Source organism: Ovis aries, chromosome 2 (genome assembly GCF_016772045.2).
Source record: "Ovis aries strain OAR_USU_Benz2616 breed Rambouillet chromosome 2, ARS-UI_Ramb_v3.0, whole genome shotgun sequence".
NCBI lineage: Eukaryota > Metazoa > Chordata > Mammalia > Artiodactyla > Bovidae > Ovis > Ovis aries.
Genome location: NC_056055.1, coordinates 209,010,084 through 209,071,828, shown reverse-complemented (window position 1 = coordinate 209,071,828; position 61,745 = coordinate 209,010,084). Strand labels below are relative to the sequence as shown.

The 61,745-nt window shown below is 40.6% G+C and overlaps 1 protein-coding gene across 1 annotated transcript; it reads right to left on the bottom strand.

Moving 5' to 3' along the window:
- Positions 1-9,618: 9,618 nt before the first annotated feature.
- Positions 9,619-42,232, bottom strand: CPO (carboxypeptidase O). Its single transcript, XM_004004862.5, has 9 exons — positions 42,101-42,232; positions 28,931-29,030; positions 26,861-26,962; positions 23,237-23,341; positions 22,027-22,137; positions 20,525-20,615; positions 17,061-17,263; positions 10,832-10,916; positions 9,619-10,014 (listed from the first exon to the last, which is right to left on the bottom strand). The coding sequence occupies exons 1-9, from the start codon at positions 42,166-42,168 to the stop codon at positions 9,752-9,754; spliced, it is 1,128 nt and encodes a 375-aa protein (XP_004004911.1). The 5' UTR covers positions 42,169-42,232; the 3' UTR covers positions 9,619-9,751.
- Between the last annotated feature and the right edge of the window lie 19,513 nt (positions 42,233-61,745).

The following is a 61,745-nucleotide window of genomic DNA, read 5'->3' as shown; positions in this document are numbered from 1 at the left end:
CCAAACCAGTAAATCCCCTTTTATTGGTTTAAAGCCAGACTGTTTGGGGTTCAGTCCCTTGTAGCTGAAAAAAATCTCCCTAAGACACCTGTGGTTCCTTATAAGAAGGCATGCCCCTCAGTCCTAGGGTTTAAGAACTCCATTCCTGCAAAGGCCGGATCCTGAGGATTTCCTCCTGTGACCAGGGAGAGCAGCCAACATCAGATGCTTGGCTTTTTATTTTAAGAAGCAAACATCCAGAGACAACCAGGTGTTTCTTCACTCTTCTTCCTGACTCTGAGAGAGGGTTTGTGCAGGCTTGTCCCAGCCCCCACCACTCTCCTCCTAGCCCCTGACTTCCAACCATACTCCCCCTCCCCATCCCACCCTGCCTCATTCTGCTTCATAAAAGACTGAGAATACTTTCATTACAAAAGCATAACTGAATGGAAAATCCATGGCTATTCACAAGCTCTCAAATGAAAGAACGTGTCTTGCATAGAGCACATATTATTTAAGCAATCAGACCCTTTCCAAGTATTGCTCCAGCTTTAAGGCAAGTAGGGGACACCTCCCCGGGCCACTTTAGATACTGTCATGGAGCCTGAGGTAATGGCTCATCTACTCTTAGCTCTGTGCACGTGGCCCAGGTGAGATGTTTGCTTGTTTTTCTGTATTTTGAACTGGACTCTAAGATCCTTGAGGGAAGAAATTTCTTCTTTTCACACTTTATCCCCTTTTACTTAAGAAAATAAATCAAGGTACCCTCAATTAGCCAGTGGCATCTATATCCCAATGATGAGCCAAGTGCTCTTGATTAGAGTTCTGCAAAGGGTGTTTCCTAGAGCAGTAGCAGCAGCATCACCTGGGAACTTGTTAGAAATGCAAGTTCTCAGGCCCCACTTGCTGAATCAGAAACTGAGCTGAGCCTAGCAAACCATGATTAACAACCCTTCCAGATGATTCCACTGCCTTAATCTCTTGCTATTCAGTGTGTCATAGTCCAAGGACCAATAGTAGCAGCCTCATCTGGGAGCTTGTTAAACATGCAAAATTTCAAGCTCTACCACAGACATGTTGCTATGCCTGGGAATCTGTGTTTGAACATGCTTCCCAGGAAATCTGTAGCTTCAGTCATGTCCAACTCTTTGTGACCCAATGGACTGTAGCCCACCAGGCTCCTCTGTCCATGGGATTCTCCACGTGAGAATACTGAGTGGCTTGCCATACCCTCCTCCAGGAGATCTGACCAACCCACATCTCTTATGTCTTCAGCATTGGCAGGCGACTTCTTTACAACTAGCACTACCTGGGAAGCCCCGTACTCTAAAGCAGCATTTCCTATATATTTAAGAACATCACTTTACTTAAGGAAAACTCAAGTTCTGATGCCTGAAAACTGGAATTTTTAACAAGCTGCCAGATGAAACTGATGCTGCTGGTCCATGGACCACACTTCGAGTAGTAAGTGCCTAGAGAGAAAACAGCAAGTTCTTTAAGACTCAGGGAAATTGAGGGCAGGGAGAGCAGAGAAACATCTCCAGACCTACTCACTAACCATCCTCCTCCCAAGATCAGGCAGAGCAAATGTTTTTATCTGATTTTAATATCACACGTTAAGGAAATTTTTATTTCAAATAATAATTCTGCTGCAAAACAAATCTTCTAGGCAACTGCATTACAGAAAATAGTCAGCCTTTAAAGTGAGAGACTTGCAAACCTAATTTTAAATTAAATGTCATAGGGCAAATTAGTGTATGTGCAGGAAGAAACTGGTGGATTGACATGAAGTTTGCTTGTTCCTGGAGACTTGGTTTAAAGTTGCAAAGCAAACCTTAAGTTTTAACTGATACTTCAGTGAGACAATTTTGCATTTCCTATTTCCTGTCTGAAAAGAAATGGCTCATCATTTTTTCATACTGCTTCCCTTGGGCTCCATGGATCTGTAAGTCTGTATTAAGCATTGGTCTGTTACACCTTTCTTGGTAGCGATGAGGTAAAGATGAATTAAGACAAAGTCTCATGATCTCCTAATACCACTATTTTTCTGTTTGGCCATGCCGAACAATTCTTTTTTTTTTTTTTTGCCAAACAATTCTAACCCTCCTTTTTCCACACCCCCGTAATCAAAAAGACCCCACACTGAATCTTTCTGAACAACATCTCCGATGTCTGTTTGATTCCATTTTTATGGCCACCAACTCAACTGAAGTCTTATTCAATTATGTATGTGCACCATACACTATTTTCTTAACTGTTTGCCTAATATGTCTCTCCTCCAACTGTCTCATTCTAATCTATCCTTTGAGACTGATCTTCATGTTAGGAAAAACACACTGACTGAAACCGCCCACCCTGGCCAGGCACCATGGTAACCATTTGCATGAGTTATTTTATGAAAGGAGGTCCTAGTAAGGAACACGAAACTAACAAGCCACCCACAAGCCTAAGAATTTGGGAAAGGTCAAAAGGAGACACCATGTGTCCTACCATCTCCCAAAATCCTTCTCTCTGGCAACCATTTTGGCTGAGCAGTGTGTAGGCCGCACCAGTAAGGACCCTGAGTTAGAGATATCGGCCAAAGACAACCCAGAAACTAATCCCATCACCATAAAACCTGAGACTGTGAGCCACTCAGCAGAGCAGTTCTGCCGTGTTCCTTTACCTTACTGCTCTCCACCTGGGCTCCGGCTGCTGCTAAGTCACTTCAGTCATGTCCCGACTTTGTGCGACCCCATAGACGGCAGCCCACCAGGCTCCCCCGTCCCTGGGATTCTCCAGGCAAGAACACTGGAGTGGGTTGCCATTTCCTTCTCCAACGCGTGAAAGTGAAAAGTGAAAGTGAAGTCGCTCAGTCATGTCTGACTCTTAGCGACCCCATGGACAGCAGCCTACCAGGGTCCTCCGTCCATGGGACTTGCCAGGCAAGAGGACTGGAGTGGGGTGCCATCGCCTTCTCCGTTCCACCCGGGCACCTTCCCCAAAAAGTCTCTTGCTTTGTTGGCTTGTGTATCTCATTGGACAATTCATTTCCGAGTGTTAGACAAGAGCCCACTCTCAGGCCCTGGAAGGGGTTCCGCTTTCTGTAACATTTATACATGTGTTTAATTACCCTCTTTGTGCAAAAATATGGGGACTACCTGCAGTCTACAGGAATAATGGCTAAACTCCTATCCAGTGCTCAGGGCCTTCAACAAATTGATTCCAACTTGACTTTCCACCTCACTTTCTCAGGATCTTCCACCTAATCAACCAGATTTTGCTGGTGGCAGGGGGTGGGGTGGGGAGGGGGTGGGATTCAACCTCGTGAATACACATTCTTCTTTGCCTCCTCTGTGTTTCTGTGGTTGCTTTTGTACCATTTATGTAAAGAGGGAGGGAGACTTTTTTTTTTTAATTGGCACCATTTTTAGAGCTGACTTGCACAAATGTATTTTTTTTTAAAGAACAAATTCTCAGAAAAAAACATAAGAGCTCCAGAGGAAAGGAACATGCAGGTAGGAAAGGAGTTAATACATTCAGCATTTAAGCTCTTCGGAGCTTTATTTTTTATTAGTATTAGTTTAAATGAATGACTCCTTGGAAAGAAATAAAATTCTTTTTTCAGGGGAGCTAAGAAAAGACTATGCAGTCTTGATTATGGCAGAGTGGAAAACTGTTATGAGTGGCTATTATTTTCACATAAAGTCTTATCATAATACCAGATATTTCAAAATTTACAAGTCCATAAAGGCTAATCTTTTTTTTTACTGTGCCTTCAATAGAGACCAGACTGGAAATGCATATGTTTTCTTGAAGTGAAAGTCTTTTCTGGAACAAGATTCCTCATGATCCAGAATGGTTACATCTTCAAAATAGGAAATATTTCTGTCCATATGATGTTGTAATCCCCAGGCATATTCTGAATATTAAATATAGTAATACTTAAAAAAAACTATCTCTAGGTTTTTAAAGTTGAAGTACAGTTGATTAACATTTGTTTTCATTTCAGGTATATAACACAGTGATTCAGTTATATATATTCAATATATTAAATAAATAACACATATGTAATATACATGGGGTTTCCCAGGTGGTGCTAGAGGTAAAGAACCCATCTGATGCAAGAGACCTGGGTTTAATCCCTGGGTCGAGAAGATCCCCTGGAGGAGGACATGGTAATTCACTCCAGTATTCTTGCCTGAAGAATCCCATGGACAAAGAAGTGTGGAAGGCTGCAGTCCATAGGGTCACACAGAGTCGGACACGACTGAAGTGACTTAGCACATCAGTTCAGTTCAGTTCAGTCGCTCAGTCGTGTCCGACTCTTTGCGACCCCATGAATCGCAGCACGCCAGGCCTCCCTGTCCATCACCAACTCCCAGAGTTCACTCAGATTCATGTCCATCAAGTCAGTGATGCCATCCAGCCCTCTCATCCTGGGTTGTCCCCTTCTCCTCCTGCCCCCAATCCCTCCAAGCATCAGAGTCTTTTCCAATGAGTCAACTCTTCGCATGAGGTGGCCAGAGTTCTGGAGTTTCAGCTTCAGCATCATTCCTTCCAAAGAAATCCCAGGGCTGATCTTCTTCAGAATGGACTGGTTGGATCTCCTTGCAGTCCAAGGGACTCTCAAGAGTCTTCTCCAACACCACACTTCAAAAGCATCAATTCTTCAGTGCTCAGCCTTCTTCACAGTCCAACTCTCACATCCATACATGACCACTGGAAAAACCATAGCCTTGACTAGACGGACCTTAGTCGGCAAACTAATGTCTCTGCTTTTGAATATGCTATCTAGGTTGGTCATAACTTTTCTTCCAAGGAGTAAGCGTCATAGGCACACATATAATATACATAATGAGTGAAGTCGCTCAGTCGTGTCTGACTCTTTGCAACCCCATGGACTATAGCCTACCAGGCTCCTCTGTCCATGGCATTTTCCAGGCAAGAGTACTGGAATGGGTTGCCATTTCCTTCTCCAGGGGATCTTCCCGACACAGGGATTAAACCTGAGTCTCCTGTATTGTAGGCAGACGCTTTACCATCTGAGCCACCAGGGACGTCTTCTTATATACATAATACATATATATATATTATAGATATATATGCTTTTATGAAAAGCCATTTTAGGAAATTAATAAAGTATTATGTTTTGGTAATAATTCCCAAGGAGACTGTCTTATGTTGGGTTCCCTAGAGGTAGACCCAGAAGTGAGGATTCATGTACAAATGGCTTGTTTAGGAGGTACCAAGAGGAAGTGACACAGGACAAGGAGAGGTGGAAGCCAAGCAGGGCTGTAACCTCAGAGAAAGGCTTTGGAGGGTCACGTCACCTGTATCCCACAGGCACGCTGGGACGCAAGTGATGCTTTGACATTTTTCCCAACCCACTACAAGGGGCTGGGTTTCATATTATTGGACCCCCGTGTTTCTATCCAGGCAGAAGCTGGGAGTTTCTGGTGGTGGGTAGAACTCACAAATGCATCTAAGTTCTCTGTAGCTGCAGGCAAATCACGTGCGGTAGCCCAAGGGCAGACATGGGATAAAGAGTCACAGAGACACATCAAGGACAGAGACAGATGCAGGAGAAGGGACCTGACAGGATCTGGAGGAAGCACTGGCCGGGGCCACTAGACAGTACTTTTAACATGGTAGAACCTGGAAGTTCCTATTCCCAGAAATTATTTGATCAATCAAGAATGATTAAGGAAAGTGTGACCACATGAAGGATGCAGATGTGTTTTCTTGGACCTGTGTGGCCTTGTAAAAATAAAGACATTTGGGCACTTCCCTGGTGGTCCAGTGGCTAAGACTTTGCACTCCCAATGCAGGGGTCTGGGGTTCAATTCTTGATCAGGGAACTAGGTCCCACATATTGCAACAAAGAGTTCGCACGCCCAACAAAAAGACTCCTGCATGCTGTAATGAAGATCAAAGATTCTGCATGCCTCAGTTAAGATCTGGAACAGCCACATAAATAAATAAATGTAAAAATTTTTTTAAATAAAAGCAAGGACATTTGATAGGAAAAAAAAAAAGAACCATGTGACCATAGGTATGCTACTTACATTCTCTTCATCTCAGGCTCTTCGTGAAATAAATGAAAGTGCCCAACTCAGGATTCTTGTGAGTATTATGCAAAGGAATACACACAAAGGATTCTAATCACTACCTATAGTATCAAATTACTAATTATTAATTTAATTTTTAAAAACTCCTTCATATTTAATATTGTAATTTTATATTCTTGGGCAGTGGGCCTCTCAGTGACATAATAGTATTATACCAGATTCAAATTATATGCAGATGATAAGAATATTACCAGGCAATATGAAGAATGTATTTTTAGTGACATATCAGAAGATTGCTGAACTGCATAAGAAAAGGAAGGGAAACAGAGCTTGGCTTTACCTAATGTAAGCAAAAATATAACTCATTTTGACACTGAGGTAGAAAAAAGAGCTAGAAGCTTGAATACCATCTGAGTTTATCATTTTGCATCATTTTAAACTCTAAATTCACCTATGAGTCAAGAAGATCTCAATCCTTTGTAGGAATTGCTATGAGAAAAAAAGCATCAACCAAGTGTAATGGAAAGAAAGAAACAGTAAACACAAAAGCAAAATATTTAAACTTAAGAGTTAGATGTGCGTGCACACTCAGTCCTGTCTGACTCTTTGTGACCCCATGGACTGTAACCTGCCAGTTTCTCTGGTCCATGGAATTTTCTAGGCAATAATACTGGAGTAGATTATCATTTCCTTCTCCAGGGGATATTTCCAACCCAGGGATCAAACCCATGTCTCCTGCATCTTCTGCACTGGCAGGCAGATTCTTTACCACTCTGCCACCCAGGAAGCCCTGGAAACAAAGGAAACAAATGTAAATATGCTGATGTTCATGCTGTTTCTTATGCTGCATGTGATAACTTCCTGTCTCTGATCAGGGGGTTCATGTTTTTTCACAATCATGAAGCTGAAACCAGCTAATTTCCAAGCTTTAGAATGCGTCTTGTGTGCTCAGTTCCATCAGTCGTGTCCGACTCCTTGTGACCCTGCTGCAGGAAGGCTTGCAGTTGTGGGTTTTATGGTGATGGGATTAGTTTCTGCGTTGTCTTTAGCCAATCATTCTGACTCAGAGTCCTTCCTGGTGGTGCACGCCTTGTTCAGCCAAGATGGATGCCAGAGAGAAGGATTCTGGGAGGTGGTCGGACATGTGGTATCTCCTTTTGACCTTTCCGGAACTCTTCCGGCTGGTAGTGGCTTATTAGTTCCATGTTCCTTAGCAGGACCTCCTGTCATAAAACAACTCGTGAAAATGGTTACTATGGTGCTTGGCCAGGGTGGGCGGTTTCAGTCAGTGTGCTTCCCCTAACAACCCTAAGGACTGTAGTCCGCCAAGCTCTTCTGTCTGTGGGATTCTCCAGGTAAGAATACTGAAGTGAGTTGCCTTGCCTTCCTCCAGGAGATCTTCCTGATCCAGGCATTGAACCAGTGTCTTTCCTGCATCTCCTGCATTGAAGGTGGATTCTTTACCCACTGAGCCACCTGGGAAGCCCTAGCTTTAAAGTAGATTAAAATAAAATTTCGAACCCAGCAAAGCCTCAGTACAGGCTGCTGCTGCTGCTAAGTTGCTTCAGTCGTGTCTGACTCTGTGTGACCTCATAGACGGCAGCCCTCCAGGCTCCTCTGTTCCTAGAATTCTCCAGGCAAGAATACTAGAGTGTGTTGCCATTTCCTTCTCCAATGCATGCATGCATGCATGCTAATTCGCTTCAGTCATGTCCAACTCTGTGCAACCCTATGGACAGCAGCCCACCAGGCTCCTCCGTCCATAGGATTCTCTAGGCAAGAATACTGGAGTGGGTTGCCATTTCCTTCTCCAGTACAGGATACTTTCAAAATTGCATTAGTTGCATCAGTTGTGAAGTTTTCCCAAACTATTACCATTTAAGACCAGAAAGTTGAAAACATCCTTGAGAAAGATGAGTGTAGTCATTCATCACTCTTCTAGTCTTGCTTTTAGTATCCTTTCATACAGAGTAAAACACTTTCAGAAGACGTAAAAAACATGTCCTGGCCCTCCGTCTCCCATACCCTCAGAGAGACGTGAAGCCCCTGAGAAAGCTACAATTGCATCTGAAACTTTTGGAAAGATCCCTGTGAGTGGTTTCAGGCAACCTGATGGCTTGCATTTTCATCCATTCCCTACCAGCTTTATTTGGCCATGGACTCAATCTTTAGACACGAATTGAGCTTTGTAGTTCCTAAAGTACTCAGAGGTCCAACTTGTTAACAGACAGCCTTAGAAACTAAAACACGGGCTGTATAAAAGCTAATAAACTGAGTCTCAGGCCTCAGGTCTTTTCTAGGATATGGCATTGGTGACCATACTAGTTTTCTTCCTTCACATGCTGACCATTGATGAAACCCAACCATTTGCTCCCTGACAATGCCACAATTGTGAAGCGGGCATTTTTATGTAAATAGCTGTTCTCTGATTCATTAAGCCCCACTGCCCCTGACATTTTCCTTTCTGACCCTTATAAGCCACACACTGGCAAAACACAAAAAAAGAAGAAGGACAAAGAAAGGCAATAAAAGGGTTACAACCAAGAAGTGTATTGTGACTGTGATCAACAAGGAAATTCAGAAATGGGTGACTGAACACCCAAGGATGCCTTGTCAGTCGGTCACAGCGACAACATTTGTTCAAAGCCTGACAAGTGCTTAGCATCATTTCAAGGGGTCACATAGAGATACATAGGAAATGACAGTCATAGGTGCTACCTGAAGAGCATGTAAAGTGTCATGGACAAGATGGCACCATTAAATGGCTGTGTACCTGGAAACATACAATCTGGCCCTTACTTACCTCTCTACTTACTCTTTATTTCTTTCCTAGCCCCTGCTACAAGCTGCTATGGTTAGTTTATATATTTGTGTTCTTGATTATAATGGCTCTCCAGAAAGGAGATTTGCCTGGTAAGCAATGCTGTCCATTCCACTCAATCTCACCCACTGGAACAGAAATTCTACAAGAACAGGGACCATATCCACTTTATTCACCATTGTAAACCCAGAGCTTAGCAAAATGTACCTTGTAGATTCTCAAAAAAAATTTTTTTAATAAGTAAAATATTAAATAAATAAGTAAAACGAGCAACAGCTATAGAGAAATTATATAACTTTATCTTCTGACTGCTGCTACTAACATAGTTACATAAAATTAAGAGTAAACTTGGGTCAAAGGCACAAGCAAAATTTTCAAAGAATTTAGAGGGGAAAACGCTTTCCAGACCCTGAGGCAGCTGCCTTGAAACTGACCACAGATCAGTTTCTGTGAGCACAGGCAAGATCAGAGCTTCCTAGACGACCTATAGATGTGTGAGCCACTGAATCGTAGAGTGGTACCTGGTAAAGAATCTGCCTGCAGTGCAGGAGACCTGGGTTTGATCCCTGGGTTGGGAAGATCCCCTGGAGAAGGGAAAGGCTGCCCACTCCAGTATTCTGGCCTGGAGAATTCCATGGACTGTATAGTCCATGGGGTTGCAAAGGGTTTTACCCGACTGAGTGAGTTTCAGTTGTAGCATTACTGTACCAATAACTAATATTATACTCTTTTAGAGTAATAAAAATTAATTACAGCAGAACAAACATGAAAATACAAAGATGATTCATCTTTATTGAAAGTATTTCTAGTTAAATTATTTGATTTCTCCATAGTTGCAAAAGCACCTTTTGGGCAGCCATTTCCATGTCACTGGGGCTGAGCAGGCCTGGGTAGGATGCACTTAGAGAAGAGACATGATGGACATCAGCAAGCTCAGCACCAGAGCAGTAGATTTAGCCTTTATGGCACTGTTTGTGTACCAGTATTTCTCATATACATCATCCAGGACTGAAAGCACAGCCTCCATGGTTTCCTCACAAGTGGCCTGAATCTGAGTTTCTGGCAGGACAAATCCATAGGTACCATTGTCCCTCAGTTCAAATGTGTATGAAAAGGGGATCCCAATGTCCCGAGCCCAGTCTCTTGAGGATCCTGATGTAGCATCTACAAATAAAACATGGAGGCAGAGTTAGAAGTTACCCTGGGAAAAGATAGATATCTATAGCCATTTAAGGGACTAAAGGTTCAGCCTAGCAAAATCAACTCTTTCATATTAGGATCTATGGACAGCTGCCTTCTTCCTCTCTGTGGTATTTCCGGCTTCTGTCTCCACTTACCATCCCCACAATACCTGGCATTATGCTGAGCACCTAACAGAGGTTTGGTTAAAATTTCTCAGCTGAATCAAAGACAAGACAATCTCATATTAGACAGTAAGAGTCAACTGACATATCAAGGACAGAAACAAAATGACCTATAGGACAAATATTAGGAGAATATCATCTTGTTGGTTCTTCAGTGCTTGGAGGAGGTGGTAGCTGGGGATTGGGAAAGAAATGCATGGTTCTTTCAACTAAATTGTTTAAAAAAAAAAAAAAAACCTCCAGGCCCCACCTCTTTTGCTTTCTTAGCCTGATGGTCCTCTGGGAACTAAATCAACTGATAAGGGTCATTGGAAACGGTCTTTCCTGTTAACTCCTGTACCTTCTCATGGCTAGCATTTTATAACTGAAGCCAGAGGGAGTACTGATCTGAGCCAGTGTATTAATTTTTACTCTTAGTTAGCTTGCACCTTATCCCTAGAGAGCACAATTCTGGATTTGTACAGACTGCCTTTTATCCTTGATCATTTTGATTTGTACAACTTCCTGTTGATCCATGGAACGCTTTTATCCTGTCCACCCCACCCCACTCCAAAGTCCACTGATTTCTTTTGTGCCTCAGATACTATTGAAGAAGCAAAAAAAAAAAAGATACTTACATAAAATATCTGCACTCGATCCAACTCTATAATTGGTTCCATGCTTTGCTTTCAATGCATTTGCTGCCTTCTGTCCAACTTGGATCTGTAGGTGGGAAATGCAGAGACAGATATCTGGTGTTAAAAATAAATCTAACAATCCAGAGGGTTTGCTATTTTGTCCAAATCCATCCTCTGAGTTCCAGACCATCTTTCTAACTTCCCACTGAACACCTATACCTGGGTCATCTGCTGATACTTCAGACTCAATATACTCAAATCCAGTTTCATCATCTCCTCCACTAATAAGGCTGTTTTGATTTTTATCATTCTGTCTTATCACGAGCCCCATATGTAAATTCCGACAAGCATCTTTGACTCTTCTCTCAAATAATGACCAAGTTGCACTTCTAACATCATCACTCTATTTCAGTTTTATTAACTCTGAAATGGACTATTGTCATCTTCTAATGAATTTTCCTTCCTCTCACTAATCCTTAATCCCAGCTGGTCTCCCTGACTTCACGGTGAACTTTTGTAGAGCAGGACCATGATCATGATCCTGCTGAAAACCCTCACTGACTCTTGGTTGCCCACTGCATTAGGATACACTGCTCAGTGTAGTTTTCAGATTCTCTACAATAAGGACCAAACCCCACCTTTCCCGCATCATATTTTCTTGGTCCCACCCTAGATTATAGTCAAACTCCAGTTCTCCCACAGTTCCCCAGATGTACCCCATGTTCCTCAGCCTCTCTGCATTTTCTCAAGATACGCCCTGTACCTGGGATGTCTCATTTCTTATCTCTGTTGAAATTCTGCACCACCTCAAAACCTCAAGTGCCAAGTTCTCTGTAGGTCTTTCTTGAGCATCATGACTAGATTATCTCTCCCCCGCTTTTTTTTTTCTTACATAGCCCTTTCTTCATACTCCTCTTATTGCTTCCCTCTTATTTTTCTTTAAATGTATTTATCTTTCACAAGCTCATAGATTTTCAGAACAGGAAAAGACACCCTTCTCCGTACCTATCACCATGTCCCCTGACTGCATTGGAAACCCTTCAGAACTAGATGATGTCTAAGGTCTCAGCCTCGCTCTCCGAAGACCCTTCCCTGAGATCAGAAACACTAACTGAAGTCTAACTGTATTGGCTGTGTTTATTGACCATGTAATAAATCTCCTTTCATACCCTACTGACAGTCTAAGTATTCCCCACCCTAGATTCCCTACTGCTATATTTTAGCCACCTGATGACTTACCCCACTACTTCCCCTTGGGTTCTACATGAGACACCGTGAAAATCCCCTTAGCCGCCACCTACCTGGATCCACCATTCCTTCATCCCCTAGGGCAGCCAGACTACATTTTCAGGAGCGTCAGTTCCCGTACTTCTTCCCTTGACTAGTGACAGATCTTGTTTTAGATTCTGCTTTTGTTTTTTTCCTGCTCCTGTACTGTCCCACTGAATCCTAATGTGTGACCGTGTGGTGTTCGGGTAAAGTGGATTTAGGCACAGTGACATTCAAAATGAAAAGCACGAGAGGTAATAAGTGGTGGTAGGGTTCCATACAGCAATGGTAGGACTTAGAACTTTAAATTGAACATATTTGCAAGCTTTTTGCCTCCTCTCCTCTCACTACTGAGTTTTACATTCTCTCTCTCTTCCTGAAAGATTCTACATCTGCCCTAGTTCATGGTTCCTAGTTCCTGTTTCTGTCTCCAGAACTGATTTGATGGGTAGGAAGGGTTAAATAACTGCAAGGAATAAATCTGGTTTTAATCACTTACCCTGGAAAGAAGTTGTTGTTTTTGTTGTTCAATCGCTAAATCATGTATGACTCTTTGTGACCCGCCAGGCTCCTCTGTCCATGGGATTTCCCAGGCAAGAATAACTGGAGTGGATTGCCATTTCCTTCTCCAGGGGATCTTCCTGACCCAGGGATTGGACACTTGTCTCCTTCATTGGGCAGGCAGGTTCTTTACCCCTGAGCCACCAGAGAAGCCTCTGGAAAGGGGTACAAGAGCTGTCTGCAGAAAGAAGAGGAAATTACAAGAAGGAGAAGAGAGTCAGGGAGGCGATTTTTGGAGAGAAAAATTCCATTAAGGAAATCAGAAAGAAGAGTAGAGAGAAAGGAAGGATTCAGGGCAGTTGCCGTGAGTGAGTGAAATTAAAACACGCACCCTGGAGAAAGAGTTGCTAAAATTTAGCAGCTCACTCCTTTTTGTAGTTCTTTGGGAGTCTCTGGTAGAGATATGAATTGCTTTTAATTATTCTTAATTCCCATGTGTATCTGTGTTTCTTTGAAATAAACTCTGCTAACTTGTCCATGTGGGGTCTTAACCTTTATTTGGTTTGCATGAAGCAGCTCCAGGCTACATTTTCTATTCAGATGGGTTCTTGCACTCATTTTTTATTTCTTGAAACTCACTCCAGACCAAGATTCTTTCTTCTCATGGCCAAACTTAATTTTATATAGTTCCGTCTCCTTAAATCTGCCTATTGGGTGGGAAAGAGTCTTTTCCAGTTTCCTTTTCTTCATTGACAAAAGAACTTGTGATTTTTTAAATGATTACACCAGGAATTACAATGGATAAGTAGATAGGAATAGGAAATATAACATCTATGAGAAGCACACAGCTGTGATACTTAGCTTATGAGTTTGGTCCTTTCTGAAAAGATGAAATGATTTCCCTAAATGTCCCTATCTCTAGGGGTCGACCTCCTGATTATTCTTCTGCCTCCTTTCAACACTATACTGCAAGGCCATAGAGAGCCAATTCCTCTGCTGTCCTTCTTCTCAGCCTAAAGTTTCCTTCTAGTCAAAATAATAAAAAATCTCTTTGCTAGTAGTGTGTAATTTACATTGTTAAAGACCTCATGCATGCTTAATAACTTCTTTCCTGGGCCCAGAAAGTTTCCTATAGGCATATATTCACAGGCAAGCACTCAACAAGATTGATTAAGGCCCTGGCATCTGTGTGGGAGGATGGAGCTTGGAATGGGATACAGGGGTTGATATGGAAAGAGTTCAAATGGAAAGAATGTCAGCATTCGAAACATTAGACTTCTTATAGCTATTCTAATTTCCAGAGAAGTTTCAAATGAGGCTATATATAGTTCTATTTCCCCTACTTAGTGATTGCCAAGTTGTCTATCACACAGTATAATATTTATCATGATTTATACAAATTTTTCGTTTTGTAAATACATAGAGATTAATTACTAGTCTCTGGTGGTTGTAAATATACCAGAAATGGAACACTCCTGGAACAGTTGGTGTGATTCTGTCTTTGTGTGCTCTCTCAAAGCTTACCACTGAGAACCTAAAAACACTGCTAACTAGCTTCAATGAGTTTGACACATGGTGGCAACATTTTCAGTCTTTTTATGGAGAAGTCTTAGTGATGAATGTTATGCTAACTTTTCAACACCTGATACTGTAAGAGACACAGAAGTGAAGCAATCTTTGTCAATTCAATTTTCCAGTCTCTACATAGAGTATTAAGGATTGCCAGTAATTCTCATCTTAGAGTTCCACCTTCCATTAGTGGTAAAGTCAGTACCACACTGTGGTCAGAGGGTTCTAAGGAGACAGCCCTCAGTAGCCCAAGACCCTGTGAACTTTGAATGCAAACCTTGCAACATGGAGATGTCGTATCTGTTTTCCTGGACCAAAAAAGGGAATGAAATTACCTAGAAAAATACTGGGATATATGAGCCTCTTTTTTTTTTTATTTGCTGGTAGAAGACCTGTCCCATCAAAGATCTATAATGGCCTGTCTGTGGTGGTTCATTCGTATTTGTCATAGAATCCTTTAAGAAGGAATCAAATACCCACGGCGAGATGGTTGGACCGAATCATTGACTCAATGGACATGAGTTTGAGCAAACTCTGGGAGACAGTGAAGGACAGGGAAGCCTGGCATCTCCATGGGGTCACAAAGAGTCAGGAACAACCGAGCGACTGAACAACAACAATGGCAAATATCATAGGAACTGGGAGATAAGGAGGGGTCTGGGCTTCTTGACTGAAATCCCTGTTTCACTGCCTTACTGAAGAAATAGAATTTCTGGGGCACAGAAATAAGGAGAATATATAGGACACGGTGGCCCAGACATCAAAGTCAATGACAGCTTCCAGAAGTTGCAAACCCTTCTTAAGTGGAGAGGAGAGGCAGTGTCTGGTGGTCTGTGACGCTTGGAATCTGAAGACGTGAGCTCCAACCCAGACTCCACCATTTACTGTCTACAGGGATTTTAGAAATACTACTAACTCAAGGTCTTAACTTTTGCATCTCCAAAGTGAGCTTACTATATTGTCATGAGGATCAGATAAGGGCCATAAAACCTCCTCGTAATTTTTAAAGTTCTAGGTAAATGTTATTTCTACCTCGTACAAAATAATCAGGTAGTACAAATGCCCAAAAACAATTGTGGAAAGACACTGGGGTACTGTTGGATATTTCTGACTACTGGAGGAGGTATTCCCCTCAGCAAAGATCTATAGTGGTTTTTTATTAGTGCCCAGACATGCGTTTTATAAGCGATGTTACGGGGGAGACAGACAAGAGGAATGACAGTCAGTGGGCCACCAGCCTTCTAAGATTTTAAGAAGAGAGCAAGCCAGGCCCCCATCCAGCCCAGCATTCACTGATAATGAGAAACTTGTTTAAAAAATATTTTTAAAGGGTATACAGAAAATAGCAAGTGTTGGTGAGAATGTGGAGAGATTGGAACTCTTATTCACTATTGGAGGGAATGGAAAATGCTGTACTTGCTCTGGAAATGATGGTTCCTCAAAAAGTTGACGCTAGAATTACAACACGTTTCAGCAGTTCTACTCCTGGATGTGCCATATGCTCAGTTGTGTCTGACTCTTTGCGACCCCGTGGATTGTAGCTTGCCAGGCTCCTCTGTCCATGGAGTTTTCCAGGCAAGAATAAGAGAGCAGGTTGCCATTTTCTCCTCCAGGGGATCTTCCTGATCCAGGGATCGAAACTGCATCTCCTGTGTCTCCTGCACTGCAGGCAGATTCTGAATTGAAAGCAGGATCTCAAGGAGATATTTGTACTCTTGTGTTCATAGCTGCATTATTTGCAATAGGTAACAGATGGAAACAATTCAATCGCCCATTGATTGAAGAAAATGTGGTACATACATACAATGGAATATTAGTCAGCCTTGAAAAAAGAACTTCTGACACATGGTACAACATGTATGAAGCGTGAAGATATTATGCTAAGTGAAATAATCCAGTCACCAAAAGGACAGATGCTGTAAGATTCCACTTATATGAGCTACTTAGAGTAGTCAGACTCAGGAGGCAGAGAGTAGAATGCTGGCTGCCAGAGACAAGGTGGATCCAGAGTTGTTGTTTGACAGGTAGAAATATTTGATGATGCAAGGCGAAAGTTTTGAAGATTGGTTGCACCATAATGTGAATATACGTAACTACTGACCTGTCCACCTAAAAATGGTTACAATAGTAAATTTTATGTTATATCGATTCTACCACAATTAAAAATTGAAAAAATAAATTTTAGGAAAAGATAACAAATAGTACAACAATTCTAAATCGACCTTTTCTTTGACTTATGTCTATTGTTCTCAGGTTCACAAAAGGGCGAGAGAGCCCAGTACTTTCCAGCAATTCTGCGCACCAGGGCTTGGGTAAACAGAGCTTCAGAAAAGGACCTCAGATAAGACAAAGCAGAATTTCCCTGCCCCAGCTTGAATTCCACTGGCACTTCCCCTTACAAATATTCCTAGGCAAAAACTAGAGGCAGAGTTCAGGAAGAAATAAAGCATTGTGTTGAGCAGAGAAGAGAGCAGATATTATTTAGCCATGTTATTTTAGATATGCCATATTCCACTAACAGCTGGCAAGTTCTTTAAAGCACGGTTCAGAAGCTATAATTGCTGAACTGAGCTTCAAGAGAATTTACAGAAATGAAAGCACATTCCTACAGATTATTAACATAATCATCTCATTTATATTATACACGAATACCTAAGATGTCTCCCAACTTGACACTTTTCGAAACAGGTAGTTAATTAACGTGGGTAAAGCAGCATTTAACCTGAAGTCTTCCCAGCAGGCCGTCTGGCAAGGTGAGAAAAGCATGAGAAAGAAAATAAGGAAAAGCAGAGGGGACAAAAGCAGGGCTGGAGCCAAAATCCTACTAAAGGAAATGAGGGGTAAAGGAAGGCAGTGGATTCTCAGGGCTCCGGCACCGTGTATGGCTTACCAGTTCTTCATGGTTATTTGATTTATTTGTGGTGTAGCCATAAGGCACGAGAATGAGCTGCCCATAAGAGTGCATAGTCAGGAAGCAGGCAATGTTCTCCTTCTTGCTCTCGATAAAGCTGGAAACAGCTTTCGTCTCTGGTTCAGACATGGGCCCCGTTCCACAGAATGTTAAACTTTCACAGTTGTGAGATGCACCGATACCTGAAATATACAGGAAACCCCAAGGAAGGCATCACGGTCTCCGTTTAGCACTGACCTGGGTGGAGGGGGCGGCGGCAGGGGGAGGAGGGGCGGGGGTTGCGAGAAATCACTCTTACTCAGGGCATCTGTGGGTGGAATCAAGGCTTGCCTTTGCTTGTCTAAGTTTGTCCTGGTTAAATAAGTCATTTAAGGAGGAGCAGAGAAAGGCAGGAGGGCTGATGTTCAGATTTAGAAGCAAACTCCCTGCTTATGTGGCTGGGGAAGGAAGATGCAAAAAGGAAAAGCATTTTCAGCAGTCTTTCACTTAAATTTTTTGTGAACCCTGAAACAAATGCTTGGGAACCAGTTCTTGGGTTCCAGGGTCAGCCTCTGTCATAGTCTTATTGTCCTAGGTGTCTCTCTTGCTGTTTTACTGGCATGAGTCTCTCTAGAGCTATTTTGCAAGGATAGGAAAACAGTTATTTTCAGTCAGTTGTCCTCACCAATAATAATAAGGACCATAAATAGAGCACCTTTTCCATGCTGGGCACTGTGCTCAGCCCCTCCTGTAAGACATCTGAGAAATGGGATCAGTTCAGTTCAGTTCAGTCGCTCAGTCGTGTCCGACTCTTTGCGACCCCATGAATCGCAGCACGCCAGGCCTCCCTGTCCATCACCATCTCCCGGAGGTCACTCAGACTTGCGTCCATCAAGTCCGTGATACCATCTAGCCATCTCATCCTCTGTCGTCCCCTTCTCCTCCTGCCCCCAATCCCTCCCAGCATCAGAGTCTTTTCCAATGAGTCAACTCTTCGCATCAGGTGGCCAAAGTACTGGAGTTTCAGCTTCAGCATCATTCCTTCCAAAGAAATCCCAGGGTTGATCTCCTTCAGAATGGATTGGTTGGATCTCCTTGCAGTCCAAGGGACTCTCAAGAGTCTTCTCCAATACCACACTTCAAAAGCATCAATTCTTCAGTGCTCAGCCTTCTTCACAGTCCAACTCTCACATCCATACATGACCACAGGAAAAACCATAGCCTTGAATAGATGGACCTTAATCGGCAAAGTAATGTCTCTGCTTTACAATATGCTATCTAGGTTGGTCATACCTTTTCTTCCAAGGAGTAAGCGTCTTTTAATTTCATGGCTGCAGTGACCATCTGCAGTGATTTTGGAGTCCCCCAAAATAAAGTCTGACACTGTTTCCATTGTTTCCCCATCTATTTCCCATGAAGTGATGGGACCGGATGCCATGATCTTAGTTTTCTGAATGTTGAGCTTTAAGCCATCTTTTTCACTCTCCACTTTCACTTTCATCAAGAGGCTTTTGAGTTCCTCTTCACTTTCTGCCATAAGGGTGGTGTCATCTGCATATCTGAGGTTATTGATATTGAGAAATGGGATATTTCCTGCCATATCAGTAAACAAGGATATCATAGTCATCACCAATTGCAGCCCTCCAATGTGAGCTGAGCCCTAAGGGAACTCGGGAAGGAGAAGAATACTTGCTATCTAGCAGCCATCAAAATGCAGCCCCTCTCTGCAGTGAGCCCCAAGGAAGTTCAGGAGGTGAAAAACAGACAATACTGGCCCCAGAGAGCTGAGGTGCATATCAAAGGAATGGTTCAGTCCAGACTCTTGCATCTTCCCACACACAGAAAGGGTTAAATTCCTTATCTGGTATATCTGGTTTTCTCTCATTAACAATGATATTTTGACCTTCAGACCACCTGCTCTTTATTGTGAAACTCTACATAAACCTGGCTTTTCTCCTCACCTGCTCAGAGTAGTTCTCTCAAGGTCACTTCATACACTGTCTCCCAAGCTTGAAGTCCTAAAAATTCTCACCGAATAAAACACAATTCTCAACTTTTAGGTTGTAAATATTTTTCAGGTTGATACATCTTATTGAATCCCCATGACAACCTCCTGATAAGATGGTATTATGTTGAGCCATATTTTTAAAAAAGAGAAAACTAAAGCTGAGAGAGCAATTTTTCCAAGATCACACACACAGCCACTGAATCTGAACCTTTGTCATCTGGTTTTTAACCAGACTGCTCTTATCCATCTTTGTTTCTATTTGCTTCCAATCTATTGAGTCAGATTCAGAAACATGAAAATGCCTTGATGAGAAGAAAATGTTTGTGTTGTTCTGCCCTCATGCTATAAAAAATATCTGCAAGGATAATTCTCTGACTTTTCTTTGTAACAGTTCATAAAGAGGTCCTTGATGAAAGTGAAAAAGGAAAGTGAAGAAGCTGGCTTAAAACTCAACATTCAAAAAACTAAGATCATGGCATCCAGCCCCATCACTTCATGGCAAATAGATGGGGAAACAATGGGAACAGGGACAGACTATTTTCTTGGGCTTCAAAATCACTGTGGATGCTGACTGCAGCCAAGAAATTAAAAGACACTTGCTCCTAGGAAGAAAAGGTATAACAAACCTAGACAGTGTATTAAAAAGCAGAGACATCACTTTGTCAACAAAGGTCCATATAGTCAAAGCTGTGGTTTTTCCAATAGTCATGTACAGATGTGAGAGTTGGACAGTAAAGAAGGCTGAGCACCAAAGAACTGATGCATTCAAATTGTGGTGCTGGAGAAGACTCTTGAGAGTTCCTTGGACAGCAAGGAGATCAAACCAGTCAATTCTAAAGGAAACAAATCCTGAATTTTCATTGGAAGGACTGATGCTGAAGCTGAAGCTCAATACTTTGGCCACCTAGTGTGAAGACCTGACTCATTGGAAAAGACTCTGATGCTAGGAAAAACTGAGGGCAGGAGGGGAAGGGTGCAACAGAGAATGAGATGGTTGGATGGCATCATTGACTCAATGGACATGTGTTTGAACAAACTCTGGGAGACAGTGAAGGTCATGGAAGCCTGGCATGCTGCAGTCCACGGGGTCACAAAGAGTCAGACATGACTTAGTGACTGAACAATATATTTTAAACAAAGTGACGGGTTTCAAACATTATTCACACTGATCAAAGTCATCATTGCCCTTTTTTAGGCAATCTCACTTGAAATGAGTCCTGCAAATGAGTGCTGCTGTTCTTACTGCATAGATAATATCATCTCTTTAGACAGAGTAACACTGATCAGGAAGTCCAGAAAGCTATACAAAATTAGATGTTTATTTCAAAAGTTGCATATATAAATAGTACTAACTCCAGTAACGCACCTTTTTCCTGGCTTCTCTGCTCCATTTTTTTCTTTTTTTTTTTGTTATTCATCTACTTACTAATGATGTACTTAGTAAGCATGTACTTACTACACCAGGATGCATCAAAGTTTCGATTGAGATCTGTTCCAAAACACGTGCCATTATTATGGGATGAACGGGATTTCCTCCAAAGCCGATCCTGTAACAGGGAAACAAACAGGGATGTTGTCATTCTAAGGTCTCATAAATCACAGTGTTAGTGATGATGGGTGGTCCTTGAACATGAAAAATAGTTGCTAGGATTGTTTGGAAGAAGCTGCCTCAATATTATGAAGCTAGTGAATTTAATTTTTAGTCCCCCAGATGGGTTAGTAACCCCCAATAACAGGAACATCCGTACAACCCTAAGTGCACGTGTGTGTAAACCATCACTTTGCAGGGGTAATTTGGCCTCTCCCTCATGGGCAGATTAATAGTGCCTGGTGGATGTGATCTGCTTAATCAGGAAAAGCTTCAGAGAGTCATTTTGTTTAAGGTCCAAGTGATAAAGAATGAAAGAGAAATGGCTTGGCAGATGGAAAAAGGCTCTTCCAGGTGCATCAGAGATGGTTTGTGCACATTTCTAGAAGCAGACAACTGATGAGTAGAGATAGGGATAAAGACATGTTTCACCAGATAAGCCAGGAGGGAAGGGCTTGATTCATACTGGGCCAGAGAGGCCGTTACAGAGAAAGGGGTCCCTTGAAAGTCTGGAGGAGCCGGAAGAAGTGGGAGGAATGAATACTCCCTAGAAACAGGGGCTCTGACTTCTGGAGCGGTATGCTTTAGAAACATTTTAAAAGAGAAAATTGTCTATTAAATAAAAATCTTGGATTTCCCTGGTGGTGTAGTGAATATGAATCCGCTTGTCGATGCAGGGTTCAATCCCTGGTCAGGAAGACCCCCACGTGCCACAGAGCAACTAAGCCTGCGTTCCACAGCTACTGAGCCTGTGCACCCTCGAGTCTGTGCTCAGCAACAGAAGAAGCCAGCACAATGAGAAGTCCACACACAGCAATGAAGAGTACCCCAAGCTTACTGCAAATAGAAAAAGCCTGCACAAAGCAACGAAGACCCAACGCAGCCAAAAAAAAAAAAAAAGATAATTTTATGAGATGTTCCCTTGCCCCCAACTCCATATGCATGACCACCACGGAAAAATAAAGGTTGGGTTAGAATTTGTAGATTATTTGTGCCACTCATGTTTCAAGAACTGATTTAAGGATACATGGTAGTATAGGAATTTTATACCAACATAATCTTTATCAGGTGACAGGCAATCCACAAATGTCAAAGAGATAGAGTTGAAGAAACATTAAGTCTGGCTGAAAAACTGGGAATATGTCAAAAAACAAACAAACAAAAATGTTCAAAAAAGGCCTTCAGTCTCCTCAATCCTAAACTTAACTTAGATTGTTGACTTAAAAATGTGGATTTTAATCCCAAATGAGGTTTCTTCCTTTAAATGACCACAAAACATTTTTATAGTTGCAGTGACTGAAGTCAGAAAATGAACCTGAATCAAGATCTAGTTCATGAACCCATCCCAGGACCAAACTCAATGTACTCACAGTCGTCCAAGTGTAGATGTAACCATCTATGTTAAGAACCGGAAGCACATAGAAGTCCAGGTTTTTAAGGAGCCTTCTTATCCTTGAGCTGTCTTTATAGTTCTGTAGAATCTGGACATTTAATAGAAAAATGTTTGGAATGATCCTGGGAAGAGATCTTTTCTCTCAATTTTCTGACAATTTCAGCTGAATTGTGAGTGTGGCCTTTGACCATCAATCCTGCCTCAATTGTCCTGTTCAATGCTGTGGTCTTTCTGAAACCTCTGCATGCATCAGAATCACCTGGAGTCTGGCTTGTTAACATACTGCCCACCTGGCTATACACCCCCCATCTCCACCCCTAGCCCCAATTCACTAGGTATGAGGTAGTGAGGTAGAAACCCAGAATTTGCATTTTAACAAGTTCCCAGTTATGTTGATGCTATGGGTCTAGGAACTACACTTTGAGAACTACTCCTTGTGGATGTCATCCTGTTTGGGCTTCTGAAAAGGCTTGACACAAAAGTATCTTATATTAATTACAAAGTCTTATTCCCTAAGGAGGGGTATAGGTAATGTGTGAGAATTCACGGTGCAAGGTATTGATAGTTTCTATGTGTTAATCTCTTAATCCACACAACAGGCACTGAAGTAGTCATTTCATGCACTTTTTGCAGGTGAAAAACTAGGGGTCCTGGTGTTAGAAATTGTGCACCAGACTATCAGGAAGAGATGGCTCTGGGATTCAAACTCATCTCTGACTCCCAAGATGTATTTTCTTCTCCATTTAGATTTGTTTACCTTCCAATAAAAATGATTTGGGGTGCACTATAAAGACAACAGAACATCTAACTCAGTTTTCAGTGAACCTACTTATGAATTCCATTCACTTTGAGGTGAAGGAGCAGCTCAGTGGAGAGCTGCCTTGCCAACATGTGAAAAGAAACGTGCTCTCCAAATAGCCGAGACGTGACAGGTGTTTTGTAGGGTCGTTAACCACCTGGTGTCTCAGACAGTAAAGAATTCGCCTGCCATGTGGGAGATGTGGGAGACCTGGGTTCAGTCCCTGGGTCGGGAAGATCCCCTAGAGGAGGGCATAGCAACCCACTCCAGTATTCTTGCCTGGAGAATCCCCATGGACAGAGGAGCCTTGCAGGCTATAGTCCATGGGGTTGCAAAGAGTCAGACACGAAGCACAGCTAGCCATTGTGAGAAAATTAAAAACACTTACTTCTTTCACAAACCACTGGCAGAAAGCAGGGGCAATCCATTCCCTGGCATGAATTCCACAGTCCATCCAGATAATCTTCTTGGGGTTATTGGATGGTTGGCTGATCTGGAGGGGACATTTGTGTTCCATTATCAAACAATTGCTTATGATTGCAAGCCACTGTGACAAATTATTAGATTTTTCCCCCCCTAAGGGCACCTGTCTCCCTCCATTGTATGGTTTCAAGGATGAGGCAAGGCTGCTGGCAAAGACACCCACCAATATGACCCTCCTATGGTTACACTTACTTTCTTATTGTTCTTAGGACAACTTACTGACTCCCCTGTGTCCCCCACACAAAGCCTGGTCTTCCCTGGTCTTACCTGTTACCTTAAATTATTCCCCAACTTTAAATAAAGGCAAAAACTTCCAAGCCACAAACTGTGACGCTAAATCTCTATAAACCTTAGAAAACCTTCCCACATAGAGTTCACTCCGAGTCAAAAAGTACACAAGTAGTAACATTCAAGAATCAAAAGAAGTAAAATTGAATCCCAGTCTACATTTAAGGGCTTCCCTAATGGCTCAGCAGTAAAGAACCCCCCTGCCAATGCAGGAGACATAAGAAATGCCAGGTCAGTCTCTGGGTTGGGAAGATACTCTGGAGAAGAAAATGGCAACCCGCTCCAGCATTTCTGCCTAGAAAATCACATGGACAGAGGAGCCTGGCGGGCTACAGTTCATAGAGTTGCAAATAGTCAGACACAACTAAAGTGACTTAACATGCACACAAGCACTACATTTAAACTTCTTGAAAACTGTGAAAGGATCCAAATATACAATGTCCTGCAATACTTATTAAATTCATTAATTTCCTCTTTCTTTAGAGACTCCTCCAGTCCCAGCTGACCCAGTCTTCTGTTTCCTCTTCCCACTTGTCATTCTTGTCTATCAGGTCAGCCTCCCTGAAACAACAGAGATCCCCTCCTCTTTCAGGGCAATTGTGGATTAACCTGGCAATTACAGATTCTCTTTGGTGGAGAAGCTGTGAACATGTCCATGTTTGTAACAGTCACATCTGGTTCTGTTTTGTAAATGTCCTGGGCTCTTGTTCACTGAAAGCTCTTGGGAGTTGGACTGATGATGGTTCTCCCTCTGTATCTATGAGAAAGTTACAAATTTTGAAATATGCGGCTTGAACTCATCATATTCAAGGAATTTTTCCTTTTAGCCTCACCCATTTTCAAAGCTCCTAATCTACCTTTTACCTTAAATTCTGTCTTATAATTCCCTCTTTTATGAATATATATATGACCATAAGTTTTTCTTTATTGTCTCCTTATTACATGCCAATTCTCTTTTTTAAAAGATGTCCTGTGCAAAGGATGTTTAGATGTCTTCTTGGCTGACTCAGCTCAGCTTGACAGCCTATGGAAAGTCACGTAGGTAGGTGGCCCACGTTTAACATAGCAGTCAACTCCTGGGTAAATTCTGTTTTGAAGTCAATAGACTTTTTTGTAACTGTGATTAACTAAAATTTGAGGATGTGCTTCGCAAAATAACATGTCTATAGTAAATAGTAAGAGGATAGCAAACAAATAATGCTAGTTTTTAATGCCAAACTGCTTTGGTGGTGGTTCTTGAAGAGCAGTCCTGGGCAAGTAATATCAGCACCAGCTGAGAACTTGTTAGAAATGCACTGTGGTCCTGAAACTTGTGCGTGTGTGTGCTTAGCTGTGCAGTCATGTCCAACTCTTTGTGACCTCATGGACTGTAGCCTACCAGGTTCCTCTGTCCATGAGGATTCTCCAGGCAAGAATACTGGAATGGGTTGCTATGCCTTCTCCAGGGGATCTTCCCAACTCAGGGATTGAACCCAGGTCTCCAACATTGCAGGTGGATTCTTTACCATCTGAGCAGGGAAGCCCTCTGAAACTTGAGTGAGCATCAAAATGACCTGGGGGAGGGCTTGTTAAAGCACAGATTGCTGAGCCCAACCCCAGAGTTTCTGATTCAGTAGATCGGCAGTTAGGCCCAAGCATGTGTATTTCTAACAAGTTCCCAGGTAATGTTGATGCTGCTGGTCCAGGGCCACCCTTTGAAAACCCACTGATTAGGTGCAGCAGTTGTCAACCCTGCCTGTACCTTAGGCTCATCTAGGGAGCTTTCAAGGGGTGCCTGGGACCGATCCTGGAGCAATTAGCTCAGAATCTCTGTGAATGGGACCCAGGCATCAGTATTAAGCAACCAGCATTGAAAAATCACTGGTCCAAACCTGAGAGTCTATGGAAAAGTGGTTAATCAGTCTCAAACACTTTTCATTATGTCATATGCAGAAGGGGCAGAGAACTTTGGGAATGGCTTATTCCTCTGGCTATGCTATGGTCTGACTTTGTGACTTTGCACGAGTCACTTTACTTCTCTGGGTCTTTGTTCCCTTAGAAAATGAGGGAACCAAACATAAAGGTTGTCCATAATATTCAAATATTTTTATGGAAAATAATGTGTTAAAGAAAGCTGAGCACTGAAGAATTGATGTTTTTGAACTGTGGTGTTGGAGAAGACTCTTGAGAGTCCCTTGGACTTCAAGGAGATCCAACCAGTCCATTCTGAAGGAGATCAGCCCTGGGATTTCTTTGGAGGGAATGATGCTGAAGCTGAAACTCCAGTACTTTGGCCACCTCATGCAAAGAGTTGACTCATTGGAAAAGACTGATGCTGGGAGGGATTGGGGACAGGAGGAGAAGGGGACGACCCTGGATGAGATGGCTGGATGGCATCACTGACTTGATGGACATGAATCTGAGTGAACTCCGGGAGTTGGTGATGGACGGGGAGGCCTGGCATGACAGGGAGGCATGACATCCATGACATCCATCCAGGCAAAGAGTCAGATACGACTGAGCGACTGAACTGAACTGAATGTGTTAAAAAAAATAAACAATTTTGTAAAAACTCAAAAGCGTGAAAAGTGAACTGGGGATTTCACCCTTATGCAGACCATCCTTCCTGCCCCTACCCCACCAACTGTGGGAGCTCTGGAGGCATCCAGGCCTTCACAGAACACAGTCTGGAAACCTCTCAGCCAGAACGTCTTAAGTCCTTTTCAACCACCATCCGCAATTCTAATTTCCTCAGTTTTAGCAGGGACAAGTGAGGCCCAGCAGGAAGAAAACTAAGGAGTAAGTTCTTACTTCTGGGCCTTAGGTAGTACAGTGGTAAAGAATCCTAGTGCCAGTGAAGGAGTCTGAAGAAACGCAGGTTCGATTGCTAGGTCAGGAGCATTCCCTAGAGAAGGAAATGGCAACCCACTCCAGTATTCTTGCCTGAAATCCCATGGACGGTGGAGCCCAATGGGCTACAGTCTATGAGGCTGCAAAGAGTTGGACATGACTGAGCGACTGAGCAGGCAGGCCTGAGGTATCACCCAACCATTCCAAGTTCTCTTTACTTCCGAATATGATTCCACCCAGATGATTAATATGTAAGCATTTACAAGTTGTTAAGTTCAAAAGTCCAGTTTAGGGTGGAAAAGTCAGCATCTCTGGGTCCTGTCCCTTTAACCTTGTCCATGCTTCTGACTAGCCCCTGAATAGTAAGCAAATATCCTTGGATAAGGCTGTAACTCTCAGCCTTCTCACTCACCTTCAAATAATACATGGGCCGGCTCTCATAAGTCATTCCTAGGAAATGCTGCGTCACCACTTCCGTGTACTTCTCCCTTATCTCACTCATCCACTGGTAGATCTGAAACAGCCAGGGAGGACTGAGGTTATCAGTTAGAAGATCCTTTGCTTGCCTCTAATTAAGATAATTGTTTCTTTCATCAAGATACTGAACTCTCAACTCTTGGCTGTTCATTAGCACACAAATGAAAGACTAAACCAATGAATTATAACTGTCCCTTCTCCCATATTCTTTAAAGATCTACTCTACCACCCAGGCTAGGACACCCTGTTGAACTTCACAAATAAATGATTAAGAATGATCAGTTCAACAATGCAGAATAACACTTCCAAAACATTGTCCAATCACACAATTTTCAAATAGCCACCAGACTTCTGGACTTCGCTGTGGCACTCAATCATGCCAGAAATTTCAGGATAAGCTTATTTTGTGGGATCTTCTTTGAATCCCCAAAATATCCTTTGTTAATGTCCATGGATCCAAAATTGGAGAAGAGTCTGGTTATGCCCCTTCACAAAACAGTGAAATTTCTAAATCAAGACAAAGTTAATAACTTTAAGGAGAGAATGAAATAAAGTCCTTTAAGGGTCCTTTAAGGGAGAATGAAATAAGCAATGAATCAAGATAAGACATATTAGGACAGTCCTCAGCATATGATACCCTCCACATTCAATTTCTGTATAGCAGAATTATTTGAATGATAAGAATTATGGTAAATGATAATAATTAATTTGGCATAACAAATTCTATTTAAATTTCTGTGTCTTAACTGATTTTGTCTCGATTTTGTCTCAATTCTGAGACAAATTTCTGTGTCTCAATTGACTTTCATCTTAGCATGGAATATCTATGGATAAAATGCATTATTATAACAGTAATAATAAGTGAGGGAAGAGATGAACAACTCATCACATGGGTACTATGTGCTTTTCTGTGATGAGACTGGATCAGAGGCAGTGCCCTGAGTCCTGGGAGAGATATAAATAGCATATAACAGTTTCAGCTATCATTTTATTTATTGCTTCATCAGTAAAAGTGTAGCCTATTTCATTTACTCTCACAACCAAACAACTGCAGGAGAAGTACTGCTATTCCTTTTTCATGTATAAGGAAACTGAGGGAAAAAGAGATTAAATGTGTTGGACAAGGTCACAGAGCAAGTAGCCAAGCCAAGTATATCTCATCTCTGATACCAGCACGTACACTTCTCATGGATCTTACTGGATCTTGTTTTTAAAAAAAAAAACTAAGGGACTTTAGTATTTTGGGGTGAATGTTACAGAAGAAAGTGTAAATTCTTTCTTGTACTCTTTGAAAACAACCTGGAAAATATTAATATATTCCCCAAGATGCAGGAAATAAGTGGCAAAGCCTGGCTGGAGGGAAATTTGGGCATTTATATAAAATATGTAAATGATTGTTTAGCCCAGTAATTCTATTTTTAGAAATTTATACTTCAAAAGAAGTGTTACATAATATCACATACATACACCACATATATGCATATATACTTTTTACTGTATCCAGTTTCAGAAACCACTAAACGTATCTTCATAGGAATACAAATATTTCTTTTGAGAGCTGTTGCCTGTGTTTCTTGTATCCTACCAGAAATACCACCCTTTCAGCTAAACAGGATTCAATCCGAAGGCTTCTCCACCCGTGTTTTGCATCCATATACACACTGATCCTGCCCTACTTAAAGCAGTTAAAAGACTTGATGAACAAGAGTAACGTTTAATTTTGATCCATGTTTACACTAGAAAAACAGATTGGGCATTCTTTTCCTTTTTTTTTTTTTTTTCTTTTGGTTGTTGATTTGCCTTTTTATTTCTATCACTAGATTTGTATCTGTAGGTGATGGTCACGGGATGATGTTTGTGAATCCCTTGACCTCAGTGTACAGACAAATCTCAGCTTCTCATTCTGAGGCCCTCTGGTCTGTAGATATTAACAGTGAACTGTCCCTTGCCCACCGTAAAGCAGTTGTAACCACCACCAACACCCCGACCATGTGTTCGTGCTTACCTCCCCCATGGGGTGGTATCTGTTATAAGGATACGTCTCCAGGATCCTCCATGGACTCACTACTTTACCCACAACTTCTTGTCTCTGTTGTGTGAGGGATCTGCAAAGACAAAGAGCAGCCATGGAGCCAGGATATCATGAGGGTTGGAAGGTTGATGATAAGAGTAGGGAAAACCAACGTGCACAGCACCTTGAGGACAGAAGTCAGTCCTCAAGTCTCGTCTCTGCAGCTTACAAACTGTGAGACCATGGGTACCACTGAGCCCCTCTGAGCTGCCATTTCTTCATCTGCAGGTTGGGGACTTTGCAGGGAGGCTGGGATAATTCAGCAAGATGTTGTAAATAAGAACACTTTTTAAATTTGTAAAAGAAAGAATAAGATTTATTGAGCTAAAACTTACTGTGAGACATTCATTAGATTAACCACTTTAAATTTCTCACTTTTCTGGAAAACTCTAAGATGAGGTATTCTTTTTCTTTTTTTTGCCACACCCTGAGGCATATGGAACCTTTGTTCTCAGACCAGGGATCAAACCCATGTTTCCTGAACTGGAAGATGAAGTCTTAGCCACTGGACCACTGGTTAAGTCCTAAGATAAGGTATTCTGTTTAAAAAAAAAAAAGTTTATTTATTTAGTTTTGGCTGCACTGGGTCTTTATGTTGCTACAAGTGGGCTTTCTCTAGTTGCTGTGAGCAGGGGCTACATTCTAGCTGCAGCGCTGGTGTTCCTTATTGCAGCGGCTTCTCTTGTTGCAGCTCCCAGGTTCTAAAGCATAGGCTCAATAGTTGTGGCACACGGGCTTCGTTGCTCCACAGCACACAGAATCTTCCCAGACCAGGGATCAAAATGCATCTCTTGCATTTGCATGTAGATTCTTCATCATTGAGCCACCAGGGAAGCCCCAAAGTATTCTTATTACCCTCATTTCAGAAATAAAGAAATTGAGTCACAGGGAAAGTGTTATTAGGACTTAAACTCCGACAGCCTGAGTGAAAAGCCTGAAGTATTAACCACAATACTGTATACAGTTGTAAGAATCTTAATGTAGTGGTTTATATTTTTTAAAAACAAGCTTTGTTTTTTAGAGGAGTTTTAGGTTCACAGCAAAATTGGATGAAAAATACTGAGAGTTCCTATACACTTACTGTTTCCTGCCCCCTCCGACACACACAACCTCCCCCATTACCAACATCCCACATCAGAGCAGTCTATTTATTATAATAAACCTACATAGACACATCATTATTTCCCAAAGTCCATAGGTTACATGAGGGTTCACTCTTGCTGTTATACATTCTATTGATTTGGACAAATGTATAATGACGTGTATCCACCATTATATTAATAGTATCATACAGAAGAGCTTCACTGCCCTAGAAATCTTCTCTGATCTGCCTATGCATCTTTCCCTCCCACCTAACCCCTGGCAACCACTGATCTTTTCAGTTTTAGTTTTGCCTTTTATAGAATGTCATGTCGTTGGAATCATACAGCATGTGGCCTTTTCAGATTGGTTTCCTTCACTTAGTAATATGTATTTAACTTTCTTCTATGTCTTTTTAGGGCTTGATAGTTCATTTCTTTTTGTGCATGCTAAGTCGCTTCAGTCGTGTCCAACTCGGAGCAACCCTATGGACTGTAGCCTCCAGGCTCCTCTGTCCATGGGGATTCTCTAGGCAAGAATACTGGAGTGGGTTGCTGTGCCCTCCTCCATGGGATTGTCCCAACCCAGGATGGAACCCAGGTCTCTTGTGTCTCCTGCCTTGGCAGGCAGGTTTTTAGTGCTGTCTGATATTCTGCTGTCTATATTACCACAGTTTATTTGTGCATTCACCCACTGAAGGATATCTTGGTGGCTTCCAAGTTTTGGAAGTTATGAGTAAAGCTGCCATATACAGCTGTGTGCAGTGTTTTGTGGACGTACGTTTTCAATTCATTTGGATCGTACCATGGAGCATATTTGCTAGATCATATGGCAAGAGTGTGTTTAATTTTGTAAGGAACTACCAAATGGTCTTCCAGAGGGACTGAAGTGACTGGGCCATTTCGCGTTCTCTCCAGCAATGTTTCCTATGTTTATTTGCCACCTGTGTATCTTCTTTGGTGAGGTGTGTCCATTCAGGTCCTTTGTCCATTTTTAAAATCAGGTTGTCTCTTTGTTATTGTTAACAAAGAGTTCTTTGTGTGTTTTAGATACCTGCGCTTTATCAGATATGTCTTTCACAAATATCTTCTCTCACTTTGTGCCTTGTCTTCTCCTTCTCTTGACATTATCTTTTGAAGAAGTTTTTAATTTTAATAAAGTATCAGTTCAGTTCAGTGGCTCAGTCATGTCCGACTCTTTGTGACCCCATGAATTATAGCACACCAGGCCTCCCTGTCCATCACCAACTCCTGGAGTTCACTCAGACTCATGTCCATTGAGTCCGTGATGCCATCCAGCCACCTCATCCTGGGTCATCCCCTTCTCCTCCTGCCCCCAACCCTTCCCAGCATTAGAGTCTTTTCCAATGAGTCAGCTCTTCACATGAGGTGGCCAAAGTACTGGAGTTTCAGCTTCAGCATCATTCCTTCCAAAGAAATCCCATGGCTGATCTCCTTCAGAATGGACTGGTTGGATCTCCTTGCAGTCCAAGGGACTCTCAAGAGTCTTCTCCAACACCACAGTTCAAAAGCATCAATTCTTCAGGTTATCAATTATTTACTTCATGATTCATGTCTTTGGTGATGTATTTAAAAAATCATCACTATTCCCAAATTTATCTAGGCTTTCTCCTACATTATCTTCTAGGATTTTTATGGTTTTATATTTTACATTTTTAGGTCTATAATCCATTTTGAGTTAATTTTTATAAAGAATGTAGGTCTGTGTCTAGATTCACTTTTTGTGTGTGTGTATGTCCAATAGTTCCAGCACCATTTATTGGATTTTTAAATTTTTTTTTCCCTGCATCTACTGACATGATCATGTGATATTTTAATTTTTAGCCTATTGATATAATGGATTACATTATTTGGTTATCAAACATTAAACTAGCCTTGCATATCTGGGATAAATTCAGTCAGTGGGCTGGTGTATAATTCATCTCATACATTTTTTGATTTAATTTGCTAGTGTTTTGTGGTGGATTTTTACATCTATGTTCATGAGAAATATTGATCTATAGTGTTTTTTCCCTCATGATGTCTTTGACTGGTTTTGATATTTGGTTGGCCTCAAAGAATGAATTAAAAAGTATTCCCTCTGCTTATATTTTTTAGATGAAATTGTAGAGATATAACCTTTTCCTTAAATATTTCATAGAATTCACCAGTGAACCCATCTGGGCTTGGTGCTTTCTGTTTTGTAAGGTTATTAATTGTTGATTCAATTTCTATAATATATATTCTTTGTTGCTTAGTTGCTAAGTCATATCCGACTCTTTTGTGATCCCATGGACTGTTTAGCCCACCAGGTTCCTCTGTCCTTGGGATTTCCCAGGCAAGAATAATGGAGTGGATTGGGTTGCCATTTCCTTCTCCAGTGGATCTTCCCAACTCAGGGATAGAACCCAGGTCTCCTGCATTGGCAGGTGGATTCTTTACCACTGAGCCACCTGGGAAGCCCATAATAGATATAGGCCTATGTAATAGATTTCCATGTATGGCTTATATTTTAACAATTTGATAAAAGTATTCATGCCTCTCCTTTGTGCCAGAACAATAATGCATACTATATGATTTATTCTCACTACAACTCTGTGAAATGTCATCATCCATGTTTTACAAATAATGAAATTTGGCCAAGTGAAATCAGGTAACTTGCAGACAGTCACAGAGTTAGTAAGTCATAGAGCTAATTCTCTGTCTCCAAACCACACAAATGTTTGAGGAATGTTTTGGTTCCCTAACTAAAAGTCTTTACCTAAGTTAAAAGTAGGGTTATATTTTCATTATGAAAGCATAGTAATTGATCATTCATTTACCCGATAACTATATTTGGAGTGATTTCTTTCTATGTTAAAAGCACTAGGAAGTGAGTTTTTGGTGATGCTAGGGTATGAACTTTTGGATAGAGAGAAAGAAAGGTGTTAGTGATCTAATTAGCTAATGTTTCAATGATTTTATCTATTTTCTCACATTTTTTTTCTCTGAACATTCTGGCATTATATTTAGTCTCATTTTATAATCTGTAAAATGGGAATAACACCTTTCCAAGGGATTCCTATGAGGATTAAATTAGTTAGTCCATGTTTTAAAATAAACTTATCTCTGGAACTTAGTTAATGCTTAATGTATGTTAAAACACAGTAGCAATTCAAAACAATGCTAAGTAAAAACCCTATTTTGCTACAATAACATTGAAAATAATAATTATATGGAGAATAATTTAGCCATCTAACTGATATTATCTCCAAACAATATAAAACTACAAAATATTTTGATAGAATAATTAAAACTCAAGTTCCATTCACAGCTATATAACTCCAATGTAGAAATGACTACATTTAATTTTTTAATCTGTTCAATTAACACCATGTACCATAATAATCACCCACTGTAGTAGAAATCAATTTCTCTACACAATTCCATGCTTTTAATTGTTAATCATATTAATAATAATAATCTGAACTTAGCAGAAGCTCTTTATCGTCAAAACTGTAAATGTTTTATTGTTAAAAGAGTAGTACTTCATTTAGCTTGTCCTAGAAAAGCTCACAAGATATGATTGTCTAGATAATTAGTTAAAACAATGAAGTGAATTTTGAAAGGAGATTACAAGAAACAACTGCTATTAAAATTGTAATTGTTGTGGAGCAATACACTTTTCCACTCAAGGATGCATTTTTAATGCTTATCATTTATTCGATTTTTTAAGAAAACCAGAGTGCTTCAGAATGAACAATTTCAGTTTAAAAATACTATAAGCGTAATATGTTGAGGCTGATTATTTACAAAATGTATCAACATTTTATAGAGAAAACACATGCATCCCTTGGTGTGTTTAAAATTTTAAAAAATTCAACTTACCCATAAATTTTCAGAAGCTCATTTCATCTGCTATTATCAAATAATCATCTAGTATATACATGTTATATTAACATTTGTTAACCCTTATTGGGCACTATATTCTAGGCACCAGTCTAAACATTTACATAATTATCTTATCTAATTCATTCAACAACCCAATAGGTAGGCACCCTTGGGACTCTATGCAAAAGTGATAACATAGTAATAGTAATAGAATACAGATTTCTTCCTTATAGAGCTTAAAATCTACTTAAGGAAGTGAGATATAAATACATGAAAAGCAAAATAACTTAGCTATTAAAAAGTATAAAGTGAAGTATAATAAGCTAGTGCCTAACTACCAATTAAATAGTGCACTAAGCGTATTGAGGACAGGAGAGGGAGAATTCCAAACTGAAGAGTAGCTGGTAATAATAACAACCAATATTTTACAAGCAATTATGCATGTCAGCACTGTTCTAACTCTATATATAATTCTAACAACAATCCTTAAGGTAAATACTAGTATCCTAGGTTGTTGGATTTTTTTTTTCTCCTCTGAAGATTTTGTTACAGAGGCTAGATTAGACATTTGCGTGCATGCTAAATCGCTTGTCATGTCCAACTCTTTGCTACCCCATGGGCTGTAGCCTTCCAGGCTCCTCTGTCCATAGGATTCTCCAGGCAAGAATACTGGAGGGGGTTGCCATGCCCTCCTCCCAGGATCTTCCTGACTTTGGGATCCAACCCACAAATCTCACATCTACCTGCATTGGCAGGGGGGTTCTTTACCACTAGCGCCACCTGGGAAGTCAAATTATACATTTATTATACTCTAGAAAATATGCATAAAAATGTTTAGTAGCCTATTTTTTTTTTGAATTATCGATCTCTGATTTGGACTACAAAGAAAGCTAAATAAGTATTAGTCCTGTAAGTGCATTGGGATCTAGTTTCAGTGCTTTTGCAGAATGGGGAGAGGAGAGGAAATGAAGCTAATAAGAGTCCTTTCAGCCCTTCGTTCTCACTGCTCACAGTGACTGTCCAAATGGGAAAGGGGATCACTGCAGATGCTTTCTGGGACCAGGGATGGTGGTTGTTCAAGGCAACACAGTTCTTTCCATCACACAGTTCAGCAAAGGTCTGTTTCGATCACAGTCATCTACTTGGTGACACAGGAAAGTGAATACACTAAAAAGCAGCCCTGGCAGCTGGTGAATTCCTGTTTCAACTGAGCTGGTATTCCCAGGCAATTTTACAATATGAAAGGGAATAAATGAAAGGTCACTGGACACTATCAAGCACCAACCTTCAAATTTCCCCAGTTAAATGTCTGGAAAATGTGTGAGTATGATGCCTCCAGCATTGAATGACTGGGTGCATACAATATGCAAAAAAAAGTAAACCATATGAGATTTGAATGAAAACCCCTAATATTAGAAGTGCTGATCATTTTACATGAAATTAAGCACAATACTTATATCTCAAAACCCCAAATGTTACTTAGTTCAAGCAACATATAAACCATATACTTAGAAAAGGCAGCTTCCTGTTTCCAGGCAATTTCTTGGGTGATGCATAATACATGTAGAGAGGGAAGGAAAAAGCTGGCTAATCCCCTGAATTATCACCAGTCTCATCTCACGATCAAATGAAAAGATTATTGTACGTTGTGTATTCTTTTTGAATAGGAATTCATAAAATGTTTAACAGAGAAAATGATCTCTTGGGGTACATTATTAATAAATACTGCAGATCAAAGATTGTCTGATGAAATTTTTTTTGGAATGTTGAAAGAGGCAAAAAATCCTAATGTATATTGAGGCAAATTTTGTATTTAAATACTTAGGAAACAGTTACATGAATATTTCATGACAGTAATGTATTTTCAATTTTTTTCCTTTCTTACAAAATTAACATTTGCTTATAAGTGGAAAATTTAGGAAGTAGAGAGAGAAGAAAAATAGAAAAGAGAAGGAAGGAATAATCCTCCCATCTTCTTGAGTTAACCACTGCAGATATTTTGACATATTTCCCTTCCGGCTTTTATCAGTGCATATTTTTTTATAAACACAGTGCAAATTGTATCTATATATAATTTTGTATTTGCTTCTTTTTATTATATATTCTACCAGAGACATTTTCTCAAACTAATAGAAACTCATTATAAATATTTTTACTGACTGCATAGTATTTGACAGTAATTTCTGGAGCTTCCCAGGTGGTGTTAGTGGTAAAGACTGCCTGCCAATGCAGGACATATAAGAGATAGGGGTTCAGTCCCTGGGTTGGAAAGACCCCTTGGAGGAGGGCATGGAAACCCACTCCAGTATTCTTGCCTGGGAATATTCCATGGACAGAAGAGCCTGGTGGGCTACAGTCCAAAGGCTCACAAAGAGTTGGACATGACTGAGCATGCAGAAGCATCCATCCTTGATTCATAGTGCTAGATTCAAATGATTCTCCATATTGGGAGTATGTAATATATATAATAGACCACCTCCTTAAATGATCAAGGGAAAGATTACAAAGCTTGTTATCCTTGTTAATTGTAGATTTTCTGGACTACTATTATATCAGATGTTCAAGCTGGTTTTAGAAAAGGCAGAAGAACCAGAGATCAAATTGCCAACATCCGCTGGATTGTCCAAAAAGCAAGAGAGTTCCAGAAAAACACCTATTTCTGCTTTATTGACTATGCCAAAGCCTTTGACTGTATGGATCAGAGTAAACTGTGGAAAATTCTGAAAGAGAAGGAAACATCAGACCACCTGACCTGCCTCTTGAGAAATCTGTATGCAGGTCAGGAAGCAACAGTTAGAACTGGACATGGAACAACAGACTGGTTCCAAATAGAAAAGGAATATGTCAAAGCTGTATATTGTCACCCTGCTTATTTAACTTATATGCAGAGTACATCATGAGAAATGCTGGGCTGGAAGAAGCACAAGCTGGAATCAAGATTGCTGGGAGAAATATCAATAACCTCAGATATGCAGATGACACCACCCTTATGGCAGAAAGTGAAGAACTAAAGAGCCTCTTGATGAAAGTGAAAGAGGAGAGTGAAAAAGTTGGATGAAAGCTCAACATTCAGAAAACTAAGATCATGGCATCCAGTCCCATCACTTCAATTAGATGGGGAAACAGTGGAAACAGTGGCTGACTTTATTTTTCTGGGCTCCAAAATCACTGCAGATGGTGACTGCAGCCATGGAATTAAGACGCTTACTCCTTGGAAAGAATGTTATGACCGACCTAGACAGCATATTCAAAAGCAGAGACATTACTTTGCCAGCAAAGGTCCGTCTAGCCAAGGCTATAGTTTTTCCAGTGGTCATGTATGGATGTGAGAGTTGGACTGTGAAGAAGGCTGAGCACCGAAGAATTGATGCTTTTGAACTGTGCTGTTGGAGAAGACTCTTGAGAGTTCCTTGGACTGCAAGGAGATCCAACCAGTCCATCCTAAAGGAGATCAGTCCTGGGTGTTCATTAGAAAGACTGATGTTGAAGCTGAAACTCCAATACTTTGGGCACCTGATGTGAAGAGCTGACTCATTTGAAAAGATCCTGATGCTGGGAGGGATTGGGGGCAGAAGGAAAAAGGGACGACAGAGGATGAGATGGCTGGATGGCATCACTGACTCGATGCACGTGAGTCTGAGTGAACTCCGGGAGTTGGTGATGGACAGGGAGGCCTGGCGTGCTGTGGTTCATGGGGTCACAAAGAGTCGGACACAACTAAGTGACTGAACTAAACTGAATTGATTACATCATACAAAGTATGTAAGGAGGATCAAAAATGGCAGCTAATCTATGTATTGAGTTGGTCAGAGCCATATGAAAGTGGACATTATTTTATGTCAGTAAATAATAATGAAAATGAAAACCATCAGGAAGGACCAGGACTGGCAGATTTGAAATGTTTTGCTCAAGTGCTGGGATGAGGGAGGAGCTGTGCACTGGAAGCCATCTTGTCTGTTTCCCCATATCTGAGCCAAATCATTTCCATAATTTAACCTGGGCTTGTCAATCATTTTTAAAATAAAAATTTTATGTATCTCCTTTGTAGATATTTGCAAAATGAAGAATAATTGAGGGAAAAGGGAAAGAATTACCAGCCAAAGATAACCGTGTCCATTTTGGTACATACCAGGTTTCTTTTATTTTTTCAAGTATTTTTATTACATCTTGTATTCTGCATCTTTCTTTTAGCATAAAACATGTCTTTTCCCATGCTATTAATTTTTTCATAGTTATTATTCTAACGGATAAATAATACCCTACTGTCATATGTCATGTATCAATATTTACATACCTTAATATGGGGACCATAGGTTGTTTCCAAATGTTACAATATTTAATATCATGTTCATCTTATAAATAAAGCTATATCTCAGTGCATATGATTCTTTGCATAGCTTGTTTTCTCAATATAAATTTACAGAAGAAGGAATACCAGTTCAAAGAATATGTAAGTTTGAAGGTTTGTGATATTTTAAGCAAGTTTTTTCTTCCAATCAAAGTCCTGTGACATATGTAAGTCTTTGTCTCTGATTTATGAATGAAGAATCTCAGAAGAGAAGATAAATGCAGTATCTATATGAAACCCAAGTAAAGTAATGAAAACATGAGATGGTGATATAAACAGCTTTAGGTATCACATAGATCCTGGACTTCCTTTATGTATCTGAAATCAGACTGTCTATGAAGCTGAGGGACAGGCTGAGGTCATACAGTTAGTCTGGGGCAAAAATTGGACTGGATTTCTCTGTTCAGTGAGAGCGTGTTTGCTGTAGGATTACATTAAACATGAAACTAAAGGGGAAACGCTGTTTATAACCACACATGCATGATGAGATATATTAAATGTGCAGAATATAAACTATGTATAATATTCAGTTCAGTTCAGTCACTCAGTCATGTCCGACTCTTTGCAACCCCATGAATTGCAGCACGCCAGGCCTCCCTCTCCATCACCAACTCCCAGAGTTCACTCAGACTCACGTCCATCGAGTTAGTGATACCATCCAGCCATCTCATCCTCAGTCGTCCCCTTCTCCTCCTGCCCCCAATCCCTCCCAGCATCAGAGTCTTTTCCAATCAGTCAACTCTTTGCATGAGGTGGCCAAAGTACTGGAGCTTCAGCTTTAGCATCATTCCTTCCAAAGAAATCCCAGGGTTGATCTCCTTCAGAATGGACTGGTTTGATCTTGCAGAACAAGGAACTCTCAAGAGTCTTCTCCAACACCACAGTTCAAAAGCATCAATTCTTCGGCGCTCAGCCTTCTTCGCAGTCCAAATCTCACGTCCATACATGACCACTGGAAAAACCATAGCCTTGACTAAACGGACCTTAGTTGGCAAAGTAATGTCTCTGCTTTTCAATATGCTATCTAGGTTGGTCATAACTTTCCTTCCAAGGAGTAAGCGTCTTTTAATTTCATGGCTGCAGTCACCATCTGCAGTGATTTTGGAGCCCCCAAAAATAAAGTCTGACACTGTTTCCACTGTTTCCCATGTATTTCCCATGAAGTGATGTGACCGGATGCCATGATCTTAGTTTTCTGAATGTTGAACTTTAAGCCAACTTTTTCACTCTCCTCTTTCACTTTCATCAAAAGGCTTTTTAGCTTCTCTTCACTTTCTGCCATAAGAGTGGGGTCATCTGCATATCTGAGGTTATTGATTTTTCTCCCAGCAATCTTGATTCCAGCTTGTGTTTCTTCCAGTCCAGCGTTTCTCATGATGTACTCTTCATAGAAGTTAAATAAGCAGGGTGACAATATACAGCCTTGACATACTCCTTTTCCTATTTGGAATCAGTCTGCTGTTCCATGTCCAGTTCTAACTGTTGCTTCCTGACCTGCATACAGATTTCTCAAGAGGCAGGTTAGGTGGTCTGGTATTCCCATCTCTTTCAGAATTGTCCACAGTTTATTGTGATCCACACAGTCAAAGGCTTTGGCATAGTCAATGAAGCAAAAATAGATGTTTTTCTGGAACTCTCTTGCTTTTTCCATGATCCAGCGGATGTTGGCAATTTGATCTCTGATTCCTCTGCCTTTTCTAAAACCAGCTTGAACATCAGGGAGTTCACAGTTCATGTATTGCTGAAGCCTGGCTTGGAGAATTTTGAGCATTACTTTACTAGCATGTGAGATGAATGCAATTGTGCAGTAGTTTGAGCATTCTTTTGCATTGCCTTTCTTTGGGATTGGAATGAAAACTGACCTTTCCCAGTCCAGTGGCCACTGCTGAGTTTTCCAAACTTGCTGGCATATTGAGTGCAGCACTTTCACAGCATCATCTTTCAGGATTTGAAACAGCTCCACTGGAATTCCATCACCTCCACTAGCTTTGTTCGTAGTGATGCTTTCTAACGCCCATTTGACTTCACATTCCAGGATGTCTGGCTCTAGATGAGTGATCACATCCTCATGATTATCTGGGTCATGAAGCTCTTTTTTGTACAGTTCTTCTGTGTATTCTTGCCACCTCTTCTTAATATCTTCTGCTTCTGTTAGATCCATACCATTTCTGTCCTTTATTGAGCCCATCTTTGCATGAAATGTTCCCTTGGTATCTCTAATTTTCTTGAAGAGATCTCTAGTCTTTCCCATTCTGTTGTTTTCCTCTATTTCTTTGCATTGATCGCTGAAGAAGGCTTTCTTATCTCTTCTTGCTATTCTTTGGAACTCTGCATTCAGATGCTTATATCTTTCCTTTTCTCCTTTGCTTTTCACTTCTCTTCTTTTCATAGCTATTTGTAAGGCCTCCCCAGACAGCCATTTTGCTTTTCTGCATTTCTTTCCCATGGGGATGGTCTTGATCCCTGTCTCCTGTACAATGTCACGAATATACTTTATGTTGAAACTACACATACACACAATGTTTAATATATATTATATATTCAAAAAAGTTATCATTATGAGTGGAGAAAGAACACAAAATGGGTAAATGACATGAATGAGCAACTTATAAACTGATAAAATGAGTAATAAATAAGACAAAATACTTAACCCTATAAGAAATCAACAAAATGAAGTATAAGTAACTGTGGCTATTTTTCACTTGTCAAATTGGAAAATGCTTAAAAAGTGCTTTCATACACTGTAGTTGGAAGTGTAAACTGCTGCAGTTTCTCTAGAGCACTTTGGCAATATGTAGCAAGATTCTTGAGTTTTTTGCAGCCTCTAACCCAGTGATTCCACTTCTTATATTAGGGAAATTATTTTAAAAATTGCAACAATAACAACAAAAATTATCATATGGCTGGATGTGTACCACAGCATTATGTATAAAATGACAGTAGAAATCACTCTTATAGGGTAGCAATGATGGAATATTATTAGTGATTGCATTATGTTTTCAATAAGTTATGAATGCCATAAGAGATTTTGTATAAGACAACTCAACTGAAAAATGTTTGCAGTAGTACTATATGCTTGATTAGCTATTCACTATCTATTCAAAAACATCAACAGTAATTATGTCTTAGTGAAATTGTTTGGTAGTTTTAAACACTTAAAACATTTTCTGAATAATTAGAATAATGTGATTTATCAATGGAGAGATTATGTAAATGAAGGATATAGAATTTTCATTACAGTTTTCTTTTTTCAATTACAAAATATGACATATCTATTGGTATTTATCATACACTGCGCTAGGAAATCTTTGTTGAAGATCTATATTTTTATTTAAAGATTATTAGAGTAATGCTCTGGAGAAGGGAGTGGCTCACTCCAGTATTCTTGCCTGGAGAATCCCATGGACAGAGGAGCCTGGTGGGCTACGATGCATGGGGTTGTAAAGGGTTGGACACGACTGAAGTAACTTAGCAGCAGCAGCAGCAGAATAACGCTCAGTTTGATTCCTGGGTTGGGAAGAGCCCCTGGAAAAGTATTCTTGCCTGAAGAATTCCATGGACAGAGGAGCTTGGCAAGCTACAGTCCATGGGGTTGCAAAGAGCCAGACATGACTGAGCGACTAACACACACACACACACAGAGTAATACTCAATGATAAAATTTCAGTCATTATTATTCTCATTACATGGTGGTGTGTGTAATGGGTAGGAAGAGCGGAGAATCCAACTGCACTGATATTAAAAAGAAGCTTTGCATTTAGACAATCCAAATCATACCAGTCACCCCTCCTTCCACCTCATACTCACCTATCGTATCCCAACCAACCAGGAACCAGCATACCCAACAGATAAAACGTTCCAAGCAGAGGTTTCATTGTTCTGTAAAGAAAGCTAGAAAATCCTGTGCTTCTCGTGCAGGTCAGTGGATCCTGTGTCTCTGAGAATGCATAAGGGCATAGGTTCCCACTTATGAGATAAGATAAGTCAGTTACTGGATGTCTCTGTAGAAGTTAATATGTGAGCAGTTGCTTCATTAAATCCATCATGTCTTCAAACAGCTTTTTTTAAATAGTGGAAAATTATTTGACTTTTTTCTTCTTTAAAACCAACTTTATCAAAGCTCTTGGCTCCCCCAGATGCAGAAAGAAGTTTCTTCCCTGTGTAAAGTCCTCAGCTCTAGGAATTCCCATCACCTATATTCAAGAGCAGACTACTCCTGTTCTTTCTTCCACACAGGTCACTGAGTATAACAGGGGGTGTGTCTTCTGCTCTTGAAGAATCTAAGCTACTCCATTTTGTTAACAGAAAAACATTTTGTAAGGTTCCAGGAAAAGAGCCTTTGGAAATCCCCTGACCTCACCCCACCACCCACGAGCCAATTGGACCCCAGACCAGAATCTCCTGACTTACGTTCAGGAACTTGTGGTCTACCTAGGTGTGGAGGAGCTGGAAAGCTTTGAGCAAATACTGAAAATGTATTTGCTCCACTCTTGACGAAGATTGGAACGTGGAATGAGCATAACAAAGGGTTATGAGCGTTCACTGAGTGCCTGAGGCTGGGAATGGATAACGAAGTGTTATACGCCCGGCCATGTGGTGTTCGAAGACTTCCTTCTGACCACCTGTTTCTGAGAGCAAGGACTGTTGTTTCATGATAAGACTCCCTTTAGAATTTCGCCAAAGCTATGTTATGGCTTGGGCGGTGGGAACTATATTTTATGCTTAAATGTTTTGATGTTTATCTGAAATGGCTACTTGCAAGTCTGTCTTATGCTCTATTCCCTGAAAATTATAAAACTACACAATTGGATAATAAACTTTGTCAGTCCACTAGAGGCTGTCCCTGAATGTCCTTTTCAGAGTGCGGTTCTCTGAGCCTTACACTATATAATAGGGACCAATCAAAAACCAACACACAACCCTTTGAAAGAAAGTGACCAATCAGACGTCCCCCTACCTAGAAATTCTTTTTTTTCCAAGAACACTCCCTAGATAAGCAATGTAATCCAAAACCCAGGGCTCCTCCCTATAGCCACTGTGTCCGTAACGGTGGGAGCCCCAGCTGGAGCTTGGTAATAAAAACTCTTGCTTTTGCATCGGATATCGGCTCCCTGGTGGTCATTGGGAGATTTCGCGACTTGGGCATAACACTTTGGTCGTGGTGGGCATGATTATTATTCGGGATCTTCACTTCACTCTGCAATCTAAGGCTTTATCTGGGGTCAAATGTCTTCTCTTGTTCTGATGGACCACATCATCAGCTTCTTAAACAAACCCAAGCCTCTCCATATCTGAGCAATGAAAATGTGTTAAATCCTTTCCCAAGTGGATTTCCTCATACATTCTTCTTGCATCAAGGACTCTTGTCAGACACTGCCTCCCACCCCCATGTTTTTAGACAAACCCAGGATATGCCTCGAATCTCAAACAACGACCAGTAAAACAAAGGTTCAAGTTGAGATTAATGATAAAAATCTAACTGAGCTAGGCAAATTTTAGTGCAGAGATGTAAAGGGTTTAAACAGAGTTCTTAGCATTTGAGCTGTGTGTGTGTTCGTTGTTCAGACGTGTCCAATGCTTTGCAGTCCCAACAGGCTCCTCTGCCAATGGAATTCTCCAGGAGATCTTCCTGACTCAGAAATTCAACCCGGGTCTCCTGCATTGCAGGCAGATTCTTTACCATCTGAGTCACCAGGGAAGCTCTGCAGTAAAGAATCTGCCTGCAATGCAGGAGACATGGGTTCAATCCCTGAAACAGGAAGATCCCCTAGAGGAGGAAGTGGCAATCTACTTCCTGAAAAACTTGCCTGAAAAATCACATGGACAGAGGACAGTAGCTGGCTATAGTCCAAATGGTCACAAAGAGTCAGACACAATTGAGCCACTAAGCATCTCCCCTCATGGTGGGGGTTAGGGTTCTAGCATTTGGGGATCCATCTAAATCCTTTGCCATGTATTATCATTCATCCATTCATTTATTCTACAAAAATGTAATGAGTACTTACCAGGTACCAAGCACTATTACAAAGATCAATACACACAAGATGAATGAGGTTCTTTAAATGGAATTCACAGTAGAACTGAGAAGAGAATAAGCAAGTTCACAAACAAATAATACAGTTTTGAGTAAAGGAAATGAAAGTAAGGAAAGATATGGGCCAAGAATATATTGAGATAGAGAGCCATTCCTGACTGATGTAAGACAGTTCTGAATGACGTGGTTCTTCAAAGGTCTGTAGAAAAGGTATTTTAAGTAAAGGGGCCAAACGTGTAGGGAAGAAATGAGTTTGGCGTGATAGAGGAACTGGAAGAAAATCAGTGTTCAAGTGAAGTGGGAGCAAGAGAGAGTGATGGAAAATGAAGTCAGAGAGATAAGCAAGAGCCAGATCTTGTAGAAACCATGGGCCACAGTATGGACTTTGGATTTTATTCTAAGAAATCATTGAACAAGTTGCGTTTTGATATTTTTATTTTTAATTAATCTTATTGATGTAAAGTTGCTTTACAATGTTGTGTTGGGCTACCCAGGTGCCACTAGTGGTAAAGACCTGCTTGCCAATGTGGGAGACGTAACAGACATGGGTTCCATCCCTAGGTCAGTAAGGTCCTCTGGAGGAGGGCATGGGAACCCACTCCAGTATTCTTGTCTGGAGAATCTCCAAGGACAGAGGAAAATGGCCAGCTAGAGTTCATAGTGTTACAGAGTTGGACGTGACTGAAGGGACCACACAGTATGCTGTGTTAGTTTCTACTGTATAGCAAAATCAATCAATCATATTTATACATATATACCATCCCTTTTGGCTTTCCTTCCCATTCAGGTCACCACTATGGATGGAGGTTCATAACACTGTACAGGAGGTGGTGATCAAAACCATCCTCAAGAAAAAGAAATGCAAAAAGGAAAATGGTTGTCTGAGGAGGCCTTACAAATAATTGAGAAAAGAAGAAAAGCAAAAGGCAAAGGAGAAAAGGGAAGATATACCCATCTGAATGCAGAGTTCCAGAGAAGAGCAAGGAGAGATAAGAAAGCCTTTTTAAGTAAACAATGCAAAGAAATAGAGTAAAACAACAGAATGGTAAACACTAGTGAGCTCTTCCAGAAAATTAGAGATACCAAGGGATCATTTCATGCAAAGATGGGCACAATAAAGGACAGAAATGGTATGGAAATAACAGAAGCAGAAGATATTAAGAAAAGATGGCAAGAATACACAGAAGAACTACACAAAAAAGATCTTCATGACCCAGATAACCAAGATGGTGTGACCACTCACCTAGAGCCAGACATCCTGGAATGTGAAGTCAAGTGGGCCTTAGAAAGCATCACTGCGAACAAAGCTAGTGGAGGTGATGGAATTCCAGCTGAGCTATTTCAAATCCTAAAAGATGATGCTGTGAAAGTGCTGCACTCAATATGCCAACAAATTTGGAAGACTCAGCAGTGGCCACCGGACTGGAAAAGGTCAGTTTTCATTCCAATCCCAAAGAAAGGGAATGTCAAAGTATGTTGAAACTACTACACAATTGCACTCATCTCACATGCTAGCAAAGTAATGTTCAAAATTCTCCAAGCTAGGCTTCAACAGTATGTGAACTGAGAACTTCCAAATGTTCAACCTGGATTTAGAAGAGGCAGAGGAACCAGAGATCAAATCACCAACATTAGTTGTATCATAGAAAAAGTAAGAGAATTCCAGGAAAACATCTACTTCTGCTTTATTGACTTCACCAAAGCCTTTGACTGTGTGGATCACAACAAACTGTGGAAAATTCTGAAAGAGACGGGAATACGAGACCACCTCACCTGCCTCTTGAGAAGTCTGTGTGCAGGTCAGGAAGCAACAGTAACAACTGGACATGGAATAGCAGACTGGTTCCAAATTGGGAAAGGAGGACCTCAAGGCTGTACATTGTCATCCTGCTTATTTAACTTATATGCAGAGTACATCATCAGAAATGTTGGACTGGATGAGGCACAGCTGGAATCAAGATTGCTGGAAGAGATATCAATAACCTCAGGTATGCAGATGACACCACCCTTATGGCAGAAAGCAAAGAGGAACTAAAGCGCCTTCTCGATGAAACTGAAAAAGAAGAGTTAAAAAGCTGACTTAAAACACAACATTTTAAAAGTGAAGATCATGGCACCCAGTCCCATCACTTCATGGCAAATAGATGGGGAAACAATGGAAACAGTGACAGACTTTATTTTTTTGGTCTCCAAAATCACTGCAGATGGTGACTGCAGCCATGAAATTAAAAGACGCTTGCTCCTTGGAAGAAAAGTTATGACCAACCTAGATAGCATATCAAAAAGCAGAGACATTACTTTGCCAACCAAGTTCCATCTAGTCAAAGCTATTGTTTTTCCAGTAGTTATGTATGGATGTGAGTGTTAGGTTATAAAGAAAGCTGAGCACCCAAGAATTGATGCTTTTGAACTGCAGTGTTGGAGAAGACTCTTGGGAATCCCTTGGACTGCAAGGAGATCAAATCAGTCAATCATAAAGGAAATCAGTCCGAATATCCATTGGAAGGACTGATGCTGAAGCTAAAACTCCAATACTTTGGCCACCTGATGTGAAGAACTGACTCATTGGGAAAGACCCTGATGCTGGGAAAGATTGATGGCAAGAGGAGAAGGGGATGACAGAGGATGAGATGGTTGGATGGCATCACCAACTGGATGGACATGAGTTTGAGCAAGCTCCGGGAGTTGGTGATGGAAAGGGAAGCCTAGGGTGCTGCAGTCCATGGGGTCACAAAGAGTTGGACACGACTGAATAACTGAACTGAACTGAACTTGCACCTTGGAAGAAAAGCAATGACAAACCTAGACAGCATGTTAAAAAGCAGAGACATTAATTTGCCAACAAAGGTCAGTACAGTCAAAGCTATGGTTTTTCCAGTAGCCATGTACAGATGTGAGAGTGCCAAAGAATTGATGGTTTTGAACTCTGGTGCTGGAGAAGACTCTTGAGGGTCCTTTGGATGGCAAAGAGATCAAACCAGTCAATCCTAAAAGAAATCAACCCTAAATGTTCATTTGAAGGACTGATAATGAAGCTGAAGCTCCAATACTTTGGGCCACCTGATGCAAAGAACTAATTCATTGGAAAAGACCTGGACGCTGGGAGAGATTGAAGGTAGGAGAAGGGGACAACAGATAATGAGATGGTTGGATGGCATCACCAACTCAATGGATGTGAATTTGGACAAGCTCTGGGAGATGGTGAAGGACAGGGAAGACTGGCATGCTGCAATCCATGAGGTCTCAAAGAGTCAGACAAGACTGAGCAATTGAATAGCCTCAACAGGTCACCACAATTGAACAGCCTCAACAGGTCACAATAGATACTGAGTAGAGTTCCTTGTGCTATACAATATGTTCACATTAGTTATCTATTTTATACAAGTAGCTCAATATTTTAAAAAGCAACCAAATCAAAATGTGGGCAGAAGACCTAAATAGACATTTCTCAAAGAAGATATAGAGATGGCTAATAAACACATGAAAAGATGTTCAACATCACTCATTATTCAGTTCAGTTCAGTTCAGTTCAGTTGCTCAGTCATGTCCGACTCTTTGAGACCCCATGAATCGCAGCACTCCAGGCCTCCCTGTCCAACACCAACTCCCGGAGTTCACTCAAACTCACGTCCAGCGAGTCGGTGATGCCATCCAACCATCTCATCGTTGGTCGTCCCCTTCTCCTCCTGCCCCCAATCCCTCCCAGCATCAGAGTCTTTTCCAATGAGTCAACTCTTCGCATCAGGTGGCCAAAATACTGGAGTTTCAGCTTTAGCATCATTCCTTCCAAAGAAATCCCAGGGCTGATCTCCTTCAGAATGGACTGGTTGGATCTCCTTGCAGTCCAAGGGACTCTCAAGAGTCTTCTCCAACACCACAGTTCAAAAGCATCAATTCTTCAGTGCTCAGCTTTCTTCACAGTCCAACCCTCACATCCATACATGACCAGTGGGAAAACCATAGCCTTGACTAGATGGACCTTTGTTGGCAAAGTAATGTCTCTGCTTTTCAATATGCTATCTAGGTTGGTCATAAATTTCCTTCCAAGGAGTAAGTGTCTTTTAATTTCATGGCTGCAGTCACTCACTATTAGAGAAATGTAAATCAAAAGTACAATGAGATATTACCTCACACCAGTCAAAATGGCCACCATCAAAAAATCCTAGATCCTAGAGAAGCTGTGCAGAGAAAGGAACCCTCTTACACTTTTGTGGGAATGTAAAATGATACGGCCACCATGGAAGTCAGTATGGAGATTCCTCCAAAAATTAGGGATAAAACAACCATATGATGCAGAGGGGGCAGGAGGAGAAGGGGACAACTCAGGATGAGATGGCTGGATGGCATCACGGACTCAATGGACGTGAGTCTGAGTGAACTCTGGGAGATGGTGATGGATAGGGAGGCCTGGCGGGCTGCGATTCATGGGGTCGCAAAGAGTCGGACACGACTGAGCGATTGAACTGAACTGACACAGAAGAAACCAAAATTGAAAAAGACACATGTACTCCAATGTTCATTGCAGCACTATTTACAATAGCTACGACATGGAAGCAACCTAGATATCCATCAACAGTGAATGGTTAAAGAATGTGGTACATATATACAATGGAATATTACTCAGCGATGAAAAGGAATGCATTTGAGTCAGTTCTAATGAGGTAGGTGAACCTAGAGCCTATTTACAGAGTGAAGTGAGTCAGAAAGAAAAAACTAATATCACATATATGCAATCTAGAAGGATAGTACTGATTAACCTATTTTCAGGGTATAATGGAGATACAGACATAGAGAACAGACTTATAGACATAGGTTGGAGGGAGGAGGGAGACCTGGGGACGAATGGAGAAACTAACATGATAGCATATACCCTACCGTATGTAAAATAGATAGCCAATAGGAATTTGTTGCTTGACTCAGGGAACTAGAACAGGGGCTCTGTAACAACCTAGAGGAGTGCGAAGGGGTGGGAGGTGGGAGGGAGGTTCAAGAGAGAGGAGACATATGTAGGCCTATGGCTGACTCATGTTGATGTATGGCAGAAACCAACATGATAATGTAAAGCAATTATCCTTCAATGATAAATAATTAAATTTATAATAAAAAATGAAGACAGAAAGAGCAGTGGGAAGGTTACCACAGCATTCCAGGGGAGAGATGATGGGGCCCAGGGCTGAATGTCATGGACTACATGGTAAGCCATGGTTGCACTGGGAATTTATTTTAACAGCAGACTAACACATAAGCTTATGGAATAAATACTAAGTATGAGGAAATTAGGAAACTCAAGAACGACTCCTAGATTGAGGGGCCACGAAATGGACTGAATAGTAGTAACTTTTTATGATATGGGGGAAATCAAAGGAAGAGGGACTCTGAGGGGATGGAAAGTCAAGATTCGATCTAGGGTTGATAATTTTGAGATGTTTCTTAGACACCCCAAGGACTTAGAAATGGGCAGCAGCTATAGCAGGCTGGATCGTGTAGGAAAGCTGGAGTGAGGTGTGTACATTTGTGGCTATCTGGGATGAAAGAGCTGGTGTTTGAAGCCACACAGAGGAGCCCTTCCAGGGGCCAAGCATAGACTGAGAAGGGAAGAACAAGGACTGAGGTGCAGGTCAGTATAACATTTAGAGATTGTGGTATGGAAGAGGAGAAATCCAGCAATGGAAATTAAGAAAAAAACAGCCAGTGAGGCATACAGAAAACTGAGAGACTGTTGTGTCCCAGAAGTCAAGTGAGAAGAGCATTTTAAGAAAGTGAGAGTTACCCACTGGGCCAAATCCTGCAAAGAGGTCAAGTCTGATGAGGACTGAGAGCTAGCAGGATAGAGATTCCTGGAGAAAAAGAGCAATTTCAGTCAGTATATGGCATGTGATAAGACAAAAGTCAACTAGAGTTGGTTCAAAAAGGAGCAAGAAGAGAGAGGAGGTGGGAAGTACAGAAAATTTCACAGCATGCCTCTGTGGCCTAATAGAAACTTCATTGTTAATAATCTTCCTTCATCCCCCTGGGGAAATTGCCAGTTTGGAAATCTTGAATTTGAATTTTGATGGTGTTCAGAACGAGAAGTAAAATGCAACCTCTGTGATATTCTTCCCCTCACCTAAATGCAGAGACAGGTCAGCCACCTGGGTGGTCCTAACTCTGAAGCAAATTTTTTCATGGAGCTGAGAGCTCCACAGAGGGAGAGAGGAACATAGGAGATAACGGTGTTTTCTTTCTGTACTTCTGCTAATTGGAAGGGGACCCAGATGGACTCAGGGATGCATGGGTAGTTTAAATAAAAAGCAAGATTAAATAGGCTTTTCCTCTCAACAGATATGCAATCCTATGCAGTCATTCTGAAGAAAAAGAACATAAATAAAAATAAGAAGTACGTGAAATGCATGGTCAAATAATGCATACAAATTGTTATTGGAAACCTGCGAATAATTTTTAAGAATACATTGTGAGGACACTTGGCAGTACTACACAGGGTTTTCACTGATAATTGGATTTTCCTCAATCCCCATGTCCAATTTCACTGTAATATGTAGTCTCCTGCCAACCCAATGGTCAAAGATTATCTTTCTGCAACCTTATGGAATGCAGGCAGTAACCTAGAGCACCCAGGGCCAATGAGCTGGAACCACGGACTCCTCGCTAACAAGCGTGAGTTATTATCATATCTTTTCTGGTGATTAGATTATTCCTTATCATTGTGTTTTATAGCTTTCTAGTTAGTCATCTCAACACAATTTATTCACAATAATAGTGTTTTTTATTATTGCTGTTTTATAGTTCTTATAGCAGTAAAATTTATTCTCAACTCTATTATTACAATATTCAACTACTAATGGAATTCTTGTTTTTATTTGATTGTGTTTTAAAGCCATAACAATAAAATTTACTCCCCAAAATTATTACTGCAAGTTTTATGTTCTCTAAACTACTTGATAGAATGCCTGCAAACACATGTGGTTCTTTAAACCATGTGAGAGAAGGCCTGCCAAAATGTAAACATTGTTTTAGAAAGAAAAAGGGAGGAATTAGTTCCTATTATGGTGAGATCCATGTCCTTTGATAGAATAAGTAATAGGGTGAAAGAAATGCAAAGGACCTTAGAGACTGCTGATATAGTGGAAGATATATTTCTAATTGGCAGGAATATCTCTTTAAAAATCAACCTCTTTTTATTATCTGCCAAGCCCTAGACAATTCCACCATCTTTATCCTCCAAAATAATATGCTCTCAAAATCAAGTCCATGATTTCTCATGGCTGGTGGCCATATTATTCGGAAAGAGGATGCTATGAATTATTATAACCAAAGGCCAGGGTTATCTTGAAGGTAAACAGTTTCCGTGACTTCAGAACTGGAAGGCACACAGCCAAGCTGTCTCACTACCTCTGCTGTCTTTTAGCTGTTCTTATTGACCCTGAACCTAAGGACATCACAGTGAACCTCATCACTTGCCATGCACCTTTTATGCCCACAACACTGAGTCAAAGCTCCATAACATAATTATGAGTCAAAGGTCCATAACATAATTATGGTCTATCCAGTGGAGCAAAGTATCATTAAGACTCAAGAAAGAGGTGTGTCAGACTGGTAAAAACTAGGGTTTATTAAAGGACCTCATTTCAGAAGTGTATGTTAAATTAGGAACAGAAGTAAATTGGGTAAAGATACAGGCTAGTTGTCACTCACTGACTGTGGCTGTGGTAGCAAAGAGCCAAAATCTAGATTTGGTTTCTGAGGTAGCACCATGGATAAGATTCGTGTTTTGAGAGAACCTTCAGAGATTGCTGCTGTCATCTAAGGCGATACACGAGTGTATGGGTGGATAGTTAAGTGGGTGGATCCATGGATTCATGGATGGATGCATGAATCTGTATCCATGTCCTTGTCAAATGACACAAATCTTGGCTATGTCTACCATCTCATGTATAGAGCCAGGCACTTAACTTTCTCTTTCTATCTGCTTCCCTTTTACCAGCTATAGCAGCTGTGGGAGCACCCCCACTGAGATTCACTTTCAAAAAGGAAACTTCTGCCAATCTCTGGCTATGGATGCCTTCAGAATCTTACTCAGTATTCAAGCAAAAACTCTGCGCTACCTGGACATCCCCCAATCAATGGTAGAATACAGGGATGGCATAAGAGCTCTCCCTTGTATATACGCAGGGTTATTCTATGAGCAATATCCTTGGAACTGCACCATGGTCTATTCAGTCCTCCTTTCCTCCCTCTCTCTCTAATGAGTGTCGGAACTGCGTCAAGTTCCGCAGGTGCTCCTGCTTCCTGTGCCTGTTTTCTTTCGCAAGGACTACTCCCCTGTACATCTTTTCCACTTCCAAGTCCCTCTTGGCATCTACTTCTCAGATGACCCAGCCAACACACCAACCAGATTCCAGGACCAATGAAAATAAGTAAATACAATTGGTCTTTGTCTTTTTGGACTTAGTGAATAATTAAATGCAGAAACAAGACTAAGGTTTGGAAGAACAGGGGCAATCCTCCACGGCCAGATCTTATCAGGCTTCCAAAACACAGCCAGCAAACTACAGAAAATTATGCACTAGCTAAATAGCGTCACATACTAGTTGGCTCTAAAAAATATATATATTTTATCTCATTGTTTGCTTGCCCTGTCTACTTTGTTCCCAATACTGTATGGCAGGTCCTCTATCTTTTTGTGGAGATAACAAACTGTTCTTTATTTCTTTTTTGTGCTAAAGTATCTCCTGTCTAGGTCATTAGGGGAAGAAAGAGGAACAGAAAGGAAATACAGGCTCTCAAGTGCCAGGAGTGTAGATGGGAGGGTAAGGAGGCTGAAGAGCTACCAGTGAGGAGCTTGGATTTCCTCCAGAAACCCCAGCAACTTGCCTGGAGGTGAGATGGACATAGAACCAAGGTATGGTAAGGGCAATTAGCTTAGGAATTAGCCCTTTGGATACTTTTTCATCTCTTTCACAGCTGGATAGTACCTCATTCCATATCAGCTACCAATTGGTTTTCAAAAACTGATTTTGTTTCTTATGAGTTTAAACAAATCAAATTAAAAAGAAAAAAATAACACTTCTGATTTATCACCATCGGGGCTTTGTCAATGGTGATATTTAAATGGAAGGCATTCAAACGGGAGGCAAAAGATATGGAGACAACCTAAGTGTCTGTCAACAGATGAATCAATAAAGAAAATTTTATGTAGATAGAGAAATATATAATAGAGTAACATTCAGCCATGGAGAAAGAAAGAAATCCTGCCACTTGCTGTAACTTGGATGGAACTTGAGGGCATTAGACTAAGAGAAATAAGTCAGAGAAAGACAGACAAATATGCTCTTACTATCTGTGGAATCTAAAATAGCCAAACTCATAGAAACAGAGAGTAGGATGCTGGTCACCAGGGAAAGAAGGTTGGGAAAAAAGAGGAGATTTTGGTCAAAGGATTCAAAATTTCAGTTAGAAGATGAATAACTTCTGGGGATCTAATGTACAGGATGGTCATTATAGTTAATAATATTGTGTTATATGCTTGATAGCTTCTAAGAGAGTGGATTTTAAATGTTATACCACAAAAAGAAAATGGTAATTATGTCACGTGATGGAGATGGTAGCTAACATTGTTTGCCTTAAACTTACATGGGTCAAGTATATCTCAACAAAGTTGAATATATATATATAACAATATATTTAGAACAATCTTCCTCTCCTTCTCTGGATTTTGCCTCAAGGTCATTTCCCTGCATCTTTCAGTTTCTAATTACTATATTTAGCATGATCATTATAGATCATTATGGATTGCTATGTTCATTGTCAGAATCTCAGTGCAGTATTAGGTGGGCCAGATGCAAAGCACTGAGTTAGAAATCAGAAGCCTTGGATTCTAATTTTGATTCCAGTATTTATCAGCCATGTAATTTGGGGCAAACTTCACCTGTCTTCCTTCATAAACAATTATCCTTATCTGGCCTGTCACTCAGGGTTGTGGAACATATTAAAAGAAATAATGTATGTAAAAGCAGTCTGAAGATTGTAAAAGCCATCAAAAATGTATAGTGTAATTATTACTGACACTAATAAAAAGGATATGTAACTAGATTATAGTTCTACACAAGATTATTCCAATATGATCACCACATTATAGAGAAGAGAAAAACTAAATTCCTCCAAAAAAAATGTGCAACTATTTTCTCTTTTACCACAAAGTTTCTGAATGTAAAGTTCACTAAAGTATTTTCATGGGATGGAAGTTGGAGGGGTTTCTCAGCTTTATATATATTAGAAAACCAGATTTTTAAAATGTATCATCTGTTGAAAAAGAACTTTATCTTAGCTGCTAAAATCAACTGTATATAATTTGTATGATCCTTGCTTCCTGTTTATAAAATAAAATTCTTTCAGCATAATTACTCCTTATATAAAAATATTCCCAACTTAATGTCATTCCCATATTCCTATGTATTTCCCTATTTCTCTAAAACAATTTCTGTAAAAGGATAGCAGTGAGACTCATACCTTATTTCATAAACTGAGAGGCATTTTATACACAGAAAAGTAGTTGTTAGTAAAATTGTGATGGGGTTTAATAAACCCAAGTACATTCAGCAAGTTCAATTTCACGCTTGCACACTAAAACCATCAAACGCCACAAGACTCCTACTAGTTCTTTGCATACACAGAAATAATATTGTCAGTAAAGGTGGAGTGCTTTATGCTAACTTTCCTATGTCCCCCTTGCTCCTATTAGCACTTCCTTAATTCCCTAAACAGACACCATGTTACTCTGATGAGAAATATCTTAAAATTTTTTTTAAATTAAAGAGTTACAAAGACATTTTATAGAGTAATTACTATGTTCCAGACATTGTGCTTTAATGCACAAACTACATGGTAGGATCCATTACTGACCTCAATTACGGAAAAGGAAGGTAGCTCAGCTGGAAAAGAATCTGCTTGCAAGGCAGGATTCCAGTTGGATTCCTGGGTCAGGAAGATCTCCTGGAGAAGGGATAGGCTACCCACTCCAGTATTCATGCTTCCTTGGTGGCTCAGACCATAAAGAATCCACTTGTAATGTGGGAGACCTGGGTTGAATCCCTGGGTTGGGAAGATCCCCTGGAGAAGGGCATGGCAACCCACTCTAGTATTCTTGCCTAGAGAATCACCATGGACAGAGGAACATAGGTTCCATAGAATCCATAGGATCACAAACAGTCGTACATGACTAAGAAACTAAGCACCCAGAAAAGGAGACTAAGTCACAGAGATCTTTGTTGACCATTTTATCTGAAACATAAAATCAAAAAAACTGTGGGCTAGAGACCAGCAGAATTAGCACTGTCTGGCCCAAGCACTATTAGAAAGGCAGAGCCTTAGACCCTCATCCCAGATTCTCAATTTTAACAAGATCCCTAGATGAGTGTTTTATTGAGCCCATCTTTGCATGAAATGTTCCCTTGGTATCTCTAATTTTCTTTAAGAGATGTCTAGTCTTTCGCATTCTATGGTTTTCCTCTATTTCTTTGCATTGATTGCTGAGGAAGGCTTTCTTATCTCTCCGTGCTATTCTCTGGAACTCTGCATTCAAATGGGTATATCTTTTCTTTTTTCCTTTGCTTTTCGCTTCCCTTCTTTTCACAGGTATTTGTAAGGCCTCCTCAGACAGCCATTTTGCTTTTTTGCATTTCTTTTTCTTGGGGATGGTCTTGATTCTTGTTTCCTGTATAATGTCACAAACTGCCATCCATAGTTCATCAGGCACTCTGTCTATCAGATCTAGTCCCTTAAATCTATTGCTCACTTCCACTGTATAATCATAAGGGATTTGACTTAGGTCATACCTGAATGTTCTAGTAGTTTTCTCCACTTTCTTCAATTTCAGCCTGAATTTTGCAATAAGGAGTTCATGATCTGAGCCACAGTCAGCTCCCAGTCTTGTTTTTGCTGACTGCAAGGACAGAAATGTTAGGGACCTAACAGAAGCAGAAGATATTAAGAAGAGGTGGCAAGAATACACAGAAGAACTATACAAATAAGATCTTTATGACCCAGATAATCACGGTGGTGTGATCACTTACCTAGAGCCAGACCTCCAGGAATGTGAAGTCAAATGGGCCTTAGGAAGCATCACTACAAACAAATCTAGTGGAGGTGATGGAATTCAAGTTGAGCTTTTTCAAATCCTGAAAGATGATGCTGTGAAAGTGCTGCACTCAACATATCAGCAAATTTGGAAAACTCAGCAGTGGCCACAGGATTGGAAAAGGTCAGTTTTCATTCCAATCCCAAAGAAAGGCAATGCCAAAGAATGCTCAAACTACTGCACAATTGCACTCATCTCACACTCTAGTAAAGTAATGCTCAAAATTCTCCAATCCAGGCTTCAGCATACATGAACCATGAACTTCCAGATATTCAAGCTGGTTTTAGAAAAGGCAGAGGAACCAGAGATCAAATCGCCAATATCCTCTGGATCGTCAGAAAAGCAAGAGAGTTCCAGAGAAACATCTATTTCTGCTTTATTGACTATGCCAAAGCCTTTGACTGTGTGGATCAAAATAAACTGTGGAAAATTCTGAAAGAGATGGGAATACCAGACCACCTGACCTGCCTCTTGAGAAACCTTTATGCAGGTTAGGAAGCAACAGTTAGAACTGGACATGGAACAACAGATTGGTTCCAAATAGGAAAAGGAGTGCGTCAAGGCTGTATATTGTAACCCTGCTTATTTAACTTATATGCAGAGTACATCATGAGAAACGCTGGGCTGGAGGAAGCACAAGCTGGAATCAAGATTGCCGGGAGAAATATCAATAACCTCAGATATGCAGATGACACCATCCTTATGGCAGAAAGTGAAGAACTAAAGAGCCTCCTGATGAAAGTGAAAGAGGAGAGTTAAAGAGTTGGCTTAAAGCTCAACATTCAGAAAACTAAGATCATGGCATCCAGTCCCATCACTTCATGGCAAATACACGAGGAAACAGTGAGGTTTTTTCATCCTTCATTTCTCTGAGCCTTTTATTTCTTCATCTATAAAACAAGGATGGAAAAACCTCTCTTAAGGGATCACTATGAGGCTAAATTAAACCACAGAGCACAAATAAATTGTGTAGCCCAGGGATTCAGTAGCTTGGTTTCATTTTAAAATCATCTGGGAAGTTTTCCCTGGCACCTCCTTCTCCAGACCAATTACATTAGAATTTCTGATAATGGGGCTCAGGCATCAGCTCTTTACATATCCATCAGTGATTCTAAGGGTTGCTCAGGTCTGAGAACATCTGGCACACATTACCTTCTATGTTGTGAATGCCAAATAAAATTTAACCTTGATTATTAATTTTCCTATCCAGACCTTGTCAAGGGACAAAATCTCTCTGAACAGGCCAAGCTGATTTCCATCACTTGTTGTTAATCACAAAGTTGTGTCCAACTCTTTTGCAACCCCATGGACTGTAGCCCTGCCAGGCTCCTCTGTCCATGGGATTTCCCAGGCAAGAATAGTACAGTGAGTTGTCATGCCCTCCTCTAGGGCATCTCCTGACCCAGAGATTGAACCCATGTCTCCTGCACTGGCAGGCAGATTCTTTACCCCTGAGCCACCAGGGAAGCTCGATTTCTATCATATATTACCTCACCTGTGTCTTCCCTTCTCAAAGCAAGTTCTGGTTTCATCTCTTCTGGGCTTTCTGAAATCCTAGCTCAGAAACATACATTTTATCTGAAGCCTTTCTAGTTACTCCAAACCTGATCTCTTTCTCCTCTAAATGGCAATCTCTATTATAAAATCTACTGACTTGCCCCATTCTTTCATGTGTAGGTTGTAATTGTTCTATATGTATTAAATTGGCATACCTCCTGGGCCTCGAGCCCAGTGCTAGGGACACCTGAAAAAGGATTGATAAGATACTGAGAAAAGATAATTGATTTTCAAATGTAAAAATCAAGACTTTCATATAGTATGAACATGTGTCAAAGATTTTATTTAATAAAATTTATCTTATTTATGAGTGAGTCAATAAGATGTTACAACCAGTCCAAAGAAGAATTTAAAGAACCACAGATATGTGAGCAATAAGGGATTCTGAAACGAATTTACAGACAGATGCAAAATTAGTCACTTCCACTCCACCAAATGCTGTTCATTTCTTTTTTATGGACAAGAACCATTTGGATTGTTACTCATTTTCTATGATGTACAGAGTTATAAAGCAGATTAAAAACAATGAAAGTCGGAGACAACCACAACAGTGCTCTAGACAGTGTCTCACTTTTCCACTGTGGGTGCCTCATGACTTTTGTGGTTCATTTCATAGCTTTTCACAATTTTTCCTTATAACACTCAGTGTTTTTATGGTCTGTTGAATGTTGGGACAGATAGAAAGGTTACATGGAAACGAACTAAAAAGCCTCACTTCATTAGGAATTTGATTGAGATTAATTTAGCTACAGGGATCTTCAAGTAACTACAGGCAAGGTGAAGCTCAAATCTAAGTTTTAACTGGAGTAGCCCCGACTTTTGTGATGCCTGTTCAAATTTTATTAGTAAAGAGATGAAACTTCTGATGTTGGAAAGGAGTTATCATCAAGCTGGCTATCCTGGGAAAGAAAGAGAATATGCACCAAGAAGCTCATTCAAGTCTGCAAATGAGAAGAAACATTTGGGAAGGAATTGGAATGTCTGAATTTATAGCTCAGTTGGTAAAGAATCTGTCTGCGATGCAGGAGACCCCTATTCGACTCCTCGGTCAGGAAGATCCACTGGAAAACAGATAGGCTACCCACTCCAGCACTCTTGGGTTTCCCTTGTGGCTCAACTGGTAAAGAATCTGCCTGCAGTGTGGGACACTGGGTTCGATCTCTGGGTTGGGAAGATCCCCTGGAGAAGGGAAAGGCTACCCACTCCAGTATTCTGGCCTAGAGAATTCCTTGGACTGTATAGTCCATGGGGACATCAAGAGTTGGACAGGATTGAGCAACTTTCACTGGTTTGTGTAATACCTCATTTCAACTTCCTAACAACCCTAAAAGACAACCACTTTTATCCCTGTTTTCCCACGAAGAAATGAAAGGTCAGAAGTACAAAGGGATTTGCCCAACTAAGGGCAGGGATTTGAACCAAGCTCATCTTTGCCAAGATCCACACTTTCTCCTATAGTTTAAGGTTGCAGATTAACTTTGCTCTTTTACTGTCACTTCCAGAAAGCTTCAAAACTTTATTTTTTTTAAATGAAGCTATAGTTTTACCCTGAAAAGGAAAATTTGATTATTACTCAATGTGGTCTAAATTTATTCTAGAGGATTTAGCAGCAACTTGAAATTTCATTTTCAGTCACCAAATTTCACTAATATTTTACAAATTGCTTTCCAAATAACTGATTTTTTTTTCCAGATCTACCTCTGACTTCCATTTTTTGTTAAGCTGAAATATTTGAGGTGCAATCACTTTCCACAAGCATTTTGCAATTATAGGACAGAGATGCTATAAAGTACCAGAAACTTGGAACATACAGTTATTACCATGATGATGCTGAAGTTGAGCATTTGGATTGAGGATTTATGTATTACAGCCTTACTTCTGAGAATGTGTGACTAGCAGATCAAGTACAAAGATATGGTACAGGAAGTGCAGTCTCTCAGCCTTCTTTGGAGAGCATGTTTTTTCCCAATCCTACTGCTAAACTCAAGAGTTACTCTTAAAACTTTCAAGTACCCAGTCCAGAAGAACAATTTCAATTTCTCTTCTGAACTTTGTTCATGAGTTTTCTGTAGCAATACATGTGCTGCCAATAATTTGGATTCAAATTGTCTTGTACTTTACATCTTCACATCCCCTACACTTTCCTGCTGTGCATAGTAGCTGCGCAGGATCTCTTCATATTGAAGTGGCACAGCCCAGTTAGTTAGTCTCCCTACAGTGTAACACGAGGTCAGGGGCAACCTGGCTGCAGTACATGGATTTCTAAACTTAATCAATGTAAAGTAAGTATAGCTCCTTGGTTGTTGGAACTATATATGAGGTGCACCTAGAGATTTTTATGCTTAAACTAAGTCAGAAAAAGGAAGAGAAAAACCATGTTGTTGTTGTTCAGTTGCCAAGTTGTATCTCACTCCTTGCGACCCCATGGACGGCAACATGCCAGGCCTCCCAGTCCCTCACCATCTCCATCTCCCGGAGTTTGCCCAAGTTCATGTCCATTGAGTCAGTGATGCTATCCAACCATCTCATACTCTGTTGCCCTCCACAAATACAATAGATATCACTTAAAAGTGGAATCTAAAATAAGAAACAAAAACTGACTTAACAGACAGAGAACAGACTTGTGGTTGCCAAAGGGAAGGCAGGGTGGGTGTGGGAAGGACCGGGAGTTTGGGATTAGCAGATGCAAACTACCATACGTAGGATGGATAAACAACAAGACCCTACTGCAGAGCACAAGGAACTATATTCAAAATCCTGTGATAAACCATAATGGAAAAGAATATGAAAAGAATATATGTATATAAATACAAATAAAAAATATATATGTATAACTGAGTCTCCTTGCTGTATGTAGAAAGTAAACACATATATCAACTACAGTTTAATAAAAAAATTTTTAACATTATATATGGATTTCAATACTGACTCAGCTTTCTAAAATTCATTTAATCAAGTTTATTCATTCTGAAATGTATTATTATCGGTACAATGTTAGTCACTGATCACTTTTGATCAGTGTACTCTCATTTGGGGTATATTTCCTTAGGACCAGCCAAGATAGAATTAGTAAGTCTACTGTTGACCTGCCTCTTGAGAAATCTATATGCAGGTCAGGAAGCTACAGTTAGAACTGGACATGGAACAACAGACTGGTTCCAAATAGGAAAAGGAGTACATCAAGGCTGTATATGGTCACCCTGCTTATTTAACTTCTATGCAGAGTATATCATGAGAAACGCTGGGCTGGAGGAAGCACAAGCTGGAATCAAGATTGCCAGGAGAAATATCAATAACCTCAGATATGCAGATGACACCACCCTTATGGCAGAAACTGAAGAGGAACTAAAAAGCCTCTTGATGAAAGTGAAAGAGGAGAGTGAAAAAGTTAGCTTAAAGCTCAACATTCAGAAAACGAAGATCATGGCATCTGGTCCCATCACTTCATGGGAAATAGATGGGGTAACAGTGGAAACAGTGTCAGACTTTATCTTTTGGGGCTCCCAAATCACTGCAGATGGTGACTGCAGCCATGAAATTAAAAGACACTTACTCCTTGGAAGGAAAGTTATGACCAACCTAGATAGCATATTAAAAAGCAGAGACATTACTTTTCAACAAAGATTCGTCTAGTCAAGGCTATGGTTTTTCCAGTAGTCACGTATGGATGTGAGAGTTGGACTGTGAAGAAAGCTGAGCACCGAAGAATTGATGCTTTTGAGCTGTGG

Coding starts and splice junctions, on each gene's coding strand:
- CPO (XM_004004862.5), bottom strand. CDS start 42,168: ATGAAACCTCTGCTTGGAACGTTTTATCTGTTGGGTATGCTGGTTCCT. Junction 22,138..23,236: donor GCCAGTGGTTTGTGAAAGAA/GTAAGTGTTTTT, acceptor TTAAATGTCCAG/ATTCTACAGAACTATAAAGA. Junction 10,015..10,831: donor ATCGAGTGCAGATATTTTAT/GTAAGTATCTTT, acceptor TTTTATTTGTAG/ATGCTACATCAGGATCCTCA.